This window comes from Benincasa hispida, chromosome 8 (assembly GCF_027475165.1).
Source record: "Benincasa hispida cultivar pf3 chromosome 8, pf3_genome.v1.1, whole genome shotgun sequence".
In the NCBI taxonomy this organism is placed as follows: domain Eukaryota; kingdom Viridiplantae; phylum Streptophyta; class Magnoliopsida; order Cucurbitales; family Cucurbitaceae; genus Benincasa; species Benincasa hispida.
In genome coordinates, this window is record NC_143485.1 from 65,323,394 (window position 1) to 65,384,341 (window position 60,948).

At 33.0% G+C, this 60,948-nt stretch overlaps 3 protein-coding genes across 4 annotated transcripts; all 3 read left to right on the forward strand.

Annotated features, from left to right (window-relative positions):
• Nucleotides 1–19,526: 19,526 nt before the first annotated feature.
• LOC120084174 (uncharacterized) lies at nt 19,527–20,674 on the forward strand. Its single transcript, XM_039040068.2, has one exon. It carries the CDS (start codon nt 19,822–19,824, stop codon nt 20,542–20,544), a length of 723 nt encoding a protein of 240 aa, XP_038895996.2. The 5' UTR covers nt 19,527–19,821; the 3' UTR covers nt 20,545–20,674.
• A 4,102-nt stretch (nt 20,675–24,776) lies between these two features.
• Nucleotides 24,777–25,660, forward strand: LOC120083464 (uncharacterized). Its single transcript, XM_039039232.2, has one exon. It carries the CDS (start codon nt 24,989–24,991, stop codon nt 25,481–25,483), a length of 495 nt encoding a protein of 164 aa, XP_038895160.2. The 5' UTR covers nt 24,777–24,988; the 3' UTR covers nt 25,484–25,660.
• Nucleotides 25,661–26,338: 678 nt separating this feature from the next.
• LOC120083808 (Transducin/WD40 repeat-like superfamily protein) lies at nt 26,339–52,381 on the forward strand. Of its 2 annotated transcripts, XM_039039689.2 has the most exons (11): nt 26,339–26,637; nt 31,709–31,805; nt 32,578–32,639; nt 32,839–32,895; nt 33,118–33,177; nt 33,829–33,885; nt 34,018–34,060; nt 35,171–35,248; nt 51,379–51,697; nt 51,763–51,919; nt 52,018–52,381. In XM_039039689.2, the coding sequence occupies exons 1-11, from the start codon at nt 26,536–26,538 to the stop codon at nt 52,117–52,119; spliced, it is 1,134 nt and encodes a 377-aa protein (XP_038895617.1). In that variant the 5' UTR covers nt 26,339–26,535; the 3' UTR covers nt 52,120–52,381. The 2 variants fall into 2 exon arrangements, with proteins under 2 accessions (XP_038895617.1, XP_090172399.1); XM_090316273.1 differs by lacking the exon at nt 35,171–35,248 and having other exon boundaries at nt 26,403–26,637.
• The last annotated feature ends 8,567 nt before the right edge of the window (nt 52,382–60,948 follow it).

Below are 60,948 nucleotides of genomic sequence, written 5' to 3' on the forward strand. Positions count from 1 at the left end.
GTTTATTCAATAAAATTGTTATTGAGTATATAAACTGCACTTGTAAGAACTAAATCCAATAAACTAAGATTCATGATTATTACGTGAGTACTTGAATTTTATGTGAAGACATAAGAGTGGATCAAGTTTGAGTAAACACTCAAAACGGTTTATAGTATATGGATAAGGCTAGGTACTTTATTCTGGGACACTATTGGATGCGACTCACTTTGTATTTAGTACAAACGATATGATCCTGAATCGTTCATGTGGAGATATGTGAGTGAGACCGTCCTATGCAAAGAGTTTATATAAGATCAGACCGAGAAATAAGTCACTCTTACTTTATAATGTTGTTTACTGTATAAGACTAATTATTACAAAGCGATGACCTAGGTAACTTGACCTTAATCCTGAGCTAACTATGAACTCCTATTTATTTGGAATTATACTTAATTTTGCATAGGTGATGGTTGACTCAACAACATCAACTCAATAAGCCTCCCACTTTTAGGGGTAATACCGGATAGATAGTTAGGGACATAGGGTGCAAGATGGAATTCGCTCTAACTCGCTTTTAGTAATAATAGAGATGTTCCCTTAAGTACTGACTTTAGGTCTTGAACAAGCGACCCTACCCTCTCATTGGCCCAAAAGGGACTCGGTTTGGTGATTGGATCACAAACCAATTGTTCATTAGAGGATTAGTGGAACTTAAGGAGCAAGATGTAATCTCAGGGATAAAACATTTGTTGACCCAGCCGTTATTACAAACAATTTATGAATGATCAACTTACTGATTATAGTTAAATTAAGTGGACAGAAATATATCTACAGTAAGAAGAATGCAGCTACGGGCTTTAGTGGAGTGACCTGGTAGTTAACGAATGTTGATTAATTTGGTTTAAAGAATGTAGTCAATTAATTTTGGATCCTTGGAGCTCATGATCTGTAGGTCCATTAGGTCCCCTAATAGCTCACAAATGGATTAAACTTTAAAGAGTAAATTTGAAACGTTCAAATTTGAACTAAGGGAATCTGTAATTATATACGATATAATTATACGTTTAATTATCGAATTAAACGAATTTGTAGAATTGGATAATATTTAAATTTGATTTATAATATTAATACACGAATAGAGATTCATGATTGAGGAATTGGTGTTTGATTAATTTAATATTTATATTAAACTAATTCAATTAATTAAATTGTTTAACTAATCATTTAAATAAATTTTATTTAAATTTGAAATTTTGAATTTTATGAAATTTTAAATATATAAATCAACTTTTTTTAATTTGATTTTGGGAAAATTAAATTAAATATTTAAAATTTTGATTTAATTGAAAATAGAAATTGAGTGGGATTTTCTCACTTTTTCATTATATGAACACCTCCAATTCCACTTTAATTTTTTTGTTTTAGTTTCAAAATTAAAATGCAATCTGATTGCATGAAAGTATTCTTTAAAAGTTAAAAAATCAATTGCTGGATTTTTCTATGCAAAAGTGATTTTAAAAAGAAATAGGTTCTTCTTCCTTAGTTGTACCAAAACTGAAAATTCCTAAAATTTCCTTCAATTTTCAACTCATTTTGGAATCCATCTTCCAATCTAAGGTCAGAATAGTAGGGAAGATCAAGTGGTAGTAATTAGAGTAAAGAATCCAACTAGAATTGCAACTGAAGGAGGATTCTACAAAGGTGTAATACCGAACCCCCTATTTTCTGAAATATTTTGAACTTGCATGTTTCTTTGTTAAAATTCATGGATTAGAGTGATTAAGATCCTAATTGCATCCGCATGTTAAATGTCAACACCATCAACTCTTACTCCTCCCCCTTCTTTTAGTGACGAGAACATCTAACTGTGAAGAAGAGCTATGTGACTTCTTTCTCATCTCGTCATTCAATACACTGCTTTTTACTAAATCTATACTTAGTACTTCATTTGAGGTTGAGCTCGACAAGGAAGTTCCAAATGTCTCCCACGAGTCCGGCAATGTACCAAGGATCCATAACCCGTACATCTCATTCTCAAACTTGATCCCCGTACATCTCATTCTCAAACTTGATATTCATCCTAGGTAACTGATTAATGATACCTTGGAATGTATTCAAGTGATCTAACATGGGTGTTCCATCTTGATACTTCAACGACATCATTTGTTTGATCAGAAACATTTTATTATTACCAGTTTTAGGGGCACATAGCGACTCAAGCTTGTTTCACATAGTTTGTGCATGAGTTTCTTCATCAATATGGTTTCTCTTAAAAAAAATGAAGATGCAAATCATTCACATATAAAATATCTTCCATCTTTCTTTTCCAAAACTTGATAAGGGTAACCATCTTAGCTGAACTAGTATCCATATTCAACACAAGATAACCCTAATTAACTTAACCAACGCTCTAATACCACTTTGTTGGGAAAAACAGTATATCTTTTGGATCAATTTACCACTCTTGTATGAATATAATAGAATATTAATAAATTAGAAACAATAACAATAATCAAGTAGACACTAAAAATTTTAACATGGAAAAACCTCATGAAACCTCGGAGTAAAAAACCGCAGATTGAAGTCAAGATCTCCACTATAATCAATAATAGATTATAACGACTTCCTAGTCATAACTAGAAACATACAAAGTAAATATCTCAAGATTAACAATCTTAACAACAATAAAGAAGCAAAAATTAAAAAGATTTCATTACAAGTGTAGACAACTATCCACTAGAATCTGATTGTAGATAGCTCTAAATGAAATCTCCACCGTTCAGATTGAAGATCCTTGTACCAAGAAGAAGCTTTCAGTTCCATCGGACCACGGATCACCCTCAGATGGCTAAAAAACGGTGCTGAACAGAAGAACCCTTTTACTCTAATTTTTCCTCAGTCGTTTTCGCTCATCGGTTTACGCGCGTTACTCCACAGGTGGCTACAAAGGTTTTAACAAAATAAAACCTAAAAGCCCACGTGAGCCAAAAAATGGGACTTCACTTTTAAAGTGAAATAACCCAACATAATGATGGACGGCGGCGGATTTTATGTGTCAGGTTATTGTGCCGAATCTATTTTTCCTCCATTAAATTACCAGGTTGAACCGATGAGAGAGAGAGATGAAGAGGAAGGATGAAGGAATATTTAGATAGCGATGGAGAAGGAGGAGAGAGAAGAGAATGAGAGAGAAAGGAAGATGGAGGACGAAGAGGGGGGAGAAGCTGAAGAGAGATGAGAGAGATTAAAATTTTATTTTTTTCCAACTCATTATGCTTTCTTTTCAAATTTAACGAGTGTTTTTTTTAATTAGAGAAACCTTTTAAATCTATTTTGAAAACTCAACAATTAAAATAAATAATTTAAAATGTATATATACCTCAAAATTTAGGGATAAAAAAGTATTTTAAAAAAAAAAATTTAGAAATTTGAGTTTGTTAAAACTTGAGTCTAGACCTTATTATTACAGTATGACTTTCATTTTATCAAGATTAAATTTTAACCGTGTCTAATTAGTTCTCTTAAATTTTTGGATTTTTTTCCTTTGAACTTTTAAAAAAATTATAAAAATTTTTAAGTTCTTAACTAAAATTAAGTATCATTGAATTCTCAATTTAAGTCAAGATCTAGCTCTATGGTAAAAGATAAAAAAAATCTACAAATTGCTTTAATCAAAGATGGAATGAAGATAAAAGATTTGATTTTTTTGGTTAAAAAATTAGATTTTGTATTTCAGTTTGTTTCAAAATATAAAAAATCTACAATTATTTTGACCGAAAGTTCAATAATGGAATGAAGATAAAAGATATGATTTTTTGTTTTCGTTAAAAGATTAGATTTTGTGTCCAAATTTGTATAATATTATACAAAATCTACAATTGTTTTAACAGAGGTTCGATGATGGAATCAAGATAAAAGATTTTATTTTTTATTTTTTATTTTTTGTTAAAATATTATATTTTTTATTCAAGTTTTTTCAAAATATAGAAAAATCTACCATTGCTTTAACAGAAAGTTCAATGATGGAATGAAGAAAAAAATTTTGATTTTTTCTTTTTGTTAAAAAATCAAAAAAAAATTTCAAATTTGTTTCAAAATATATAAAATCTATTATTGTTTTGGCAGAAAATCAAAAGAGGGAAGGAAGATAGAAAATTTGATTTTCTTTTTAAAAGATTAGATTTTGTATTCAAATTTGTTTCAAACTAGATTAAGTTTTTTTTTTTATTTCTTCAAATTAGATTGTGTTTTTTCATTTTCTTCAAATTATATTTTCTATTTTCATTTTTGAAAATTAATTTTTTATTTTCTATTTCCTACTAATTAGATGATGTATTTTCAATATATATATATATATATATATATAGAATTAATTTACGTATTTTTAATATTTATATTTATGATTGAAAAAGTATTGATAGGATAGGTTTTAACTAAAATTTTCTTATTCTTAGAGATATTTATAAAGTAAATGTAGTATATTGTTCATATTTTAAAGCTTATTTAGAGAAATATATTTATATTACCTGAATAGTCGTTTAGACATTATTGGAAGACTACATAAATTTAAGACATTTTCATGTACAAATCTTGCAAAACAAATTCAGTTATCCATAATTATCGACATCCATAAAACATATTCCTACAAACATCTACGATTTCAGTTATCTATAATTTCGAACGTCTAAAGATTTCGATAATATATATTTAAAAAAAAAAAAGAAAACAAACGGCCCTAAATGTCTAAAATACATTGCTATTATTTTTTCCTTATCATCCAGATTAATAAAAGATAATGTAAGCTATGACGTAATTATAACAAAAGATTGGATGAACCTGCAAAACCGAACTTTTTGTCACATTATATTATCATAATTTAAAAGACCGACAAATCCAAAGAGAATTTATTTAAGAATATATGATTAGACATCACATGATACAATTGACCCAAGGGATTTACCTTTGAGTTTTGAGACACATATGCTTTAGAAATAAACAAATAAATTATTATAAAACATGAGAATATGAATAAAGTAGGGAGAAGTAGAGAATGAATGTATTTTTTATTAAATTGTATTTTTCAAAGGTCCCAAAGACCACTATTTATAGAGTTTACAAGATATGGAGAATGTAAATATATGGAGAAGATAATGGGGAAGATATTTGAAAATAATATTTGGGGATATATAATCTACGGACATCTATATCTAATTCAAATATTTATAACACTCTGAAATGTCCATAGTGTATAGAATATGTCTCATTAAAACTGATTATTCATATACTTTAATAACTGCTTTTATTGAAAACCTTGCTAAGAAAATCCTATAGGACAAAATCATAGTCAAGGACAAAGGAGTACAGCACATTTATCCGCCTCACGAAAACATCACTAGATAACTTTTGGTTGTCACATGCAAATGTAGTGGGTTAACTTCTCAAATTTTGTTGTAGTTAACACCTTTGTCAATAAGTCTTCCAAGTCGTCTTCTGAAGAAATTTGTTGAATAGTGATATGCTTGTTCTATGATTTATCATCTTCATATAATAACACTATTGATTTGCCTCGTTAATCATCAAGATTTCGACATGATTTAAAGTGGTTTTTGTTATGGTCTGTTTCATATGCTACCACAAAATATAAAAAAATTCTCCATGTACCAAGTAACCTGTTTAAGATCTAGCTCGTGTGGACTAGATAAATAACATACATCTTCACAATCAACTAGATCACAATTAGAATTATTAGGATAAAATAAATCCATGTAAGCTAATTCTCAAATAAAAATATAACATATGTTTAACTTTACTCCAATATCTTTCTTTGGATGAATATTCTATTTATGTAACAAAATCACTAAAAGTGCTACAACAGGTAGCGTATAAACTAGTAAAAATAACTTTTTTCCCAAAATTATGGTTCTTTGGGACCTAAAGTTCTTCATTATCTTTTTTATATCAGATGATATAACTTTTTCACACCAAGTAAATGAACCACTATAGAAATGTTCAATGATGTAACTAGTCTATATAAGATCTTATATATATAAATTGATGCAATTTCATCTGTTTTATGGTTTATTTGCAAATTAAGGCAAAACTTATCCTTTTTTTATTTCTTAAAAAACTTTATTTGTCCTTGAAATCTCTTCAGAAGTTTATGCTTAAATCATCAATATACATAAATAATATGTAGTAAATCTCAGGTTTGTGATTTATTTATAAAAATATATGGACAAATAAGGGTTATTTATATACCTTCATATCAACAAATATTTAATAAGATGATTATATCATATTAGTCAGGAACGTTTATAAGAATATATATAATTCTCTAATATTTGAATTATATGATTTTTGGTATCTTTAATCCTTGAGGGATATAATTATTAAGAGATACATATTACTGTATAGTGACTACATCAATAAAATGTATGTTAAGATTTTCATACATAGTCAGATAAATTATATATCTCATGGTATGATATCTATCATAGGAGAATATGTCTCCTCATAATCAATACCAATTCTTTGCAAAAATTATTGTGGAACTTGTCTCGTTTTATATAATGTGACCTCATTCTATTTGTTTTTTCTTACAAATACTCATGTGCATCCCACATTTTTTACACACTCTAATGTATGAACTACCAGTTCTCACAATTTGAAAATTAAGTTTATTTCTATTGGATTTTTTTTCCATATAAGTCAATCATTTCCATATCACGTCGTTTTTTCAATATATCTAAGTATATAATACTCATTTTCATAAATAATATTGTGAGTAACATTATATACAAAAATATTGGCAACTTATTCAAGTATGGTTCCATCTTTTTCCTGTCACGACATATAATTTGTCGACATCTTTTTTTTCTCCTCTTTTATTTTAAGATTTTTATGAGTACTCATATTCAGGATTTCTTCTGGAATATCTATATTTTTAACTGAGTCGTTTTGGTTATTGACTACTTTTTCGAGGATCTTTATCTTTGGAACCCATTTGTCTATCACACTTCAGGTGTGTTGCAAAATCATTAAGATTAAAACTTTTAGCATGTTTAGATATCACTTTTAGATGGTATATTTACAACCAGTACATGTAATTTAGTCACTTTCTTGCAATTGTATCAACTTAGATACAACTTAAATATAGGACATGTTAGTTTCAACAAGCATGTAGTGGAAGAAAACATAATCATTAAGCACTCTAATTCATCAACTTTAGCTTCAAATCAAGCATGTTCTTCAAAATAAAAGAAGGTTTCAACAATACCTTTGAATATCTTCTTCAAACTTCAAATTAGCTGCAATCTTCTCTCTCATCTACTGATCGTGAACCACCACTGGATCTTTCATACTATCCTCTAGGAACCTTAGATTGAGTTATGAGACTCAAAATGAGCTGGATTTTAGGAAATTTTGAGGAGAAGGTCTGGTTTATCACTCAGCTGAAGAACCCCTTCTTCAAGCTCCATATTTCAGCAAAATCATAGGTTTTGCATGCCTCTCTCATAGCATTAGGAGTTGAGTTTTGTAACAGCACTTTATGCAATCAAATTGCACACAAAACAACAGCTCCTACTTAGAAAATTGCATAGATTTGAGAGTGGAAATCTGAATAAAGTGTTTAAACCAAAAGTGGGAAAATCTCACTTTTGTGGGTTTTCAAAATTTAGATTTTTCTTTTAATTTTGACGACTATTTTCAAAATCAAAATTCTATTCAGCTTTAATTCTTTAATCAAATTGAAAAATATTAATTTTACCAAGAAAATTAATTCAATCAATTAATTTTTGTAATAAACTTAATAATTAGTTAAATAATTTAATTAATTATATTAATTTAATATCAAATATTAAATTAGTTTAACACCAATTCCACAATCATGAATTCCTATTTATGAAATAAATATTTAAATCATATTTAAATATTAATCAACTTCCAATTTTGTTTGATTTTCATAATTAAATATGTAATTATATCATATATAATTACTAATTTTCTTAATTCAAATTTGAACCTTTCAAATTAACTCATCGTGCTATTCTAAGTCTTGTTTCGTTTATAAACTAATAGGGGGACCTAATAGACCTATAGATCTTGGGCTCCAACGATCTAAGATTAATTGGCTAAACTCTTTAAACCAAATTAATCTTCATTTGTTAACTATCATGTCTCTTTTCCTACAAGCAACCTTTAAGAACTAATTTCCTTTTTTTTGCTTTCTCCACTTCTTTTCTGCAAGGTACTTCAGATAGTTTCTCTTCCAGTGCTCGTCTTCACTACAGTAGAAACATTTTCCTTTATCTGCAATTTTAGTCTTGCCTTTGTGGCCAATAAAAGCTTTCTTTTTCCCTTTACTATGTTTCACCGGAATATTTTTATTCTTAGATGAAGAAGCAGAGTCAGACTTTTTAGAGGACAATCCTCTTTTATCAGCAGTGGAAACATTTACCTCTGCTTCCTGTCCCTTGGTTCTCAAAATGGATTGAAAAGTCTGCAACTCATTGAGAAGAGTGGTCAGGTCATATTCTACCTTGTTCATTAACGAATTAGTGCGAAATTGCAAGAAGCTCTTCGGAAGAGACTCTAGAATAAAACTGACTTGGATCTTCTCATCTACGACAGTTCCATTCACCTCTGCTACATTGAAATGGACCATCATGTCCAGGACATATTCTCTAACTGAGGTCTCTTCTTTCATACGACAATTGTAAACATATTTGATAACATCATGTCTTAGGGAGAAAGACGATTCTCCAAACATCCCTCGTAGAGATTCCATAATCTCTTTGGTGGTATGCATGCTTTCATGTTTCTTTCCCAAAAACCATATATGCTGGCAAGAATATAGGCACGGGATTTTTCATTTTCCTTCGTCCATCTATCGTATACTTCCCGAATTATTCAGTATGCATTTAAGCTAGAGATGGGAGGACATTCATCTGTTAAAACAAACCTTAAATCATCTATCACCAGTATTGTATTCAAATTCGATTTCCATGTAACATAATTGTCCCTAATTAATTTATCAGAAGCCAACATCTGTATTAATGAGCTAGTCATTCTGAAAAATAAACAAATTCTATTAGTGAATTACTTTTAAACCCAATCATGTTTCAACAAAGTAATAATGTATCCAAAATTTCATTATTTTATGCAACGATACTATAGTGAGTCAGAATAAGTGCTACCTAAAGGCAGTCAAATACTCTTCAATAAAGCAAGACATCTTGACTAAATATTATCTCCAAAAACACTCATATTCCAATTGTCATTTAGCTACCATTTTCAATCAAGAACTTACTAACACTTAGTAATTCTGTAAGTATAACCCTCCATTTTCAGATCTCAGAGATTAGGCCCCAACGATGCTACCGAATTGGAGAGTCAAATTTGGGAAACGACCTAAGAAATCCTATCCATTTCTAGAGTTTTAGTTGTTCTAAATCCTATGTTACAACCTTCCGAGAGGATAATTGTAGCTAGCGACTAGCTAATGTCGTCCTAAAGACGACAAGCAGGTGCAACATAGGATTCTCACGGTCCAAACTAATGGAAAAGACCACGAGACACATTGACACACATTCTTCACCCACTTACTATGAATTACTTCCCCTATTCACCTTGATATTGATCCATGCAAACACTTTCCAAATGGAGGTCACTCCCAAGGTGACACGAAGCATTGCATGGATCTCAGGTATGAACTCTTAGGACGTGAGAGCTAAAAACAACATATCGTATATGTTACTAATCTCCCACTGAATTGTTCTATTTATTTTTCGAGCAAATCTTTACTTAGGTATGTTCTAACTAATTAAACAACCTAAGTCTAGGTGATAAACCATTTTAACACCTCACACCACTCAATTATGCTTATAAACCCGGTTAACAACGTTAAATTATTCGGCCTTAATCCCCAAGTAGGAGGTGTTTCATAGACCGTCAACTTAAATAACTCCAGCCTTAGATAGGATTATATACCGATTGAGTTTGTAACCGTAGTTTTACAGGATAACAACCTATTTTAACTATTAAAACAATTGATTTACAGAATAAGTTTATCGTTTACAAACCACAAGTTTTAAGAACATAAAACCCAATAGGACAATGATTACAAAATAATTCTTAAGAGTCTACATGTTTAATTCTTTACTACGAGCAAGATGATTAAAAGAACAATATGTCATTATAGCATGCCATAACAAAGCATCACTCTCTTTACATTCAAAGTTTCTAACATTTTCAGAAAATAGAGTTTGAAACTGTCTATCTATAATCATGTTATTCCCAAAAAGTTACTGTATTTTTTCCTTAGTAACTCCAAAACTGTTTCCATCAATCTTGTATAAGCCCTGATCAAGTCTCCCAATGGCTATGAAGTTATTCTCCTGGTCCTGAAATAGATATCCAAAGGGAAAAAAGATTACTCTTATGCTACTATCCTCTCATCTTACTAACAGATAGCAAGTTGTACCTAAACTTAGGTATGAACGATACTTTTTTCAAACTAAGATTATCATGCAATTGTACTGACCTTGTATAACATAGATAGAGGCATTGTTGGGTAGATAAACAGGACTTAGGTTTTCAAGAGTTTGAGGTTTCATTAGGATTTCAAAGCAGGAGTCATATGATTGCTTGCTCCAATATCAACAATCCATTCATTATCAAGGAAAGAATTAGTGCCTAAAAAATTTGTAAATGCAATGTGAGCAAAGTTGGTATCTATGCTCCCTTTTCCTTTAATCAGCTTTTACATTTCTTGTTGCATGGTGTTCATCATCTTTCCAAGCCTTTCAAGACTAAGATTGATTTCTTCAATTTTTGCGGTTTCAGTCATGATGGGTTAAAGAGTGTTTAGAGAAATAGGAATGAATGATTTTAGAGCAGGATCGCTCTAATACCATGAAGAACATTGGGTTAGGGTTTTAATCAAAGCATATTTTCATGATAAATAATTATAAATTATAAAAGACGGTTCCTTATAAAACAACAATGATAAACCTAAAGAAGAAAAAGAATAAACTGTGATCTTAGGGGGCACGCACCAACATATATTCGGTAAATACTTATTTTTATATTTAATAAAAAATAAAAATATATATATAAATGTAAACTGACACTATATGTGAAAAAGGGGTACATGTCCCCTTGCCCCTTCATAGATCACTCCTGTATGAGAGGGAATAGTGAGTGGAAAGTTTTTTTTCTTTCTTTTTTTTAAAAAATTTAAGGTTGGGGAGTTTTTTTTCCCCCTTTTCGAGTCAGGTATCATATGACTTTTTGGTTTTTTTTTTTTTTTTTTAACAAATAGTGGGGTTTTTTTTTAATCATCTAGTGAGTGGATTTTAATTACTCGATGGGTGTGTGGGTTATTCTATTAGAAATTAAGAAATGATTAAAGGGGTCAACAATTATCAAAAGAGGTTAAAGGGTAAATTAGGTATTTTCTAAATAGCAAAGGATAAAAGTATCAAAAACAAACTTCCACATTCGCAATATTGTAGATTTTTTACAATTAGTGGGTGGTTTTTTTAAAAAAAGAAAAAAAGAAAAGAAAAATCATCTAGTGGGTGGATTTTAATTACTCGATGGGTATGTGGGTTATTCTAATAGAAATTAAGAAATTATTAAAAGGTCAACAGTTAAATGGTTGTAAAAAAGGTTAAAGGGTAAATTGTGTATTTTTCTGAATAGCAAAGGATAAAAGTATAAAAAAAAAAAGTTTATTCCATATTTATATAAATATAGATTACAGATATGGATATGTGCAAAAATGGAACAGTGAAATTTTATTTCGACTTTTATGTATCGTTAGGTAATAAATTAATCCTTTTCATCTTTGAGAATTACACAATAGTATATAACAAATAAATATTTGTAAAATTTGAAGGCTAACCTTCAAAGATTCTTCATATTAAGCCCAATCGAAGATTTGAATAATGCACCTTTTAAATAAGTGCATGAACCTTTATACTAATAGATCAGTCACCTCTTGAGAGAGTTTAGATTTATTTTCTCTTGAATTGTTGAGTGTTTATGTGCTTATTTTCATTCTCAACCTTTTTTTAAAAAAAAAAAAAAAAAAAATGTATTTTGGTCTTTGCCATTATTTTATCATTACTTCTTCAACCATTTGAGGGAGCCCATGGACATGTTTTAAAACAACATAAATTGATTGATTTGAATATTGAAGTAAGACCATATTTACTTTAGGTGAAATATAATTCATCAATAGTAGTCTAAAAAGTGTGTTCTAGTGATTATTTTTAGTGTTGTTCACTTATATTTCATAATAGTAATAAATTGTGGCGTCCACTTCCAAATCTATAATCAAAACGCGCAATTTGATTGAGGAATGGAGAGTATTCGATCTGATTTTATTTAAATTACGTGAGGTCCACTACATTTACCATCATCGTTAATGTTACCAATACAAATATGATTGTTGTAACCGTATGAAATTAAAAGTTTTTTTCACATTTACGGTTACCTTTTGCCGTTACGGTTATCATTACAGTCAAATGATAACAATAATGGTAAATGTGACAAATTCATAATTATAAATAAGCGTGATAAAAAATAATCCAATTACGATGATTTAGACCTATTACGATTAATCGATCAATAAAATTTTATTACGATTACATCAACTTTCACCGATAAATATGACATAAAAGTAAAAATGATTTGAATATGTACATACATACATATAATTTGTTAAGATATGGTCAAAAGTTTAGAATCTAAACAAAGTTGTTAGGATGAAAGCAAAATGACATTAGAATTCTAAATGAAACTATAATCTATCTAAACCCCTCCTTGTTCTCAACAGGCTGCGGCTATGCATATGATTCGATTTGGCCACGTCAAGTTGACTTCGGAATGTCCGAGATCAATCTAAAATTATCCGAATATTCTCTTCAAAAAGCCTGGATTTACTATAATGCCCCCTTCGTCTTCGGTTTTGCAGTATAATTGTTTTTTTTTTTTCCACCTTTGACCGGTTGACCTCCTCAGGTCAAACATCCCCGTTGACTTATATTATTTAATATTCAACCATAGACAAGTTATTACTAAACTTCAACGATTAGCCATTGTTTTTTTTTTAATTACATGTTCATGCTATCCAACACGTTTTCTGTCATTGTTTTTAAATTCTACCCCTAATAATGAAAGAGGAATTAGTGAATGACTTCACAATCTATTAATATAAATTTAATATCATTTTTGATATTTTATCTTGCATTTATTGAATTAAAATAAAAGAAAATGAGAAACTATGTTAGCATATTGAATAACTTATTTATGGTACTACATTTATAAAATCAAAGAAAGAAAAAGGTTCAGAACGGAATATAATTAAGTAAAGGGTCGAGTTACTTGGACAAAATATTTTTTAATAAAATGGGAATGAGCTACAAAAGAGTTGTGTTCACTTTAGCTTAGTTTGAGGCCTTAATTTCTCCAATATCATAGGAGGAGAAGTCATGTTTTTCAATTCCAACACTATGATTGTTGTTGTTGGGTTATAAGTTTAGAGTAAAAAGAAAGGATTTATTAAGGATAAATTTAGTTGTTGCATCCAATCAATGGTTCAATCATTTATGATTATTACAAGAAGCATTGTTTTATACCCACCACACAAACACAATCATTAATTTTGATGGTGGGTGTTGGGTTTTTGGTTATTTTGGAGTAATTTTGAAGCAATAAAACCACCTTTGAAGTATTATCTAATAAAAGGGATATAATTAATACATTTTTTAAAAAAAATAAGAACTAAGTTATAAAAGTATAATAGGAAGTTTATCAAAACAGTCCAAAAAATGATTTGAGAAAAAATTAACTTCAATTGTGGCACATAACAGATAGCCATTGCACGCAAGCTTAGGAAATCAATTAAACAAGATATCTTAATCGAATAAGTCGATTTCAATTTGTTAAGTGTTGATAACGTTAATTATTAGTTCACAATTAAATAAGACACTTTGCACATTAAAATGAAACAAACATGAGCATATATAACTCAATTGACACATTTATATTATCAACTTTGAAGTTTGAGATTTGATTTTCTACACCATATATTAAAAATAAATAAATTTGAACTATTTTCTAGTTCAAAATTTGTAGGAGGATAAAGGTTCGAATCTTTAACCTCTTAGCCAATAGTAGATGCTGATAGAGTAAACATGCAAAACACGGAAACTTACAAAATCATTAAATACTCTAATTACATTAATTTGAGTAACAAGCATGCAAACTCATAATTTTTCATACAATAGGGTTTTAGTTTACTACCTTTGTAGATTTTCTCAAATTCCTTGCAAGCTCCACGAATTTGACCTTCAATTTCTTTAGTAGATCAACAAGTATATCTTCTCTACTATTCTTAGCCTTGGATTGAGTGGTGAAACTCCAAATTGAGAGGAAATTTTCAGTGGTTTGGAGAGGGTTAAAGAAAACTTTCCAAATAGAATTTTATTTCTCAAAATTCAATTGCCTGTCCATCAAACTAATTAAATTGAAGTATATATTCAACTTAACCATGCAAGCACTCATTCAATCAGTCATTTGACACTTCAAATAGCACTATATGAGTGGGCTAGGTGTTAATTTTGGAAAAATCTACTATGAAAATAAATTTAGGATAAATCCACTAACATAACTAATTTCCAGTTTTATTTATATTTAATTTAACTTTAAATTAAATATAATTAAAACTCAATTTCTGAAAATTGAATTTCTCGTAAAATTGAAATTAATTTAATTAATTAATTAAATAATAATTTAATATCAAATATTAAATTAATAAAACACCTAATTCGAACTTGAATTTTATTCATGTAATCAATATTTAAATCATTATTTAAATATATTGAATTCTCCAAATTTGTTTAATTTCAATAAATTTAAACGCTAATTTATATCAAATATAATTATCTAAACCCTAAATTGAATTTGAACATTTCAAATTCACTTAATATTCTAACCCAAGGTTTAATCTTTTACAAGCTAGTAGAGGGACCTTATGGACTTACAGATCATGGGCTCCAAAATTTGAGATTAATTTGCTAAACTCTTTAAACCGAATTAATCAATATTCGTTAACTATCGAAACACACCACTATACTTCAGTAGTTGCACTCTCCTCACTATAGATATATTTCTGTCAACTTGATTTAACCATAATCAATAAGTCGATCTTTCACAGGTCGTTCGTATTTGCAACTAGGTCAAAAATACCATTTTACCCCTGTAAATACATCTTACTCCTTAAATCTCCATTGATCCTTTATTGAACAATTGGTTTATAGTTCAACTAATAAATCATATCTTTCTCTGTCATTGGGGGGGGGGGGGGGGGGGGGGGGGGGGGGGGCGGAGGCTTTGTTCAAAACCAAGAATCAGTACTTAAAGGAACAACCTATCTGCTAACCCTAAGCTGAATAAGAGTGAATTCCATCTTGCAAGACTATGTCCTCAGCTATCTATCTGGTTTTATCCCCAAAATGGAAGGCTTATTGGCTTATTGAGCGGTGATGTTGAACCACTCTCATCTATGCAGATCAAAGGATAATCCCGAATAAGCAGGAGTTCATAGTTAGCTCAGGATTAAGATCGAGTTACCTTAGGCCATCAATTTGAAATAATCAATTTTAACAGTAAGCTAAATAAAAGTGACTATTTCGGCCAAGAATCAATTTGCATAGGATGCCTTCACTCGCATGTCTCCACATGAACGATTTTGGGATCTCATCGTTTGTATCAACATACAAAGTGGGTCACATCTATAGTGTCCCCAGGATGAGGTACCCAATCTTATCCATATTCTTATAGACCTTTTCGATTATATACTAAAACTTGATCATCTTTTATATCTCTACATAAAGTTAAAGTATTCATACTATAACCATGAGTTTGTTTATTGGATTTTATAACAGAATGCAGTTTCAATAACACTTTTATTGAATGAAGTCTAAATAATATTTTTATTTGAAAAATAGAATATGTTTAAAAAATTACGAACTGCGAGTTTTAGGACATTTCCAACAGATGCAATATGTCAACTGAGTTATGTTAAGTTGACAAAGTAGAACCAATGATATTTATAAAAAAAAAAAAAAAATCACAAAATACGCCCAGGCCACGTTTATCCCATAGGAAACGTAATAAATCAATGGTAATATGAAAAGTGGGTCTCATTTGATTACGTTTGGTGTTGTTTACTTGTGCTTCATGCCCATATTGACATCTAGGCTCACTTTCATTTTTGTAATAAAAACGCAAAGTGGTTGATGAGCAGATGGTGCTCCATCTAATTGTATTTGAAAATTACGCTGATATCGTTATAGTTACTATTATTGTTACTATTACAGTATGAGAATTATGAATTTGTTACATTTACTATCACATTTATTGTTACCGTTACTTTTTTATCCTAAACGATAATGAAAACAAAATGTAACATATTCATAATTCTAAGTTAATCGTAATAAAAATACCATCCAATTACATTTGCAATTGTGACCTATTACGATTAATCTATCAATAGAATTTCATTACGATTACACTAATTTTCATTACAAATTGGTAAAGATGGCCTCAAGTTAACAACATAATTGTTAGAAGAATAGAAACAAACAAAGTTAAAATATCATTTAGGGATATGTACTTTGAAATTTGTTCAGTTTTAGTATTTTTACTTTCCAATGTCCAATTGTAGCCCTCTGTATACTTTCAATGAATCTTAAATTTAGTTTCTCAAAGTTAACTTTCATCCAAATTAGATAAATATAATATTAATAAATTTTATTTGAACAAATATAATTTGTGAATATGTTTTTAAAATTTACAGGGAAAATGCTAATAGACAGTAAAAAAAAAACTTTTGGAAAAATTAACAATAAACAAGTACAAGAGACTAAATTTAAGAATTTTTTAAAGTACAATGATTAAAATTTGACATTTAAAAATATAATAATTAAAATTAAACAAATCTCATTTAGAAAAGACTAACGGAAATAAAACATTACAAAGCTTAACCAAAAACTTTGAAATTTGTGTCTAATTTAAGTTCCTAAACGTAAATTACTAATTTAATCTTTGAATGTTGATAGCATCTAGCTATAAGAAGAAAAACAAATGGATTCCAATTTGCATATTACTAATTTACAATTTTTTTAAAAAACATTAGCAAGAAAAAAAAGTATGGTTCTTCAATCTAATTTACCATTCTTCCAATTTGGACAATGTTACTATATTTTATACCCACCTCTTCATTCTTATTAAATACCCATTAAATTTTGTATGTCAGAGGTTCCATTTTTCAATCCAACATATCGTAAATAAAAAAAAAAAAAAAACTAATATTGCACATTACACATTGCACATTTTAATTATATATGAATGTACAAGTATACAATGGAAATAATTAGAATCAATAAACACTCTAATTACATTTAATTTGAATTTTAAAGTATGTATGAAAACAATTGCAAAGATAATGGTTTCAAGAATACAATATCTTTGATGTAATCTACGAAATCCAAACCGCTCTCCACGAATTTAAGCTATAAATCAACACTGGACCACCAAAAGATCTTTTCTACTAATCTCCAACTTGGATTTGAATAGTGAAACTCAGAATTGAAGGGAATAGAGTGAGGAAACAAATAGGGTTTTTTTTTTTAAAGAGTGGAGGGTTTCTACCGAATTTCACAAATTCAGCATGCTTCCCTTGCTTCAATTCAAAATTGAAGCTTTTATTTATCTAATGCATGCAAGCATCAAGCTATTATGCTGATCGACGATTCAAAGTCTACTAATCAAGTGGGATAGGTGTTTAAATGTTGAGAAATCCACTAAGCAACTCTAAAAAGTGGATTTCTCCACTATCTCAAAATTAATTTTCAATTTCTATTAATTTAATTCAAAATTTTAAACACAAAATTCAATTTCTAAAATTAAATTTGAAAATTGAAAATTAATTTGATTTTAAGTAATTAAACAAATTTGATTAATTGATTAATGATTTAATATCAAATATTAAATTAATTAAACACCTATATCATACATGAATCATATACATGTAATTAATATTTAAATTAACTTTTAAATATTTTAAATCTCCAATTACGTTTAATTTCTATAAATTAAACGTTAATTATATCGAATATAATTATCCAAACCCTAATTTAAAATTGACCAGATCAAATTCAAATCCTAATTTAAAATTTGAACACTTCAACTTGTATTTCCAAATTGAATTTAAACACTTCAAATTCACTCAATATACTAATCCAATATTTACAAGCTAGTAGAGGGATCTTATAGACATACATATCATGAGCTCCAACAATTTGAGATTAATTGGCTAAACACTTTAAACCAAATTAATCAATATTTGTTAACTACCGAGACACACCACTATAGCTCAGTAGTTGCACTCTCCTCACTGTAGACATATTTATGTCTACTTGATTTAACCGTAATCAATAAGTCAAATCTTCATTGGTAGTTCATAATAACGGCTGGGTCAAATGTTGTTTTACCCCTGAAATTACATCTTGCTCATTAAGTCCCACTAATCCTCTAAAGAACAATTGGTTTGCAATTCAATCACTAAATCAAGTCCATCTGGGCTAATGAGAGGGTGGGCCGCTTGGCAAGACCTGAATTTGGTACTTAAGAGAACAACCTCTCTACTATTCCTAAATTAGGTAGGTGTGAATTCCATCTTGCACCTTATTTCTCTAACTATCTGCCTAGTCTTACCCTTGAAATGGAAGGCTTATTGAACCGGCGCTGTTGAGCCAACTCTCACATATGCAAATCTAAGAATAACCATGAATAAACATGAATTAATAGTTAGCTTATGATTAAGGTCGAGTTATCTAGGTTATCGATTTGAAACAACCAGTCTTAAACAGTAAACAACGTTATAAAGTAATAGTGACTTCTTTCTTGGTTTGATATTATACAAACTCATTGCATATGACACCCTCACTCTTCATGTCACTACATGAATGAATGAGGATCACTTCGTTTGTAGCACCTTACAACAAATTGTAACAACGTGGGTCGCATCCGATAATGTTACCAGAATAAGACACCTAATCTTATTCATATACTATAGATCATTTTGGTTATTTACTCGAACTTGATCAATCTTTATGTCGCCACATAAAATTTAAGTATTCATATAATAGCAATGAATTTTTAGTTCATTGGATCTAGTCTTTACAAGTGTAATTTACATATTCAACAACAGTTTTATTGAACAAATGTCAATAACATCTTTCTTGACAATAGAAAATATTTTAATATTATAAATTACGAGTTTTAGGACATACAATCCAACAATATGTACATTAAATTAATATAAAAATATATCTTTTTATTTACATATTTTACTATATAGTATGTACTAAAAGCCATTTCCTTTTTTAAGTTTTTAACACGCTTTTTTACAAACTAGGCCATTAGACTTTGACCGCCCTTAATTCTTTAAGATATAAATTAAGATAAAGTTAAAAACCCACACGTGGGAAATATTTTCATTTCTATAGACATCTGATCCCGTAAAATCCACACGTGTCCGCCATCCATTTTCCCCATACTTTCCTGGAAAAAGCAATGTAACTCAAAAAGAAAATAATAACTCTATTTATAATTCGTAAAATATTGACCATTTCAAGGGCAATTTGGTGATAAACCGACGTTTATAAACCCTTTATATAAAAAGGACATTAGTTTCTCAAAAGCAAATTAACCAACAACAAAACACAAATAGAACAGAACAGAGACCTCCGTTTACAGCCGCCAATGATGGACTTCGAGCAACTTCTCAATCTCTTCGATTCATTCTGGTTCGAGCATGAAATCTTCAACAAACACCCTTTTCCATCAAATCCCCAAAACCCACAACCTGAAAATCAAGACAACTCATTACCAAAAGAACCTTTCATCGTCCCAAGGCTTCGCACAAGGTCCATAAGCGAAGATTTAAGCTCAAAATTAAGCTTTATGTCCAATTCCAATTCACCCGATTCAGTTCTATTTTCTCCAAAGCTTCAAACGATTTTTTCCAGCAAAGATATCGCAGGAGCAGAGTCACCAGAGAACAGCCGGAAGGTGGGAATTGAGCGGCGGCCAAAAACAGAGTCGCGGAGGAAGCTTAGAGGGAGAAGAATGAGGCGGTCGGAAAGTAGGAGCCTTTCGGAGCTGGAATTTGAGGAGTTAAAAGGGTTTATGGATTTGGGATTTGTATTTTCAGAAGAGGATAAAGGTTCGAGCTTGGCGTCGATAGTTCCGGGATTGAACAGGCTAGGAAAAACGGAAGAGGAAGACATTGAAGAAGAAGAAGAAAGAAAGTTGGGTGGTGAAATTTCGAGGCCTTATCTTTCAGAAGCTTGGGAAGCTATGGAGGAAGAAGAAGAGGAATTGAAGAACCCATTGACGATGAAATGGAAGTTTCCTTCTAATCAGATTGATATGAAAGATAATCTCAAATGGTGGGCTCATGCTGTTGCTTCTACCGTTAGATGACACTACTTAATTCATTGTCCTTCTCTGTTCTTTGTAAAATTTCTTTTTTGTTTTGTTAGTTTAATTAAATTGTAAATTCTTGAATTTTCTCAAGTTTTGATATAATCTCGAAGTTTTGGATATTCAGAAATTTCTTGGACATTCTCGCTTCTTTTTCAATGATATAGATTGTGAATAAACCATTGATTTTTGGTATGATAATTAGTGTTTTCTTGATTGGACTCGTATTTTTCTAAAAGTTGTAATTTCACCATCCTCCCATCTTAGTTTTCAATTTAGTTCTTGTAATCATTAAATATAAAAAAAAAACAAAAAAAACAAAAACAAAAAGGGTGATCTATCAATTTAGATAGGGTAGTTTGTTTAGTCACTCAATCATGTTTCAAGTTTTTAAATTGACCGAGTTCAGCGAATTGGTAGACAACTCAAAATCTATTTTTGAAATTTGTTTTTGGATTTAGAGATCTAAATGGTACAAATTTTGAAAACAACATTATTTTGTATTTTGGAATTTGAATTTTTAAATTTAAAATGTATAATTATATTAAATAAAGATAAAAAACATTTAGAAATATATTATGTCACGTTATAAACTCAATTTAACCTTTTTAAATTAAAATATGTATAATATAATGTATTGTAAATTAAATTAGGTTAAATTCCAAATTTGGTGTTTATGATTTGGATAAAGTTAAAAGTTAGTAAATATGATTTTAAAATTTAGAATTTAGTTCCCATGGTTTAATAATCTATATGGTTTTTTTAAATCCTCCTAATTAGCCCCCACCATTGGGACTATTTATTATTAAGCTTTTATCAAGCCATAAGTGGTATAATTATAAACCATAAGACTTAAATTTTAACTTACTCCAAATCATTGGGACCAAAATTTCATTTTTTCCTATACATTATACAACATTATAAGACAATAATTATACAAATTTTTTTTAACATAAAACATATTTATAAATAAATTAACAATAATTTTCTTTATCAATTAGTATTTAGTGAATAACTACAACTAATTCATAACTATTTAGATTAGAATTCAATTTATGAATTCTGCTACCAAACACATATATGAAAATATGAAATGTAACTATGTTTTCATTTATTCCCTTGTTTTCATATTTTCTACCAAACAGATCTTAATGTATCCATCAACATTTTCATCAATATTTTCACTTATTCAAAAGTTTGATCTCAAATAAGGGATGAATTGATATTTTTATTATATCATAAAATATCATCGAAACATAATAAAAAAACAACAAAACATTGTGAATGTGAATCTAATATAAGCATCTAAAAATTTTAACTCATAAATAAAGTGTAAAACATTTATTTGTTCAATTAAATATTTTTTTTGTTTTTTGTTTTCTTGTTTTTTATATTGACATTTTAAATTTTGAGTGTACCCACATTTTAATGAGCCAATCTTTTTATAGTCAAATAAGCACTATGTATGAAACGATATATGAAATGAGAAAATTGTAAATTTTAAAGGGAGAGTATTGCAACTATCTTGTAGACTCAAAACCTAGAATCCTTTACATTCAAATAATAATATGTTTTCTAATATTTATCATATTTTTAAGTTAATTTTAACAATATGAATTAGATTATAAAAATCAATATATTAGAAATGAAATTCAAACTCTTTTAGAATGGCGCTAAGAAAACACTCAAACATTAAGATCAAAACATATATTATTTAAACTAAATAAATATATATAAGTATAAATATATATATATTTGGACATGCATATAAAATATTATATATTGGTACATAGAAAGAGAATCCAAGTCCCACAAGAGAAAAAGAGATATAAATATTTATATTACGTATTATATTAAACATGTTTTTTTAATTAATGACTAAAATAACGTTGGTCATGTATAACTTTAGTTTCCTAAAATATTTCATGATTGTTAATGTCTTAGTTGACTTTTGTAGTATCTATACCATTATTTTTTTTTTTCAAAATTATTGTTTATTGATTTGGAATGAAATGAGTTTTTTTAGTTCAATAATTTTTCAAGATGGAGAAATATAAATGATCAATTTTTAAGAATGATAATTGATGTCTTATCCATTAAATTATAATTTGAATGCTGAAATGAATAAGACGAGTTAATTTTATCATTTATTCAACTTTTATATGTGAATTTTGGGCCAAAAGAACTATGAAAAAAAATATGATTAAGGAATAATTTGAAGAAGTAAAAGAAATGGGGATAAGTTTGCCACATCACAGAGCTAGTTGCATATATAACTCTGTTTAATGGCTTGATATAAACCAAGACTTCCTCATATTTATAAACTCAAATGAAATTTCTTTTAAAAAGACTTAGAAACAAAGTAGAGGGGGTGTGACATCAATTTATTTTATTATTATTATTATTTTAGAATATTACGTAATTTTGCTTGATTTAAAAAACCATCTCCTTCATTAAAGGGGGAATGGATTGCCCTTTCTACGTAAATATTACTTTATTAATAAATAAAATATATGTTAGTAGCTTTAAACAATTAATATATTCAAGATCCAACTTGCATTATCTTAGACAAATATTGGTCTTAAAAACCATCCTCTTTTGGACATTAATTAAATCTTTCTAAATGTACTTAGAAACTATTTTCAATGATAGTTGTTTAAGGACCCTACTATATTTATTTAAAATTGAGGCCATAAGCTTTTCAAAAGAAAAGTCGAGGTTATAAACTTGTTGTTTTTAGATTAATAATTTGTGGAAAATTCAAATTTTTAATCCTTTAGTCAATAATAAATATTTTTTAAAAGCATGCAATTCTAACCATGTGTGTTTGGAGTGAGGATTTTAACATTTAACATTTTAGTCAACTAATATGTCTTAATTTGTTGAATTTTGTTAAGGAGTTTGGGAGTGAAGTTGTTAACTTTACTCTTTGTTTGGAATCTCAAGGAGTTTGTGTGGAACCTACGACTAAAACACTCTACTCTTTAGTCTATTTGTTTCTCTCTATCATATTTGCATTAGTTCACTTGCAAAACCTAACCTAAAAATATATTATAAGGAATAAGTGCAAACTATTATTCAGTGTTTGAATAGAGTCGTGAAGTGTGAGAGAGATTGTGAAGTAATGGAGCCCACACTATAATAAGTTAATAAAACATCAAATTGTTTTTTTTTTTTTTTTTTTTTTTTTTTTTTTAGTTATGGAGCTCACAAACTCCTTAGACCAAACAATGAGTGAAGTTCACAACTCTACTTCTCCATAAACATCCCCTAAAACCTTCAAAAAGTGGCATAATAGTGAATTTAGAATAATCTATAACCTATAATATATATTGTTGAGGGTTGTTTTAGGTAAGGGCCAAAGCCCATGGACAGGTCCAAGTCCAAGTCCAAGGGATTTTGAGAGGTAGCATGGTGAAATGTCCATCCCAAAAGGAAAAAGTCAGAGCCTTGGGTTTTGGGCAAACCAGTTGAACCGATAAATATATACCAATTGGGGTAATAACCAAGTTGAGCTCAACCTAACGTTTTGTGACTTCGAGTGTCGCAAATTAGAAGAAGAATATTATAAATGGTCTCATTCAATAATTTGAAAAGGAAGAGTAAATAATCTTTACAAGAAAACTCCGACTTACTATTATGTGTTTAACTATATACTATGTACTAAATTATGTATCAAAGTGTAGTACACTCGACATGACGCCGACGCAAGAAACTTTCATGCATGTCAACTTAGAAATCGAGGTCAGACTAGGAAAAATTGGTTGAAGGTTAAAACCAGAAGGGACCCACAACAATAATAAACCTACACAAGTTTCACACACCAACATATATAAAATTACCAACATGGAAGAAATTATATTTGACAGTATTATCCCTCATTTTCACTAAAATAATTCTAGAAAACTATTGTTATGGCTCATGGTTGAAAAAGTGACGAGGGAAAGGCCGTTGACCGACCCCAAGGCCTAAGAAGTCTCGAGAGGCCGACCCACCATGGAGCGTAAGGATAAGCCGACCCTGATCTCCAAGCAAGCCGACCCAGGGTCGGCCACTCGCTACTGAGATAGCGATGCTTAACATAACAAAGAAGTTGGTGATAGCTTTATTTGAATGCACGCTCTTCTCTTCGCGTTCCGAAGAAAGTGGGTCCCACGTTCCAAAGAAACATGTAATTATTGTGGTTTTGCACGTTTTATTTCGACCGTTAGAACGACTTTCCGTTTATTTTGACGCAGTTACGAACAGTCCGTCGAAAAGTTCATGGTTTTCACGGAACAAAGGAGCACATACTCCTGAATTTACCATAGCACCCTCAGAACACTAAGTTATCATGTATCTAAAACCAAATGGCATTTTTGTCATTTAACATTCTTCCATCTGAAACTTGGTTATTAGTACTCGTTTCGAAGCTCCATTGGATTTTTGGGCGTCGAATACAACAATGGAAGGCCAGCAGGTTTTAGAGAATTGGGATTCTCTCTGGTTCTTCGCCACCGTATTCTCCAATAGAACGCCGCCGCCGCCGCCGCCACCGGTCGTCGAAAACCCCACTCAAAATGACTTCGTTGAGCCTCCTGGAGAAGAAATTGCGACACCCATTACTCCAAATGAGCAAAATAACGTTGGTGATGAGAAGAAGATTGAAAATGGTGGTGGGTTTGGGATAAAAACAGAGGAGAAGGAGCAAAGGAGAAAAAACAGAGGAAGGAGATGTTGGGGTTTGGAGCAGAGGAGAAAAATTGTTGGAGAGATGGATCTGAGTTATGCTGTGAAGGAGATTTGTGAATGTTGGTTGTTTGAAGAGACGAGAATTGGAGGTGGGAATCAGTACCAGAGGAAGAAGAAGACGAAGAAGATGCCTCCGTTTGAAGATAGTATGGCCATGAAAGAACACATCAGATCCTGGGCTTATGCAGTGGCTTGCACTGTTAGATGATCACACTAATTGACAATTTTGTTTTATGATTTTCTATCCAAATTTTGTATTCAGATCTGTAATTTGGTGAATAAGTTTCTCCATTAGTTCTATTTTAGTTTATGTTTTTTTTCTTCCAAGTGTTGAAATTTAGTTTTAAATTTTTCTAAAAATAAAGTAGTCTCTATTAATCTTTCATTTTCTTTTTTTTTTTTTAAAAAAAAATTGATCTAGAAGCATATTCACCTTGTGTTTAAGTGTTTTGCAATTTGTTTCTCAATGTGTTACAAGCTCAATTTGGTAATTTGTGTATTGAAAATTTTCAATAGAGTCCTTACAATACTACATTCCATAATCAATAGATTAGAAATTTGAGTATTTATTGCCATATAAAATAAGCATATTTTGTATTTTAGGAATGAGAGTGTACATATTCTATCAAATTAAAACATAAACTAGTTTTATTCTGAATTGATGAAATATATTTTCTGCATTACAACATCACTTTGCAATTAGTTTTAAGTTTAGACACAACTAGATTTATTTGAAGAAAAAAGAATTGATAAATTAAAAAGTAAACTAAAACTTTTAAAACATTAGGATAGTTTTTATTTTCCAAAAAAATAATATTTGAATATTAAGAAGAAACTTTAATAAGTAAGAAAAGGAAAGTTAAAACAAGTACTAACTCAATTACTCCATTGATATATAATATGTGCTAATAATCAAAATATGTGTGAAAATCAATTCATCCTTAATTTATTAGAAAAATAAGGAAATGATAAGACATAATTATTGTTTTAAAAATTTTAAAAAACCTGTCAAAATAATTAAATAAGTATAACTCATCAAAGTGTACTAAAAAGGAAAAAGGAAAAAAAAGAAAAAAAAAAGAAAAAAAAAAGAAAAAAAGGTTTTGAAAAACAAATGATTGAGCTTAAGCTTGGGCCGAATCTCAAGTAGCCCAGAATTGAGCCAGATTACGCTGCTGATCGAAGAAGACCCAATTTCACGATTATCGGCGACTCGTTGGCCGTCGGCAGACCAATTCGCCAAGGCGCAGAGAGGCTACGATGTCGGAGGCGCCGCTGAGACGACTGAGAGGTCACAGAGCCACTGCCACGTGCTGTATCGCCTCGAATGACCGTCCTGGCCTTGTCGCTACTTCAGGCGAGGTAGAGTAGGACTGTACTTATGGACTTTGCGTTCTCTTTCCTCGTTTCTACTGTATCAGTTAAAGAGTTTCAGATGGCAAACAAAGATTGATCACAAATGATGTATTGAACTTTATTGATGGAGAATGATCAAAGCACAATAACCTTTATATAGAAGGCATCTTGTGTAAAAATGATAACCAAAATTTACAAGTGAAAAAATGAAGAACAGAATTACAAAGAATCAGTTGTAACAATCTAAATATATAAAACCCAGCTGAATAACATTTATCTAGAGATTTCTGTTAACACCCCCCTCAAGCCTGTGATGTGAAGAACACACATTGAGCTTGTTTTTTAGAGGAAGGAATTTTGTTGCTGAAAGAGGCTTAGTAAACACATCTGCAACTTGAGCAGCAGCAGGAAGATGCTGAGTTTGAATTCTCTTCTGTTGAACTAGATCTCTGGCAAAATAGATGTCGATTTTAACGTGTTTGGTGCGAGAATAGAGAATTGGATTGACACTCAAATGTACACACTGAGATGATCACACCATATAATTAGAGATTGATGTAATCGAACATGTAGATCAGTGAATGAGGAGTGTAACCAAACTAATTATGATGAGGCAAGAGCTAGACTTCTGTATTCTGCTTCTATACTAGATCTTGAAATAACCGTTTGTTTCTTTGATGTCCATTGAATTAGATTTCCTCCAAAAATGCACACACTCTTGAAGTTGACTTCCTATCATCTGGATCTGAAGCCCAGTCTGCATTTGCAAATCCATGAATGATTATATTTTTTGGCTGCTTAAACAATAGACCATGATCAAGAGTTTCAGCCAAATATCTGAGGATACGTTTTACAGCTTGCCAATGAAAGTTATTTGGAGAGTGCATAAATTGGCACACTTTGTTTACGCTGTAAGCAATTTTAGGTCTTGTTAAAGTCACATATTGTAATGCTCCAACAATGCTTCTATACAGTAGTATATGCTCAAAATTTTCACCATGATAAGCTGATATTCCAAAGCCACTTACCACTGGAGTAGAGATTGATTTTGCATCTTGCTTTTTGGCCTTATACAACACATCTGAAATATACTTCTTTTGTGAAAGAAACAAACCTCTAGTTTCTGGATAAGAAACTTCAACTCCCAAAAGATAGTTCAGCAACCCAAGATCTTTAAGAGAGAATTGATTATTCAAATTAGCAATCAGTTTATCAACCATCTGGGATGAACTTCCAACTTTAGAGCTTGTAAAACCTAGCATATGAGAAAAGAAGTCAATCTATCAAACCAGGCACGTGGAGCTTGTTTCAACCCATATAAAGTTATCTTCAGTTTACACATCATCGTAGGAGCTGAGGAGTCTACCATACCTGGTGGTTGATTCATATAAACCTCATCTTTTAACAATCCATGAAGAAAGGCTTTGTTTATATCAACTTGTCTCAATTTCCAACCATAGTATAACGTGAGAATGAATAATACTCTTATAGTCATAGGTTTTATCACTGGGCTAAAAGTCTTAGTGTAATCAAGATCTGCAACTTGATTATATCCTTGAGCCACTAACCTTGCCTTATATCTAGCTATAGAGCCATATGAGTTTTTTTTTTTTTTTTTTTTTTTTTTTTTTTTTTTTTAAATTTTGAAAACCCATTTACAATCAAATCACCTTTTTATCAGTTGTTTGAGGTTCCAGAGACCATGTTTCATTTGCTATCAAAGCTTTATATTCTTCTATCATTGCTTTTACCCAATGTGGACACTCCAAAGCTTCTTTGACATTTGGAGGTTCAACTTCAAGATATTCCACAAAAAGGATTTTAGGCTTAACAATTCCATTCGTTCCTCTCGTGATCATTGGATGATTGTTAACAACATGAGATGATTCTTAACAGTGGTGCAGCAGTGAATGAACTCTAATTGTATTTGGATCTGGTTGATCCTGAGAAGGAATTTCAGGAAGAGACATGTTTGAGAAGTTGATGGCGAAGTATTTAGTATGGGTTATGAAGAAGATGAAACTCGAGAAGTATTCAAAGAAGGATTATCAGGAGATGTTGGAGAAGTTGGAGAAGTTGAAGGATTGTTAGATATTTCATTTATACAATGGTCAATCGGATGTAAAGTATTGGATGATGGATTTGACAAGTCATTAATGACAAGACATAAAGATGATGTAGGCTCAATAATGGATGTTTGGTATGGTTGTAGAATAGGTAAATAGCTTGGACTTGAAGTGATATTTGAATATGTCTGATTGGATTGAAAAAAGGAGGAAGGAAAATTCAATTCATCAAAGAGTACATGTCTAGAGACATACGTTCTGCCAGTATTGGATAAGCATTTATATCCTTTGTGAATGGAGCTATATCCCAAGAAAATACAAGGAGTTGATCGAGGGTCCAACTTATGTTTGTTATAAGATCCCAATAATAGATCTCAATGAAGGGTAACATAGACAACCAAATGTTTTTAGGAATGAATAGTTAGGTTTAGTACCAAATATTTTTTTCTAAGGGAGACATCTTTTGATGAACTAATGTAGGAAGTCTATTTATCAAATAAACTGTGGTGGAAAAAGCATCATCCCAAAAATCAAGACTCAAAGAAGAATGAGATAATAAAGCTAGACCGGTTTGAACAATATGTCTATGTTTTCTTTTGACAAGACCGTTTTGTTGAGAAGTATGTGAGCAAGACATTATATGTTCTATACCATTGTTTTTGAGATAGAGAATGAATGAACGAAATTCACCCTCTCCATCAATTTGAAGACGAATGATTGAATGGCCTAGGAGTTTCTCTACCGTTTTTTTATAGGATAAGAAAGTACTAAAAAGGTTCGTTTTTGTTTCTAAGAAAATAGATCCAAGTATATCTTGAAAAGGCATCAACAAAGCTAATGTAGTATTTAAAGCAATTTCTAAATGTTTTATAAGAGTGTCCGCAAATATTAGTCACAACCAATTGTATAGGAGCAAAGTAGACAGTTTGTGAATTAGTAAAAAGAAGATTATGGCTTTTGGCAAGTGCACAAGCATGACAAACAGAGAACTTCTTTTTATTTGATTATGAAACATTACAAGAAGTAAGAACATGTTTAACAGTGTTTAGACTTGGATGACCTAATCTATTGTGCCATATATCAAGTATAGATGACACCGAATGACTAGCATTAGACTTTGTAGTTGATGTATGAAGAATTTGAGAGTTGCCTTTTTGAGTTGAACATTGGCTTGATGAAGATTCTTGGGATTTTGCTTTTTCCAGTGCAAAACAGTAAAGTCTATCAACAAAATTACCTTGGAGAAGAGTTTGGCCATTGAGATCCTTCACAAAACAAACATTGGAATGAAATTCAAAAAAGACTAGATTATCTTTAGCAAACTGATTTACACTTATATGATTTTTGGTAATTTTAATTTTTAAGTTGAAAGATAGTTTTTGGATAAGAAGTAGGAAATGAAGATTTTAGAAGAGAGGATCCTGTATGAGAGACATTCAAACCTACACCATTGCCGACTACCACTTTGTTGTCTCCAAGATATTCGGATATGTAGGTCATATTTGATACATCATTTGTGACATGATTCGTGGGTCTTGAGTCTGGAAACCACTGATTCTCCCTATTGAACTTATTTTGTATTGAAACTGTATTGATAGAAGAAGAGTTCATATTCTGATCTGCCGATTAGAGGAAAAGTTTTGCCCATTCTGACTTGAATTAGGTCCATGAAACCATTTTTCAAGAAGAAGATAGCACTTCAATACTGTATGTCTGAACTTACCACAGACTTGGCATTAGGGTTTTCCATTGTTGTTTCAGAACCTCTTGTTCTTTCCTCGTTTGTTCGCATCATTGTTGTTCGATGAAGTGGAAGAACTAGGAACTTGTTTTGATTGATTTTGTGTTGTCAAGTTTATTGATGGTACAGATCCATCAGGATTAACAAATCCATGTCTTTCAATTCGATTTTCTTGGGCCGGTAATTGAGAATACACTCTTTGTAAAGAGGAATATTCATCTTTGTCAGTGATGACTGATACAGTGGAATCGAATTCAGCGCCCAATCCTGCCAATATATGCATTACGTGATCTTCATGAGGCATTTTCCTTCTAGCCGCATTCAAAGAATCAACAAAATTCTCGATTTTCTTCAGGATTTGCGATTCTTGTTGAAGAAGAGGCTGATTCAGTGATGATAAACTTTGGTGGAACATTCGTTTCTTGATAGATGAATTTCTCTAGTCCATAACCTCGTAAGGTTGTAGTAATTTGTAATTTCCAGGATAGGAAATTACCTTCTTCTAGTTTCATAGTGTTGATTTTGCTCCAAGGGTTGATTACTTTGAATGAATTTGAAGAAGAAATGGTTTCTGTTGATGATGTAGAATTTTGGTCCATTTTCGAAAAGAAATACCCAGAAATTTTTGGTCGTTAGACTTCTGCTCTGATACCATAAAGAGTTTCAGATGGCAAACAAGATTGATCACAAATGATGTAGTGAACTTTATTGATGGAGAATGATCAAAGCACAATAGCCTTTATATAGAAGGCATCTTGTGTAAAAATGATAAATAAAATTTACAACTGAAAAACTGAAGAACAGAATTACAAAGAATCAGTTGTAACAGTCTAAATATATAAAACCCAGCTGAATAACATTTATCTAGTGAGCTGAGCTCTCTTAATATCAGTTGCTAAAGATCGGCTCTGCCATTTTTTATTGTCTTTGTGTTAGCTATTAAACGGTATTGAGTTTTACTAGGTTGCCTAAGGTTCCCTGGGGCTGTAATTACATCTCATTTTGGCTTCTGGCTGTACAGTTTCCATGCTTGATTTGAGCTTCAAATTTACCAGGGAAGTCTATTAAACCTGAGAATTGGTCTTCTACAATTGACGTTAGAAACAATTGTGTACATATATTTGTTGTATGAATTTGGCTGTTATATGAATTTGGTTATGTTAGTTATAACTGGATTGGACTATATGAGTTAATTGTATATAGCTCTTATTTAGTGAACGTCTACACTTCTTAATTTACTCTTCCTTTCTACATTTTCTGGAGTGTGTAGGATGGTTGTGTTTGCTGGTTTGACATGAGATGCAAAGATGTCGTATCCATTATGGAAGTAGGAAAAGAACCTATTTCATCCATATGTTTCAAGCCAGGTCCATTTTTCTTCTACTTATTCCTTTGTTTAAGTCTCATTGGTGAATGAAAACAGTAATGATTCACTCTATCAACGGTATATTATACATTATCTGATATCTTTCTTCTTAAAATCCCATAGACATATTACAATGAATTCGTCAGTCACTGCAAGTATATCTGTATCGGAGAACATTAGTGAAGCTTGGGGGAAATCTAGAATGCGGGGATGGGAGACTGTATTTCCCTACTGACTTAGATGGCCATGTACATTTTAGGTTTCTCAAGTTTGTTGTACCTTTGTTCACAATATATATTATTGATAGAGTAGTGATATAATATTACATTTACCATAACTCTTTGTTTTTGAGTTGAGTGGTTGTTTAACAATTAATATGGTATCAGAGCAAGGGGTTCAAGCCTACAAGTGAGGGAGAATCTTAGAGTATTAATATAATATTAAATTTACCATAACTCATCAAGTTAGGCTTTTGGGTTGAGTGGTTATTTAATGGCTTTGAATGTGAGAAATGATTTGATCTTTCAACCTGATTTGTAATCCATTTGTCCATGGGAAAAAAACTCTTCAATCATATCCATCCTAGTTCTAAGAACTTTTGGAAGACTCGATGATCTGCAGACCCAAGCCACCACCGGCTAAAAATGTTTAGCAGTTTCTCAAGATTGAAATGAAAATCACCTATCTAGCATATTTTCAAAATATTTCGTTTTTGTTGTTGTAAGTTTTGCTGATCCATTCTGCCTTTTTATTTTCCCCCCTCTGCTTATCAGGGAATGAAGACGTTATTTACATCTCCTCTGGGAAGGAAATTAAGTCATTTGATGTTCATCAGGTAAGCAAGTTTCATAATGTTAAAAACTTATTAAAAAATATATTTTTATTTCAAAGAGAATAACATTTTGAACCACCCAACTCCTCCCCAAGTAGCATAATACTTGCTGTGTATAACTTAATTTTGGTCATGTTTTTGTGTCTTTTAATTTATCAGTGGTTACTTCTGTTGACTTATATTTTCCTTTTTACTTTTGGAGGCCGCATCATCAAAACCATTGGGGAGTTATAGTTACAACAAAGAGGAGATAAATCAGGTAGAGTTAATCAGTAAAATTGTTATTTTTACATGTCTCTTGCTCTAGTTGGATTGGTACCAACAAATAATGGAACTAAGTTCTTCATTTTAAGGTGCTGAGACATGTTTCAAAATCCAATATATATATATATATATATATTTTTTTTTTTATAAAAAAAAAATAAGAAAAATAAATTGTTATTGGATTGGAAGCCATTAGTCAAAATTTCTTCCCATGCAGGTTTCTTGTAGCCCTAAAGCTTCTTTTCTTGCTGCCGCTGATGATGGCGGTGATGTTAAGGTCAGCATCTTTAGCTTACCGATATTTCTTTTCTTGGGATTTGAACTCAAATGAGCATCCAGGTATTTTTTTTCCCCATAATTCTAGTTCAGTTCAGTTAGATGGAGGAACAGGTTTATGAGCTCTGGAATTAGATAATGAAATTACATTTATTTAATTATAGTTTCTCGTAAAAACTCGAAATTTCTGGCATCAATTGTCTACAGCATTTTTAAGCAAATATTGCTTTCTTATGTCCGTTTGAGTGACAGTGAGCCTGTAAGTTTTGATCACATCATTTATTCCCTAAAGAATCTGATCAGCTCATTTGCAGGCAGTTCGTTGAAGCTTTTTTCCCCCCCTCCCCCCTTTTTTTTGGGTATTTTATCTCTAAGCTTTTTAACTTTCCTCGCATGATATTGAATGTTGATATAACCTATATAGTATTTTTTAATTAATTATTATTATTATTATATCATTATTATTTAGTTATTTATTTCCCAACATAACGTATAAAGTAAGTTGAAAATAGTATTGTTGTATCTCATTCATTGTGTGCAAGCATCCACGAATTTCCACTCCTTTCATTAAAAAACATGCAGAAAAAATGGTTTTATAATGTTGCTATCTCCAAATTGACAGTTTAAATGCTGATAATATCCTTTATGGCAGATCATTGATATTCACAATAATTGCCTATATAAAACATTAAGATCTGGCCATACAAGTGTATCCTTTCTTGTAACTTGAAGCATTTTTTAATAAATCAGGTTTCTGTAATTCATTCTTTTCCCACGTGCTTTACAGTTTTTTAGTTTTGTTACATGGATCCCATCTTTGCATCCTGAACCATATATTTAGATCTGTAGCAGTGTTCAGTTCCTTCCTTGGAGACCCTGGGAAGGTAAACTCAAAACATATTAACCTTTACCTCCACTTTTTCTTCAGTGATCATTCACTTCAGATCATCAGTAATCCAGTCTGTACTCTGATCATTTAAATTTGATAACTTAGTTTGGAATATATGTCGTTTCTGATTTTTACAGGAACAGGATCGCGTATTTTATTAACAAGTGTATGCCAACGAACTGTTTAAAAGTACCTAAACATATTGAATTATGAGTTATTATTACCCTTAGTATTTAGTCTGGATTCTCAGAAGTTCAAAGTAGAGCGCTCAATTATCATGAGACTTTATCTCATTGCAATCGAAAAAAACATGAAAAAGAAGAATATCCAATTTTTCAATGTTTCTGTATAATGCTAATACTTCGTCTAGATCTTGACTGAGATGTACTCTGCTTGTTGGCATATTTCATTGATTATTGTGAAAAACAACTTCGCACAGTCATTAATCTGGATTTGGATTATGGAGGGATACGGTAAAGATAAGACTTCTTATTCTTTCACACGTAGGATGCATTCAATTTCCATGTATTACAGTTTGTCCATCAATTTGAAGTTGGCTTTAGGATCCTACATCCTGATGTTTCAGAGTTTTCTAAGAATATGATATATACAAATGCTTAACAGAGAGATCCAATTCTACAACTACAAGTTACCATAGGCTAGAAAGTTAAGATTTGTTGTCAGTGTTGTCTCCCATGCAAATGTATTTACAGTCCCTGGATGACCTCTCGACAATATTGAAGAGGGTACTAATTGGAGAGAATAAAAAAGTTCCATATATTGTGGATTTATAGACGTTCTTGTGTTGATTATCACTCTTAGAATCTTCTGAACAATGAGAAGTTATTACTGTTGGTGGATAACGTGCCACAAGTTAGGGTGTGATTTAAAGTGTATGATAGCCTGCTTTGTTCATAATTAGAGTATAAAGAATGTTTAGTTTCTTTGCTAGTTGGGAGTCACCTGCGACATTTGTTTCTTTGTTAGTTGTTATTCTTGATGCGATATAGTCATCGTTTATGTTTTCAAGTTGCCCCATGTTTAGATAATTGGAAGCCTCACCTTTCCTATCTGAATGCTGTTTCAAAATTCCGGCATTATGCAGTTATTACAGGAGGACTTGATTCAAAGCTCATTATGTGGGACTTTTCCAGAGGACGCCCCATCAAAGTACTTGATTTTGGTTCGTACATGTGCAGCACATCTGTTTATGTGTTATTCTTATTCCATGCATGATGCATTTCATTTTGTATGCACTAGTTCACCTTTTTTTATTTTTGCGCCTAGTTCATCCAATTTTTATGATATGCATTAGATGTACCAAAAGGAAGTAATACTAGTAGTAAAGATTCCTAGAGATTTGGTTCTCTCTACATTACAACACACCAGATGGAGGTCACTCCCTATATTAAACAGTAATTATCCAAAATAACTGTCCCAAGAAACTTGTATGAGCAGTCCTTGCTATCTCTCTTTATCTATTTCTCCCTCCGCAACTTTTCTTGCATAAGTGCTGAGATTCGGAGGTTTCTTCTGCCTATTATTGTTGTTATGGGTAAAAATAAGTGCTTATTTAGCTAAGTGTCCAGGTGACCGAATGAGTCATCCTAAAAGTAAGTGTTTATTTGACTAAGTGCCGAAGCCCAAGTAAATGACCCAATGGGTCCCCTGAGTAAGTGCTTATTTTGCAAAGTGTCCAAACCTAACGAAATGACCCAATGGGTCATCCTAAGACCAAGTCCTTATTTGTTAAAAGGCTAAGCTTAAGGAAATGATCCAATGGGTCATCTCAAGAGTAGGAGCTTATTTGACTAAATGTCCAAGCCTAAGAAGCGATTCAATGGCTTAGAGTAAATGCTTATTTGACTAAGTGTCCAAGCCTAAGTAAGTGACCCAATAAGTCATCCCAAGAGCAAGTACTTATTTGGCCAAGTGTTTGATCCTAAAGAAGCGACCCAATGGGTCATCCCGAGAATAGGTGCTACCTGGCTAAGTTTCCAAGCCTAAGGAAGTGTTCCAATGGGTCATTCCAATAGCAAATGGTTATTTGGCTAAGTGTCGAAGCATAAGAAAGTGACCCATGGGTCATCCCAAGGGTAAATGCTTATTTGGCTAAATGTCGAAGCTTAAGGAAGTGACCTAATGGGTCACCCTAAGAGTAGGTGCTTGTTAGGTAAGTCCAAGGCCAAGGAAGTGACCCGATGGGTCATCCCAAGAGTAGATGCTTATTTGGCTAAGTGTACAAACTTAAGGAAGTGATCCAACGGGTTATCCTAAGAGTAGGTGCCTACTTGGGGTAAGTGTCTATGTCTAAGAAAGTGATCCACCCAATGGGTCATTCCATGAGTAGGTATTTATTTGTCTAAGTTTTTAATCTAGAGGAAGTGACCGAATAGGTGATCCCAAGACTAATTGCTTATTTGACTGAGTGTTCATGCCTTAGGAAGTGACCCGATAAGTCATTCACACTAAGCAAAATTAGGGTTCCCTAAAGCCTATGGAGGAAGCCAAGTGAAGACCAACCCTTCCGCCTAAGGAGGAAGCGAAGTGAAGGTCGTCCCCTCATGCCCAAGGAGGAAGCCAATTGAATGGCCTTTACACCTAGTGAAATTAAGGTCCCCTTCAAACTATGAGGATTGTTGAATACAGAACTTTTCTTATATTTCTTATGATAATTTTACAAGAGGGAGCATCCCTTATATATACACCTATGATAGCTAATTAAGGAAAACATTATAACAGTAAAAAATGTACATATGGAAAGAATAAAAGTAAACCCAAATTACAGGAAATGAAATCATATGTATAAGGTAAGAAGTGATTTCCCATATTCAACACTCCCCCTCAAGCTGGGCATTATATGTTGATTAAGTCCGGCTTGATTTTTAAGTCTTCAAACATATTCTTAGAAAGGGCCTTTGTTATTATGTCAGCAATTTGCCTTTTGGTAGGTATGTGGTTGAGTGAGATGCTTTTGTTTTCAATTTTTTCTTTAATAAAGTGCCTTTATGCGATCATGATGGATTGGGTCTTTGGCGATACTGATAGTAGCTTGATTATCACAGTGTACCTCCATTGGTTCTTCTGATTTGATTTTAAGCTCAGATAGAATGCTTTTGAGCCACATTCCTTCACATATTCCTTGAGTTAGAGCTTTTAGTTCTGCTTCGGCACTGCTTTTGGATACTACAGATTGTTTCTTGCTTCGCCAGGTGACTAAATTTCCCCAAACAAAGGTGCAATATTCGAAAGTTGACCTTCTGTCTATTTTTGAGCTTGCCCAATCGGCATCTGTGAAGATTTCGATGTTTCTTCTTTTAGATTTATTGAAGTATAATCCCTCTCCTGGAGTTCATTTCAAGTACCCGAGTATTTTGTATACAGCTTGCATATTATCTTCTGTTGGACTGTTCATAAATTGACTTACAAAGCTAACTGCAAAACAGATATCAGGTCTTGTGTGAGTTAGGTAAATCAATTTTCCAACTACCCTTTGATACTGATCTTTGTTAACCAGTTTGTGATTGTTTTTTTTGATTATGTGATTGTTAGTGTCAATTGGAGTATTAGCAAGCTTGCATCCAAGCATTCCAGTTTCCTTTAACAGGTCAAGGACATATTTTCTTTGAGAAATGCTCAAGCCTGTTTTTGAGCGGGCTACTTCCATTCCTAGGAAGTATTTAAGGTTGCCTAAGTCCTTTACTTTGAATTCCTTGGCTAAGAGAAGTTTTAGATTTCTTATTTCTTCTTCATGGTCTCCAGTAAGGATAATGTCATCTACATAGACAATGATAATTGCTATTTTACTTGTGCAAGAATGTTTGACGAAGAGAGTATGGTCAGATTGACATTGTGAGTACCCGTTTTCCTTTACCACTCTTGAGAATTTATCAAACCATGCCCTAGGGGATTGTTTTAGGCCATATAGGGATTTTTTGAGTTTGCAAACCTTATTTATGGTTTGAGTAGATTCCACACCGGCCGGTATATCCATATACACTTCTTCTTCTAAGTCTCCATTAAGGAAGGCATTCTTTATGTTTAATTGGTGAAGAATCCAATCATTATTCATAGCTAGGGAAAACAGGGCACGAATAGTATTTAATTTTGCTATCGGGGCAAATGTTTCTTGATAGTCAATGCCATAGGACTGAGTGAATCCTTTGGTGATGAGTCTAGCTTTGAACCTATCTATTTCTCCATTAGCCTTGTACTTGATGGTGAAGATCCATTTGCATCCTACTGTTTTCTTTCCTGGAGGTAGGTCTATTATTTTCCATGTGTGGTTCTTTTCCAAGGCTTTTATTTTGTCTAATACAGCTTGCTTCCAATTAATGTCATTGAGGGCTTCATAGACATTGTTCAGAATGTAAACTTGGGATAGTGTGGTTGTGAATGCTTTAAACTTGGGAGAGAGGTTTTTGTAGGACAGGTAGTTTTGGATGGGATGCATCGTACAGGTTCTTACCCCTTTCCGTTTTGCAATAGGAAGATCAATGTCTTCATTAAGTGTTTCAGCTGTGGAGTTGGAGACATGATTTTCCAGTATTTCGGTTGGGTTTTGATTGAGTATTGGTGCATGTTCAAGGGTGTTCTTCCTTCTAGTATAGACTATAAGGTCTTTCCTACTTTCTGGTGGGCCTTGATTGGGAATATCTATTTCATGTATATAAGGAACATATGGAGCACTCTCTTCAAAGAGATCTAGTTTTGGATTTCTTCGCTTTCCAGAAGTTTTTCATTTTCTATGAGGGTGGAAGCTTCAATGGTGTCTTGTTTTTTGAAGTAAGTTTGGGTTTCAAAGAAGGTTACATCCATGGATGTATAGAACCTTTTTGTAGTTGGTGAGTAGCATTTGTACCCCTTTTGACTTGGAGCATAACCGAGAAAGATGCATTTTATTGCCTTATGATCTAACTTACTTCTATTGGGTCTATGATCTTGGACAAAGACTGTGCAACCAAATATTTTTAAAGGGACTTGAGAAAAAAGTCTATCATGTGGAAATACTTCCTTAAGTTTTTGTAAGGGAGTTTTGAAGCCTAATATTCGAGAGGGCATTCTATTAATAAGGTAGGTGGCTGTTAGAACCGCTTCTCCCCAAAAAAGGTGGGGGATGTTAGCGTGACACATTAAAGCTCTAGAAACTTCTAGGAGGTGTCTGTTTTTTCTCTCCACAATTCCATTTTGCTGGGGAGTGTTAGGACATGTACTCAGGTGGGCAATACCTTTTTCGTTTAGAAAATTTTTCAAGGAAGTGTTAAAATAATCCTTAACATTGTTAGTGTGAAGAATTTGGATTTTGGTGTTAAAGAGATTGAAAATCATGGCAAGCAGATTCTGGAATATGGAAGTAACTTCAGATTTTTCTTTCATTAAAAAAACCCAAGTCTAGTGTGATCATCGATAAATGAAACAAACCATTTAACTCTTGTTACATTCTGAACTATACTACGTCCCTAAACATCACCATGCATCATAGAAAAGGGATAAGAGGGTTTATATGCACCTACCAGATATGAGGATCGAGCCAAATTTGCCATTTCACAAGACTCACATTGAAACACCTGAGAACTTTTATTGAAAATATCTGGAAACATTCGTTTTAAATATAGAAAATTGGGATCTCCTAAACGATTATGCCATAACATTATTGTACTATCATAATTGTCTTTAGAAGCAACAAAAGTAGATGTACTAACATAATCATCTTTAGAGACAACAAAATTAGATGAACTAGATGTACTATTATAATAGTCTTTAGAAATAAAACGAGATTTGCTAAGACCTAACTCCTTGACGTGAGGCTTAAGAGCATTTAGTATGTAGAGACCTGAGGTTTCCTTAGCATTTTCAATCATCTTCCCTGAATTCAAATCCTGAAATATGCAATTATGTGAGTAGAAAGTTGCACTGCAATTTTTCATAAACGTTAGTTTACTTATGGAAAGAAGATTGCATTTAAGATTTGGGACATGCAACACATTTTCTAATACTAGATCTTTAGATACAAACACATTTCCAGTTCCCATTACTTTAGAATAGGTACCATCGGCAATCTTTACAGTAATTTGACTATTACAGTGTGTGTAGTTAGTTAAAAGTGAGATGTCATTTGTCATGTGATCTGATGCACTAGAGTCAATAATCCAAGTACTATAATTTTCTTTGGTTGCATTAAGGGTCCAAAGAAAGTTACTTGATTGTACCATTGTTGCTACGCTGGTTTTTGATGTTTTTTTAGTGGGTTTCGGTTGGCCAAATAGTTTTTGGAGAAGGTCCAACTGCTTCTTAGTAAACACATTATATTCAGGGTTGACGTTACCTTCTGATGATGTACTTGCTTGATAGGCCTTTCCACGTCTGTCTCCTGTACCTTTGTTGGACTTCCAATCTGGAGGTTTTCCATGAATATCCCAACACACTTCTTTAGCGTGTCCTGGTTTTTTACAGTGTTCACACCATGGTCTTGGTTTTCGTTGTCGATTCTCAGTTCCTGTGTAGTTCTGGTTTCGATTGTAACGGTTATTATGAGTATTTGTACGTACCTCATTACCAAGGTTTCGAGCAAGTAAGGCTGATCCTTCAGGTTCTGAACTGGTAGTCACTCCTAACATTAGTTTCTTCCTGCTTTCTTCTCTTCTCACTTCTGCAAAAACTTCTTTGATGTTAGGTAATGGTTTAATAGCTAAGATTCTACCACGTACCTCATCGAGTTCCTTATTAAGGCCAAGCAGAAATTTGAACACTCGTTTCTTTTCAACTATCTTTTTGAATGTAGCTTCATCTGTAGCGCATTCCCACTTATGGCTTTCAAATACGTCCAGTTGCTGCCAAAGTCGAGATAGTTGAGTAAAATAGTGAGTGACTTGCATATCCTCTTGCCGTAGCTCATGAATTTTGCCTTCAATTTCAAATGACTCTGTAGTATTTTCTTGGTTAGAATAAGTTTCACGAGCTGCTTCCTAGATTTCGCTTGCAGTTGAGAAGAGTAAAAAACCCTTCACCAATCTCTGTCGTCATGGAGTTGATTAGCCATGACATAACCATATTATTTTCCGCTTTCCATGTCTTGTATCTTTGATCAGCTTGGTCTGGGATAGGATTTTTGCTTGATAGGTAATCTTTCTTTCCTTTTCCACATATGAACATCATAACTGATTGTGACCAATGTAGGTAATTCCTTCCATTTAATTTGTGATTAGTAATTGGAAGTACGGTCCCTTCAGTATTGTTAGAATTTATGAATGCCATAAAAGATTGTTGATTGGCAAAATAATTAATGAAACAGGAAATAGGAAAAAGGAAAAAAAAACCGATGAAAAACTGATAAAAAATCGTCAAAACTGAAAAGAAAAATCGTCCAGACTTGACTCACACTCTAGACCCAAGATTTCACCCAATCCGACCCAGAAAACTCCAGCCCAGTCTGATCCGACTTCATTCACGTGACCCGTGTAGTTTCTGACCCGTTCACTTGCGGTTCTGTCCACCCGATCTGGCCCAGAAGATGCTGACCCGGTTTCGACCCGACTTCGTTCGTGCGACCCGACTCAACTTAACCCGTTCCCTCGAGATTTCGTCGATGATGCTGCCGCGATTTCGTTTTCGGCGATCTTCACCTACGATTCGCGACTACTCACGATTGGAGACGAGACTTTCGGGAATCGGCACCCATGGTCGATGACTTCCGGTTGATGAATGTGTTCGTGGTCGTCGAATGAACGTTTTTGCTTTAGAGAATGTGTTTTTGCTTTGGGTCGGATGGTCGTCGGATGAACGTTTTCGGATTGTTGGCTGGGTTTAATGCGTTTTTCTTCGGACGTGAAGCTTCACGCAAGGAATCGATGGAGCTACTAGGTATGTTTGAGGTTTTCTGTTTTCTTTTCTAGGGTTTCGGATGTGAAACCAATAGAAAAGATTTATAGGGTTGGCCCTAATACCATATTGAATACAAAACTTTTCTTATATTTCTTATGATAATTTTACAAGAGGAGCATCCCTTATATATACATCTATGATAGCTAATTAAGGAAAACATTATAACAGTAAAAAATGTACATATGGAAAGAATAAAAGTAAACCCAAATTAAAGGAAATGAAATCATATGTATAAGGTAAGAGGTGATTTTCCATATTCAACAAGGATACTAAGTGAAGGCCTACCATTAAGCCCAAGGAAGAAGCCAAGCGAAGTTCAATCCTCAATCTTCATATTTAGACAAATCATGCTGATTTTTTATGCCTAGGCTGAAAGCCAAACTCTATACTTAAACAGACTCTCAAGAAGTAGAATGAACAAAGAAAGCACATAATCTTCATTGATAGCCTGGTATTACATGAAAATGCACAAGAAACAAGCGAGAATAAGGGTACACAAGCAAGATATATATTAAAAGAAAACAAGAGAATAGCATAGATTAATAGAATCCAGTAAACGAGTAAGACAAAAACAGAATCATGAAAGTCAATGATTTGGAACATTCTTCAAAAACTCCTCCAAGTCCGTATCATCTACACCAGCAACATCTTTCTCCACATAATGACGATTATCCTTCAAGTGAGGATAATGGGCATGTGCACTGCGAGGTCGACCAACTTATCCCCTAACCCATAGTTTAGTTACATGGCAAGAATAATCCACCATCAGTCAGGATGCCAAAGCCATTAAGCTTAGCCTTGAGAGTAGACAACTTAGCCTGGGTTTCTACTAGTAGGGCTTGGACCTTCGCTAGCTGAGTTGGCGGGTGGATCTTGTGAGCCTTAAATTGAGAGGCAATCCGAGCTAAATTGCTTTGTACGACTCTTAAGGACTCATTGGCTTGACGATGCAAAGCTGGGGTACGATCCAACTCCTCTATTGGAACATGTTGCTACTTAAGGGTGTTAAAAAAACCTGATGACCTGAAAAAACCGATCAACCCAACCCAACCCGTGCGGTTTGGGTTGAGTTATCAACTCATTTGGATTGAATTGAGTTCAAATAAATGAAAATTTTATGGGTTGGGTTGGGTTGGTTCATGGGTTCACCTAATATAACCCGAACCAACTCGAATTTATCATTAACTTTAAAATATTTTTTTTCTTACTTATAACACAATTATTTATACATATATTGATTTTAATTTTATTTAATTCCAATATTTTTTTTTAATAATTTATTCTTCAACAGCTTTTAGAAGTAGTTTCTTTACACTTTAGAAAGAAAAATTTCACTATATAAATTGAAGTTGAGTTGTTAATCTTAATTCAATACATGAAAATAATTAAATTAGGCTTTTACATATTTACGTTTTGCTTCTTTTTAGAATAAAATTTTAAATAAATGACTTGTTTTGTTTAATTTCAATTAGTGTTTCAAATGTTATTATGGTCTTTCTTGTGAATTTTGGAGACTTGTTTTGTTATGATAGATTTTGGATATCGTTCTTGTGGATTGTGGAATCTTATGTGTTTTTTATTGGTGATTCCAAGTTTCTTTTTTTAAAGGGAACCAATGGAACCGAACCAACTCAACCCATTTTTTATGGGTTGGTTTGGTTCGGGTTCATAATTTAACAAAGGTTAGTTTGGGTTAGAAAAATACACAAACCGAACCATAGGTGGGCCTAAAATATCCCTAAACCCAACCCAACCCAACCCACGAACACCCCTATTGCTATTGAAGATAGTAAATCTCGCTGGCCATTTGGCAAGAAGAGATGGTTACAAGGTCGAAGGCCTATGAGAGAAGATGTCTAAGCATAAGAAGAAAAAAGAAAGAAAAAAAATGTGTATCGTACCCGTTGCATCAAGTCCAAAGTGAAACTGAGTATAGGAAATATATTTTTTTCTCTTATTCATTGAGTGATTGAGAAAGACTCAATATATACAAGAAGATTATCAATCAATGTGCTAAAATTAAGCTATCAATCTAAACTTATATAGAAAGAAAAACAATTATAATATACAAGGAAATAATCTAAATTAATTCTGATGAAAAGTAAAGAGAAGAGAAAATGACACACACTTGTTACGTTGAAAACCCTAGTACAAGGAGAAAAAACCACGGTGCAGAGAACTTTATTATAATAATGTGATATTGAATAATGTCTAGAGGCTACAGTTTAAATAGAAAAAGATGAAACCCTAGGGTACACATGAAAAGACAAAAATACCCTTAAGGCAAATATTCTATTTTCAACACTCACCCTCAAGTTGGAGCGTAGATATCAACGAGATCCAACTTGCTAACACATGAGTCAAAGAGTTGTCGTGATAGCCCTTTTGTGAGTACATCTGCAATCTGCTGACTAGAAGGAACATAGAGAACACAAATATTTCCACTGTCAAGCCTTTCTTTTGATAAAATGTCTGTCAATCTCTACATGCTTCATTCTGTCATGCTGAACAGGGTTGTTTGCAATGCTTATAGCAGCCTTGTTATGACAATAGAGTTTCATCGGCCCATCATGACTTTGGTTAAGATCAATTAGGACCTTTTCCAGCCATATTTCTTCGCATATCCCAAGGCTCATGGCCCTGTATTCACCTTCGACACTACTTCTGGCAACCACCCCTTACTACTTCTGGCCCTATATCCAACTCCTCTATTGATTTCCTACACAAATCATTCATGATGGCCTCATTTGGGTCTAGAAGGCTCACAGCCACCTAAGAGGAACCATGGTCAAAGAGACCATTCCACTTAGCCATGATGTTTTCCAACTCATCTGCCCCATTGGCAAAGGAATTAGAGGGCCTAGGGTAGTTAATCGACCTACTAGGATGACCTTCAGCTGACAGAGAAAGGGCTTCAAGACTATGAGGAACATAGTATGAGGCAGAAGGATCAACCAAAGGCATAGTCCGAGGAGGATATGAGCGAGTGCATAAACGTTGTGTAGGATGATGATCTCGATCCTGAAAATTGGAATGGGATCAAACGGGGCCCACCTGGATTTAAGCAAAGGCGAACCTTGACTCGCCATAAGCATCAACTTCCTCCATGAGAGTGAGTTTGCCACAGGGAGGCATTCCTACAAGCACCGGAGGTGTGTGAAAATTGAAAAGATGTATGTGCATGTAAAGGGAAAAATATGCATAACATTTAATCTCCCACCTGCAATTCCAAGGTCAAGATTATACTATAATAAAATTGACTGTTCAACAAAGAGTAAGTCGGAGCAGAGTTCCTTGGGAACGAAAGGGTAGTATTGTAGAATTCAAGGGCAATCAGAGATGATGCCAACTTTCATTCAACTGTAAAGAGGAAGAATAGGATAGCCAAAGTCAGAATAATATATAACTATAAACGCAATGTGGTTCCGATCGAGTAAGGGAACAAGAATGTACACATCACCCCAAACCTAGTCGAAACCAAAAAAGAAAAACACCCTTCTTTCGAATCTTTGTTAGAGGAAAGGCCTTTTACAACTGATTTGAACCCAAATTTGGGATTGAGACAAAAATACTCCACAAAATCGAGATAGTTGTTCAAATGGCTAAAGTTTATAAAGTCTTTCACCTCTATCTTGGGCGAGTCTCATGTTGGATCCAAAAAATATAGCATTGAGTTAGATACTCCACGTGTTGGGAGCAAATTCGGTGGGGCAAGGTTGACATATATATGTTTTCTGCAAAAGGTGTAAAGGTAGACACCATATCTAAACATAAAAAGGTGAAGTGCCACTTCACCCTGTGGGGGGGATTATCGACATATTCACTAGGTAACAAGACACTCATGCAAATTAATTCGGGAATATCATATAACAAAGTAATTGTTTGGAAGTGACAACTCTATGAAAATGGATCTAGCAGGACGACGAGACCCATGCCTATGTCTACTATATGGTCTAGAGGTAAGAGGTGGGGAGTATTTAGATCCAGAATTTGAGGGTTGCTTGAAATCAATAAAAGAAAATGCACAAAGAGAGAGAGAGGAGAATATACCTGAAAGAAATGTGGAAAACTCAAGGGAGAGAAAAGGATCACTTGGGAAAGCAATAACTCAAGTGAGATATAGAGTTATGAACTCCATCTATCCATTTATCTAGAAGTGGGCACACAAATCGAGATGGAAGGACAATGACCAAGTAGTAACAAAAAAAGTACTCTTAATCTAATTCTAAGCTAGTATATACACACAAGGCTTAGAAACAAGAGTTAGGAGCAACTATTATGGGTGAAAATAAGTGTTTAGTTGGCTTAGAGTCCAAGCCTAAGGAAGGGACTCAATGAGTAATCCAAAGAGTACATGCTTATTTGGTTTAAGTGTCTAAGCCCAAGGAAGTGAGCCAATGGGTCATCCAAAGAGTAGGTACTTATTTGGCTAAGTGTCCAAGCCAAGTGACCCAATGTATCATCGAAGAGCAAGGGTTTATTTGACTAAGTGTCTAAGCCTAAGAAAGTGATCTAATGGGTAATCCCACAAGTGCTTATTTGTCTAAGTATTCAAACCTAAGGAAGTGAGCTAATGGGTCATCCCAAGGATAAGTTCTCATTTGGCTAAGTGTCGAAGCTTAAGGAAGTGACTTATTGGGTGATTCCAAGAGTAGCTACTTATTTGTCTAAGTGTTCAAGCTTAAGTAAGTGACCCAATAGGTCATTCAAAGAGTAAGTGCTTGTTTGGGTAAGTGTCTAAGCATAAGGAAGTGACCTAATAGGTCATCTAAAGAGTAGGATGGGAAGAGTTTCTGATACCCTTGTTTGGTATAAGATTTATGAGTTGGACATGAGAATATTGTATTCTCATGCATTCTCTTTTCTTATGGATAAGAGGTACTTTATCCTTTACAAAAAGGTGAGTTTTCTCTTTTTTCCCCTCATTCTTTTGCTTTTTATTTTGAACATAGTTAATTAATTTACCAAAATCAATGCAATTAATTATTTAACTAAAGTAACTCGACAATATTTCATTAAAATATATACTTAATTCAATTTTACAAATCAAAACTCATTAAAGGAATGCAATTACTTATTCATTGAACGTGTTGATTAATTAGTAATTAATATCTTATATATATATAATTTATTAATTAAGATTAGTGAAACCAATCTAGTATTGGCAAAAAAAAATCAATCTAATACAAAAATCTATTTTTCAATAATTGTAATTAATTACTTATTTATTATTTATAATCAGTTAATTAATTATTTTGATTAATTTTTATTATTTGAAAATATTTCCATCATTTTTTTCATTTAAAACAATTACCCTTAAGTTATCATAATTTCACTTATTTTTTGACTTTTTATATAATATATTGTTTATTAAATTATATTTTCTTATATTATTTAGTTAAAACTTAAATTAAATTTATATTACTAATACTAAACTTAATTAATTAAAGTACTAAAAAAACTTAATTAATTAAAAATAATTAAGTTGTAAGTTATAATTAATATGACATTCAATAAATATATTAATTGGTTAATTTAATTATACATTACTTATTTTTCAAATATTTGTAATTAAAATACGGGTAATTGTTTTAAATGGCAAAACTATTGGAAATATTTTTAAATATAGCAAAATGTCAGTATCTATTAATGATAACAACGATAAATAGAAATAGACATCTATCATTGACACTAGTAGAATAGATATCTATCCGTGTCTCTCTCTCTCTCTTTTTTTTTTTTTTTTTTTTTTTTTTTTTTTTTTAAACAGAAACAACCACTTTCATTGAGAAAAAAAATGAAAAAAAATACAAGCATGGGCATACAAAAAACCAAGCCCACAAAATAGAGAAGTCCTCCTACAAAATGAGACTCCAACTATGTAAGAGAATGTTTATGGAGTAGTTACAAAAGGTGTTTGAAATCGAAGCCCACAAAGAAACGTGATAGCGAATAAGGGACCAAATCTCACTAGGGTCCCTATCCCTTCCTCTAAAAGTCCTGTCATTCCGATCGCTCCACAAAGTCCATAAAATAGCACACACCTGAGCATGTCATAGAAAACAACCCTTCTCCCTTCACGACGGATGGAGAAGGAACTCTTTAATCATACTACGAGTACCCCTCTGACGAGCCAAAGAGATGCCAAACATCTGGAAAAACAGCTCCCAAACTGAACTAGCATACTCACACTGCCAAAGGATATGATCAAAGTCTTCCTCTGCCTTCTGACAAAGAAGACAATAGAACGGCCCAACAAGCGAAGGTGATTTCCTTACCAGCCAATCCATCATATTAGCACGGCCATGAAGAACTTGCCAGGTAAAGAACCTCACTTTCCTAGGGATCTTAATCCTCCAAAGAACTGAGAAGACCGAGACACCTATGGGAGAATAATCAACCATACTTTGAAAAAAGGATTTACATGAGAATCCCTCAAAAGGACTAGGATTCCAAACTCTCACATCTCTTTTCCCAATTCTAAACGAATGGCCTTCGAGTAAGGCAAGAAGAGAGGCCACATCCGCTGTTTTCCTATTGGAAAGAGGACGACGGAAATCAAAAGAAAAGGAACACGAGCTCCCAAATCAAACAAGAAAGTCAACCACAAAGTGATTCTTTCTAGAAGATAAGTAAAACAATCTCGGGAATAAAGCACAATGAGGTCTCTCTCGCACCCAATGGTCTTCCCAGAACTAAGTGTCCCTCCCCTCCCCCATCACATAATGAACAAACAAACGAAGGGAGCTCTTTCTAAATATCCTTCCACAAGTCCCGGTGTGTCCTTCTACTCCCCTTAGCCAACCACTCGAAAGGATGGGGGCCATGAATACTAGCAATAATCTTACGCTAAAGAGAGTTGGGCTCAGAGAAGAAACGCCATAACCATTTGCCTAAGAGGGCTTTGTTACGTAATCTAAGGTTTCCAATCTCAAGACCCCCCATTCGAGATCGACTACTCCACAATTTCCCACCTAACCAAATGAACACCTTTACCTTTCCCTTCATCAATCCCTTCCTAAATAAAGTCACGCATTAATCTCTCCACATCCTTAAAAACCTTAGTAGGGGCTCTAAAAAGGGAAAAGAGGTAAATAGGTAAGCCAGATAGGACCAATTTGATCAAAGTGAGCCTTCTCGCTTTGGAAAAGGAATCTCTTTTCCAAGAGGCTAACCTTCTTCTAACTTTGTCCACCAGCGGATCCCACAAAGTAATCGGCAGGGTTGCTTCCAAGAGGAAGACCAAGATAAGAAGAGGGAAGGTCCCAAAGCTCACACCCCACCATATCCGACCATCTTTTAAGCTTCCCAACCTCACAATTAATCCCCATTAAACTACATTTACTCTTATTAATCTTCAAACCAAAAATCTCCTCGAAGAAAGCCAAGATATGGTTCAACACAATAAACGAGACCTCACTGCTAGAGTAGAAAAAGATCGTGTCATAAGAAAATCGAAGATGTGAAAGGGGGATCCTAGCTCACCCACTTGAAAGGGAGTAATAAAATTACCCTCCACACACTTGTCCACAATTCTATTAAGAATATCCACCACCAATAAGAATAAGAAGGGAGACGAAGGATCTCCTTGTCTGAGCCCTCTTGAAGCCGCCATTTTGCCTTTAGGGCTCCCATTTATAAGGAAAGAATAGCTAACATTCCTTAAGCAACCCCACATCCACATCCTTCATTTATAACCAAAGCCCTTCTTATCCAAAACCTTGTCCAAGAAGTTCCAATCCACATGGTCATAGGTCTTTTCAAAGTCAATCTCTATTCGTGTCTATCACTATCTATCACTGACAGACAGTGACATTTTGTTATATTTGTAAATAAGTTGGCTCATTTCTTTATATTTGAAAACAAGCCTTAAAATTATTATTTGATTCTTAATTAATTAATTTTTATCAATACATTGAATGATGTTTATTGTTTAATTAATGCATCTTTTAAAATTATGTAAGATTGTCATGCTTAATTCGATAAATTTAATACAAACATAATTTTTGTTCATAAAATTCTGATAACATCTCCCATGCACAACTAAACACAGTAATTTTTTATTCAAATGCATCATATTCTCAGGCATCTTTATTCCCAAGATCTTAAACCAAATGACCCCTAAGAGTCAACTCAATCCTTGAGTTCAGTTGCACAGGCTTAGATCCACCAACAAAATTATTTGGACAATTTGGAAAGACAACCAACACCTCTAGAACTCGGATCGAGACCTGCATGGTTGATATGAAACCGTTTTCACAGTTGGTTACATAACGGTTTAATTTAGTCTGCAATGGTCCAATTAATGACTCAAGACATTAATTAACCAAATGATTGTTACAAAACAAGACTTCTATATAAACAAAAGAATAAAGTAGATTTGAGGTACATCCAAAATAAACACAATTATCTACTTTCTGAGCTCTATACTAAATTTGTTATTCACTTAAGCATAGGAGTGTTGGTGGCTAAGCACCACAAAGGTGTGGAATTTCTCTATTTTGCTAGGCAATTGTTTGGGTTTTCCCTTTATTTACAAATTTAACGTTATTTAATTTTGGCATCAACAATTATATTCTTCAAGACTTGATTTTCTTCTTTTCCTGTAGAGTGAATCATACAAGTGTTTGAATCCATTTTCCCTTTAGAATTCTAGCCTGATAGCTCATTTATCATGTGGATTTGGTTTATATATGAATACAATATGCTAGTTGTAGTTCTAATCCTTGGATTTAGTTTATAGATAAATACAGTATACTAGTTGTACAAGTCTTATTTGATCCTGCTGAGAAGTGAGAAGCAAAAGTTGGCATAGAGCCCCTTGGGTTTATGAAAATTTCTAAGGATGTCTGCAAGACATGGTGATAGCTAAGAAGCATGGGCACTTTAGTTTGGCTAGCTTGTTCGTGTTCGACACGTGTTGGACACTTGGACACTCTGACACTTGTTGGACACGTATCGGACACTTGTGAGTGCAACAAATATGTTAGACATGCATAGAACACTTGTTGAGTAGACTAAAAAGACACATATTCAATATAAAAAATTTTGAGTGAAATACATCAAACTAATTTTTTAAGCATATAAATGCATCAACCCATTTACTTTGGATTATCTTTTGGTATGAAAATGATATATATTTTTAAAATGATATTTTAATAGACGTATGCTCCCCGTGTCGTGTCCTAGATTTAAAAAAAATGGCGTGTTGTAGTGTCCATGTCTCGTGTCCGTATTTGTGCTTGTCATTTTTGAAAAATACTATGTCAGTGTCAATGGTATTGGTCATGTATGAAGAATTTCAGAAAAGTTGAAAGGAAAACAGTAACGATTATGACAACATCAGTTCAGATAATGTAAAATACACACATATAATATAATACGTCACTGTGATTGATATTTCATTGTTTTGTCATTTTCATCCTTCAACAGATATCCCTGACAACAACCCTTCCAGCAACACGGGACAATGTTTTAATCCTGCATTTATTCATGCAATAGCGGTTCCTGAAGTTAATATGCTGGATAAATTGGGCCAGATATGTGTCGTTGCAAGGGGCGATGGTATTGTTCATGTGATTGATATTGAATCCGAGAAAGCGAAGAATTCCTCAAAATCTGGTAAAAGAATACAAACAAGATCTAAGGGAGTTAGAGCTGCTTGTGATATGGATAACCAAAAGCAAACTGGAAGAAAGAGGTTATATTTGGATTACACTGTTGGCGGACATTCTGCTGCTGTGTCCTGTGTGTAAGTAATTTCTTTCTCCTCTTCTGCAACATGACGAATCTCCCTTACCAAGTGGAAAGTTTCAGGGCATTTTCTCAATTTGGAGAGAAAGGGAGGTTCATAGTTTCTGGTGGGAATGATAAATGCATAAAGCTTTGGAATTGGTCTAGAGTTCCTGATGCTGGGGAAACTGGCAGCAGCAACAATGATATTCTTTATTTGAACATCAATCTGAGCAAAAAGGTTTGTGATTTATTGATAGTTGCATGTAGATCCATATCATTATTCATTACTCGTGCTTCATCAAATAGTTTCTAAGTTGGGAATTCAATCTTCTGCAGGTGAATTGGCTTTGTACTACTCCATCTGAAACAGAAAACCTTATCGTTTGTGATACTAGCAAAGTAGTGAAGGTATATAATGTTGCGTTAAGTGCCTCATAATCAGAGTTTAGGAAGTTATCTGAGGAATTCTGAACCATGCTGCTGTTCTTGTATTTGAAGTATATGATTTTAGATCCTTAAGAGTAACAATTTTGAGACCAAGGGTAGACATTTCCTGAGAATCACCTCGAAATATTGCCTTCCTGACTAGGTGCAGCCACCCTCCTACTCTCATAATCTGCATTTGGCCTTCATTAGACTTGTACAACTGGGTATGTGAACACCTTAGCCCTATTTAATAACCATTTAGTTTTTAGTTTTAGGTTTTTGAATATTTTTGTTCTCACCATTCCTTGCAATAGTTTTCATTATTTTTAAAGTAGAGAGTAAAATGAAGAAATTCTTAGGTAGAAGTAGTTTTTATTAACTTAATTAAAAAAAAAAAAAGAAAAGAAAAAACAACTAAGGTCTCGTTTGGTAATAATTTGTCTTTTGTTTTTTTGGTTTTGAAAATTAAATCTATAGACACTACTTCCACCTCTAAATTTCTTCATTTGTTTACTTTTTACAAATGGTTTAAAAAATCAAATCAAATTTTGGAAACTAAAAAAAAAGCTTTTAAATACTTGTTTTTGTTTTTGGAATTTGACTAATAATTCAACAATTGTACTATGTAAATCATTGTAAGAAATAAAGAAGAAATAAACTTAATTTTTAAAAATCATAAACTAAAAACGAAATAGTTACTAAATGAGGTTTAAATGATTATCGAATGGAGCTTTGATAATTAGTCTTCATCTTCTATGGAGCTTTGATAATTAGTCTTCATATTCTATTTATTACAAAATTACACAATGTTCGCACGAGATTTAGTCTAATTGGTTTTGTTTCTTGTAATCTCAAATGTTAAATGAAAATGATTAAGTAATGCCTTCTGTTAATGTTTTTGAAAAGCTACAACTGAAAAGAAAAATAAAAGATAAAAGAAAAATTATGTGATTTTTAAAATATGTCATCTATTGGGATGTTTCTTAAAAATGAAAAATAAGCAGGAAATTAGAAACAATATTAAAATGATCATTTTAGGATAGAAAACTAAATGGAAGAAAAAGGGAAAAATACATTCCTTCGCTGCATTATCAAAAGGGATAACAACATATAAGAAAAAGGGACCAAATGTAAGGGAAAATTTGGGTGGATGACCTAAAATTTGGGTCTATAATGCCAAATGATTTTTTTTAAACCTCAATTGACTCTCCGCTGATGTCAAATTACAAGAATTGCCTCTCACAAAATTGGTCTCGCTTTCGTTGCAATGGATCTCGCTCTCGCTGTCTCTCTTCCATCGTGATGTAATTGTTTGAGTGTATGAATGATTTGACAATTTTCACAAAATTATCTATCTAAAACCTCAAATCGTTAACATGCTAAACGTATAATGGTGAATTATTTAAAATCTAAACTTCATTTGAACTATGTTTTGTTGAACGGAGATTTATTGAACGAGGTTTTCCAAAACGGAGTTTTTTAGAACTAAACAGAGTTTTTAGAAAGGGTTTTTCAGAATGGAATGAACTTTTATAGAACGTGATTTCATTGGTGTTTGTTGAAACGTGGTCTCAAAAAAGGTACGAAAATAGCATAACAAAAGGAGTGTGAGTGAAAGCGATCATTACCAAGTGTTTAGGGTTTTGAGAGAAAGAGCAAGAGAGAGCGATAGTGAGAAAGCTCGAGAGCGAGAGAGCAAGAGGAAGCAACAGTGAGAGTCACGAGAGCGAGAGCAAATGAGAGCGACAGAGAGATCCATGTGTATTAGACGATATTCATCTACTTATACAACTTAATGAAAAATGTTCTCTTACTTTGTAGGATAACAGGAAAGTGTCTACTAATTCGATATGGAGGTGATTGGGATGAGAACCAAAATTTGTATATTGGATGTGAGCTAACAGGAATTAATGTGCCTATTACATTGAAGTATGAAGAACTTAAAACTCACATTTATAGGGTTACAAATGTAAGTTCTTCAGAGTTTGATGTTATCGTGAGAGTTAAATATAAGCTTGACTATGAAGCCCTCCACAGTATATACAGAACGATGGTGATGTTCACTTCCTTCTTTTCCGGGAAGATCTTTGTAGAGTTCAGCTATTTGTAACGCTAAAATCGAACCATGACAGAAATGTGAATATGAGTTATAATGATACAGATGTAGACAGATAATATGAGGAATCATATGAGCTTAATTGAGAAGAGGGTCATATTCCATTGTCTATGAACATGTAGCCATCAACATTATCAATAGATAATGAAGACACTAATCCTTGGGACTTGGAAAGAAAAACTCAATGTAATGGACCTGTGCTTGGTAACAAGAGATCAGTAGGATTGACTTCAATGGATTGTGGTCCTTCAGAAGAGTGTGATCCTTTCGTGGCTGGTAATAAAAGTTCGGTAGGATTGAATTCTATGGATTGTGGTCCTTCAGAAGGGCGCGATTCTTTCGTGGCTGATAATGAGAGATCAGCAGGACTGAATTCTATAGATTGTGGTTCTACAGAGGTGCGTGGACCTGCAGTGGCTGTTAATGAGAGAATAGTAGGATTGAATTCCATGTCTTCATGTCGTAGAGAAGAATTGATTATGCCTGGTACCTCTTCATTTGAGAGATATAGAAGTTGGTCAACTTTTTTTTGAGTAAGAGTGACTTGAAAATAAGATTGTCTATTCTGTCCATAAACAATAATTTTGAATATAAGGTAAGGAATACCATCGAGAGGAGAACATTGTAGACAAATAAAATGTTGTAGGTGTGAGAATTATGGGCATAGTCGACAAAATTGCAGTGAACCGCTTACGTCCGGGTGACATACTGAATATAGTCAAAATGATTCAAATGTTGGTCAAGTTTGATTTTCTATGTGCCACTTTTGATCTTCATTGTATGCTCTAGGTACAAAACGTTGGTCGAGATTCAAATGTTTATATCTCTTTATGACTCTTTCTGTAAATGTCTCGCTCTATCTTAGCGTCACTCTCGCTAATTGCTCTCTCTAGTAACGTTACTAAACATGTTTATATCTCTTTATGACTTGTTCTGTAAATGTCTTGCTCTCTTTAAGTGTCGCTCTCGCTAGTAATGTTACTAAACTTCATATCTCTTTATAACTCGTTCTGTAAATGTTTCGCTCTCTCTTAGTGCCACTCTCGCTAATCTTGCTCTCTCTAGTAACGTTACTTAACATGTTTATATCTCTTTATCATCATTTCTATAAATGTCTCGCTCTCTCTAGTAACGTTACTTAACATGTTTATATCTTTTTATCATCATTTTTGTAAATGTCTTGCTCTCTCTTAGTGTCGCTGTCGCTAATCTTGCTCTCTCTTACTTAACATTTTAGTAAAACTATACTGGCAATTTATATACATCACATGTAAAATTACATTGAGATTTATATACATCACATGTAAAATATACATCAATAATATGGAGTGTTCGCCCACAGTTGACATGCCAATTGCATCCTATAGTAACTCATCTTCTCCTGAGTAATTACAGAAGGATCACTACTCGTCACGAAATGCTCTAAGAATTTGATTGCAAATATTCCACAATCTAGTGACTCGTGTTGTGTGTTCGTAGTAGTAGATCGAGATATTTTCCAATGGGATGTTTCTATGTCTGGCTTCCAATGTTTGAAGTCACAATAGTGAAGGAACGATGGTAGGATGTAAGTCAAAGGTTCAAAGCAAGACTCTAGCTTCTTCTTTGATGTCATGGATGGTAGTGAATCGGATACGAACAACCAGCCTCTATTTAGGTCAAATGCAATCAACATCCAAAGATCAACGATGTTTGTTCCGTATACACAAAATCCACATCTGACCACTTGACGTTGAATTTACCCATGACATGACATGGATAATAGTCGAAATGCATTTTTTCGAACCTCATGGTCTGTATTCGTATCGGCAATCTAATTCATCATTTTTATAAATATTGCAGGTGGAATCTCATGCGCCAAGGAGTATTGGATCGTCGCTTTAAACAGTGTCATAAGTACTCCATGGAGAGGGTACTTAATCAATGGATAGTCCAAAGAAAGTTGTACCTTACTTTCCTTCTATTTTGTTATTTTCTTCTTTGGTTCGGCTGGAGGTGTGTACTTGTCAACAATCTTTCTCTTACAAGTAGTCTTTCAACTCTTCGTCATAACCTACATTAATATAAAAAAAATGGTGAATATGTTGAATAACAAATATGAAGAAAGAGATTTTCCAATCACATAAGGATCATACCAGTGAATTGAGATGTATGGTGTCAGACTGTGCGGTAGGTGATGGCTTCAGCAGACATTGTTTCTCAGAAGGTAAAGTTCAATGTCTTCGCTACTCGTATATAGAGGTGGAAGGATAGTAGAAGAGACAACGGTTGAAGTATCAGGGTGATAAATAGACGAGGATGTGATATCAGGCTCTATGGGTGGAAGAACGATAGGTGAGGCCATGATATCAGGCTCTGCGGGTGGAAGAGGAATGGGTGAGGTGGATGTATCATGTTGTACAAGTGAGTTAGGTGACCGAGGTAGAGGTGGAGTGGGTGACCAAGGGAGGGGCTGGATGGGTGACCGAGGTAGGGGTGAGACAGGTGACCTAGGTAGAGGTTGGGTGGGTGACCTAGGTAGAGGATGGATGGGTGACCTATATAGAGGTTAGGTAGGTGACCGAGATAGAGGAGGGATAGGTGACCTATTGGCGTCGTGGGCTATTTGTGAAGTGGGTGACCTCGTCGTTTCAAACACCATGGAACCTTTCATAGACTGTAACAGAGACATAATGGCTGACAATTGTGCTTTGATGTCTCGCATATCTCCCTCGAGGTTCGATACACGACCATCCAAACTCGATATTGAGCTGTCAATACTCTGTAGGTATGGATATATAGAAGGATCAAAATTGACTCTTTCCTTGTGGTCTGAAACCTCAGGCTCAGAACACTCATCTTCAGGCTCAAGACATACGTGACCCACCAACACATCATGAAACATATCCTCGTTGAGGGTATAAGTGGACTAGTGGATGTTTATGTCATCATCAGATTCGTTGTCCCTCACTCTACCTTCGACATTATCTTTCTTATCACCATCCCCACCTTCTGAACTATCCTCCCCATTCGAACTATCGCCACTTTTTAAACTACTAGAGTTTCTCGAACTCTTGACGTCGAAATGTACTTATCTTACGGCCCGTCTATCAACTAGGGTGTCTCGAAAACTCTTTCTCATCATTGAACATGACATGACCCTCTTTGAATTTTGTTTGCATTAACAGTTCAACCAAGTAAGATGACTAGTGTCAATTTAATAACCAAATAAACATATTGTGGCTAGATCACACTTACATTTTGAGACTAACAAATGTCTCTCTCGAGTACTTTCAATGACACCAAGTGCCACCGTAATATACGAGGCATAACCACCTTGCTTTTTTTAGTGGCAACGTTTTTTGCTACCGACGATAGGATCTCGTACGTCCATATCTAAATATGCAACAACATATATTTATAGCGAGTACTTCATAACATAAATTCAATTGTTTGAGCTTGAGAATGAGCGTTCTATGAACCACAGAAAATGTTAAACATATTAACATAAATTTATTTATCTGAGACACCCAAGATATCCAAATTGAGATGGTTCAACCTCAACATTACTACCTTACTATTTTGAAGGATAAATCATACAAAATATCTATAAACTTTGGGGTATGTTTCGCCTTTTATTTATGTCAGAAGATTTTGAAATTTCTTAAAAAAGAAAAGACAAAGAAGCCCTTGGAGAGTTATTTTTTCTATTACAATAACCCCCCCCCCCCCCCCCCCCCCCCCCCCAAAAAAAAAAAAAAAGAAAAAGGAAAAAAGAAGTTAATGGGGAAATTGTCTAAAATAACCGTTTTAAGTTTTCAAAACTAGTGACCTTCTTACAAACTCATTCAAAGAGTATTTTTCGAGCCATCTCGCTCGAGATTGAGTCCGGTTAAGAAAACTCGTTCAGACACGTCGCCACCGATTAAGAAAAATGAAGGTCTTCTTGATTATTGATTACAAAAGCAAAGACATTCGTCGTAACATTATGCAAACACTTTATAACCAATTCAAACTCAATAACCTTTATCCCACTTATTCTATATATTTGTCATAAAAAGTCCTCATATGTTATTTCGATGTCTACAATCAAACTTTTTAATCGTCTTCCTATATATTCTTTCTCATTTTCCTTCATTTTCCCCCAAAACAAATAAATATATGAGATATCTTGAAAAAAGCAAGCCAAACAGATATACTAAAAGGTTACTAATAACCATCAAAATCTCGAAAATAATAATGAATCTCGGTGAAAACATGTTTTCACCTTGTCTGAGATTTAACCCTTTATAGTCAATCCCGGGTCAAAGAGTACCAATCTCGGGCGAGATAAATGCATTTAGACTGAGATTATGTAAATAACCATGCAAACCACTTTTTTGGGGTCGACAACATGAATTTTAGAAACAAAAAAATATTTAACAAAGAAAAGATAGACATATATATCTTGTTTTCATGATTTTGTGCATAGATATGGGTTGAGAGGGTTTTTAAAACTTTGGTAAAATATTTTTAGAGCAAAACTTGTAGAGCAAGTTAAATAATGAGTTTCTAAAATAATAATATAATAATCATAGTATAATATAATATCTGAGGGCATGATAGTAAATTAAACATTTTAATAATCGATCCAAACATGTTGAGAAAATTTTATTTTTTGTTTTTTAATTAAATCTCGAGGCTCGATCTCGAGCGAGATGACTCAAGAAATACTCTTTGAACGAGTTTTTGAACATGGTGCTAGTTTTATATAGTGAAAACTTAAATGCATACAACGTGTTCATACAGAGAAATTGATGCTTAATCTGGCAAAAACCTATAATGACTATCAGTTTTATTTGCCAGTATTTTTGGATTTTTGTGGTAGAATTTACCGCAGTGGTGTCTTGCATTTTCATGATCGTGATGTAGCAAGAAACTTGATAGTCTTTGCGGATGCAAGCCACAAAACAATATGTAGTGAGAAGGATTTTCGTAAAAATGCTAATTATGGTACAATGTTCCATTATAAGTCTTTTGAGACCCATCAAGAGATTGATCATTGGCTAAATGCCAATGTATTCAACAAAAGTAATCAAGATTTGATCGAGCATTATTGAAAAGCAAAATACCCCTTTCAGTTCTTATACGGACTGTTAACTTCTTTTTATGGGAATTTTTCATATTTGAATATACCAATTACCCAAGAAGCCTCTACGAGTGCGTATCAGATTATAAGTTACTTTTTGTTGGATGAAACTCTGGCTAAGAAAACGAATATCATTCATTCTTCGGATGGCAAACCCTAAAATGTTTATTGTTTCATCCTTGAAGAGTTCAGGAAGTACATGATGAAGGACCATCCGTTGGAGGGACACGCCAAAGGTGCCGCGAGGCCAATGATAAATCTCACGGTGTGGACTATTTAAGAGAAATGTGAAAGTTTTAAGTGAAGCATCTCATGCCTCAAGTACCATTTACTGAATGTTCTACCTAGGGGTTCATTAACATAGACAATCCATCCATCTACTGATTTTAGTCTAAGTTGTCTTTTTAAACTCTGCTCATAAACAACGTTTGTTTATGAAATATGAACAAGTTCAAGTAGTCACATTTAAACACTTTAATAGACTTTTCTTAACTTGCATGCACGCATCAAATCTATCTAATTCACTTTTCCAGGTAAGTTCCCAGGTAGGGGTGTTACGTTTCCGTCAACTTAAATACTCCAGGCTAGATAGAACTCACCTTAGATAAAAGGTCCCTTATAGATAGATTTGTTACACTTTAACCTTTTATTAGCCAATTTAATTATATTAAACTGATTAAAAGATTAAAGCCTTAGGGTTGCTAATCGTATTAGAACCATGATCTTAGGTCTAGGTGATCCAAGTTTTAAACACTTTAAAACCATGAATTAAACCTAAGTGAGTATGCATGTCTGTCTTATTCCTTTTAGTTCTAATTTCTCTTAACTTTTAAAAAGAAACAACTAAAATATTGCGCACAATGAGGCGTTTATAGCATTTATAAAATAATCTATGTGTCATGCTTCATGCAATGTCCGGTCATTACTATATATAACTTTTATATAATGTATAACAACCAAGAAAACATGCTATCATTCACCCTTTATACTATAACATTTATAATATAAAGATGATGCATGTCAATGCTTTTTATGCATGCATAAATATAACTCTTATATTATATGATGCATGAGCATGCTCTTACATAATTAAAATCATGCTTCTCTAAATTATAACAATTACAATAAAGAGATGATGCATGACCATTGCATAACCTAAGGTGGGATTTACTATATGTGCATACCATATGACATATAAAAACATACATCACATGTAATAAGTAAAGGATTAATGGACCGGGATATGCCTTTACAAAAAAAAAAAAAAAATCGGAATGAAAAAATCCTATCTATTACATTTTTCATCAAGCAAACTGGTTCACAGGCAAACCGAGTCTTGAAATGCCAGGAGGTCTTCATCGTGTAGAAAACTTCAGTAGGTAGATGATCGTTCAGCGCACACTATACAATAGGAGCATAAGTAAACGATCGCATAGACGACGACGAGGTTGCGAAGCCTAATCGTCTATGCGATCGTGCAGCACGATGACAGGTAAACGATTTACCTTGCGTTACTAAGCGATCGTTTAGTTAGTTACTAAGCGATGAAGCTTGCTAACCTAAACGATCGTCTAGCGCACGTGCTTTAAACGATACGTGAGCATCTTATCGTCTACAC

Excerpts from the sequence above, each read along its gene's own strand:
- LOC120084174 (XM_039040068.2), top strand. The coding sequence starts at position 19,822 with ATGATGGACTTCGAGCAACTTCTCAATCTCTTCGATTCATTCTGGTTC.
- LOC120083464 (XM_039039232.2), top strand. The coding sequence starts at position 24,989 with ATGGAAGGCCAGCAGGTTTTAGAGAATTGGGATTCTCTCTGGTTCTTC.
- LOC120083808 (XM_039039689.2), top strand. The coding sequence starts at position 26,536 with ATGTCGGAGGCGCCGCTGAGACGACTGAGAGGTCACAGAGCCACTGCC. Across the intron at positions 33,886-34,017 it reads TAAGATCTGGCCATACAAGT|ATCTGTAGCAGTGTTCAGTT; the intron begins GTATCCTTTCTT and ends CCATATATTTAG. Across the intron at positions 51,920-52,017 it reads ACATCAATCTGAGCAAAAAG|GTGAATTGGCTTTGTACTAC; the intron begins GTTTGTGATTTA and ends AATCTTCTGCAG.